Consider the following 55,864-nt stretch of genomic DNA (forward strand, 5'->3'; position numbering starts at 1 on the left):
AAAGGAACAACAATGTTTTTGCACAGCAGGGTCCAAATATTGTTTTATTTTAAGCTAATGATCAGTTATGACTCCCTCTGACTTTCATAATGTAATATGTTTTAGGCCGTTGTGAGCAAAATTTTCCAACTTTTTCATTTTCTTTAAAGCACCTCAGGATATGGCTCACATATCGTGGGCTTGATCCATACGCTGGATCTGGATTAACTTACAATTCAACCGTCTTTGTTTGCTAACATGCTAACCTAGCCAAGTTAGTTAGTGTCTTGATTTGGAGCATAAAATAAGCTAAAAATATGACACCCCCCTCTAAACTGAGGACATCGGCTGTCAGACTTGCAGATTCCATATGCGCGCCGTTACAGCAACTGAAAGCCTGTCAGGCCTCCCGTGCCTAGTTACGGTTTGAGCTTAGTATCTAGATCTAAAGTGGATAGCTCAAATATCAGGGGCTGATATGTTAACCGTCTGGTTTCACCTTTTTTTGTCTTGATTAAACTCTTAAACATTTGGGTGAGGCCCAAGAGGAACAACTGCTCTGGGTCATGTTCTTTCTTTAGCATGGACATGGGGTTTCTGTTCAAAGGACTGGGATGTGACCTCTATGTTATTTTTCGCCTGTAAGGCCATAGGGGTTGGGAAGGTGTCTCGGGAGGCCTGATGTGCTCAGGGTTGAGCTACCTGCTGAGCTGCTGGTTGGGAGGAGTGAGTGGTTGCAGAGCGCTGGGCTTGGTTGGATGTCATGGAGGGCTGGGAGGGCAACCTGCTGTTCTAATAAAGGAGGGTTTGACGTACCTGGAGTGAGGGTGGTGCCGAGTATGTGTGCTGAGCTGGGGTGCTTTGTGGAAACTGAAGGTTCTATAATCAGATGCTGTCAGGGATCAGTTGTTGTACTAAATGATCTTCCTCCACATTTTTCATACTAATCAGCTTCTATATAGGGTTTGAGTAAACTCTTGCTACCTTTTTTTCTTTCTTTACTTATACCTCTTGAATGTTTTCTTGTCTCCAACTGTTTAAATATAGATATGCTTGTGATAGGCCCTATATCTAGCTAGAATATATGAACAGCTAAACTAATTTAAGCATTGGATTAAGTAAATCCTGGTAGCCCTGTCTGAAAATGGACAACTTTGCCATGCTATATTTTCCTGCTGAGTTTGTGAAGTGTTTTTAATGCTGTGTTAAATAGTTTGAGGAAACCTGAAACACAGAGTATGAGTTTATCTTCCATACCATCTTTTCCTGCATGTGTTGCCTCTGGCTACGTCCCATATAACTGTTATCCTATTAACCACATTTACACGGCTGCTGTTTTCCTCTGAAGTCTCACTTAAGTGGGGAAGCTCAAATGCTCGTTGTAGCCTGCTGATGTGTTCTAGGTTGAAAGTCGGATTTAATCTGACAAATTCGTATCATTTCACCACTTCATCAGCAACTGAAAAGATACTATGAGATTGAATCTATAGGGACATCAAGCTAATTTTCAAGTCAAAGTAACATGTTTGATTATCAGTTAAGCAACAGCTAACGATAACATTCAACCAGTTTCTAGCTAACATTACCATTTGATGTTGTTCAACAATACAATAGGAAAGGATTTAAATACTCAGCTAATGCCAATCTCAGTTAGCTAACAGTGATGTAAGCTAATAGTAACATTAGCTAGGAAGTTATTTTGTCTAACAATAATGTTAGCTAAGAATTGGTCATGTTGTCTAACAGTAATGTTAGCTAAGAGGTTGTGTTGTCTAACAGTTATGTTAGCTAAGAATTGGTTATGTTGTCTAATAGCATTTTTTAGCTAAGAGGTTAGTTGTCTAACAGTAATGTTAGCTAAGAATTGGTTATGTTGTCTAATAGCATTTTTTAGCTAAGAGGTTAGTTGTCTAACAGTAATGTTAGCTAAGAATTGGTTATGTTGTCTAACAGTAATGTTAGCTAAGAATTGGCTATGTTGTCTAACAGTAATTTTAGCTAAGAATTGGTTATGTTGTCTAACAGTAATATTAGCTAAGAATTGGTTATGTTGTCTAACAGTAATGTTAGCTAAGAGGTTGTGTTGTCTAACAGTAATGTTAGCTAAGAATTGGTTATGTTGTCTAACAGTTATTTTAGCTAAGAATTGGTTATGTTGTCTAACAGCATTTTTTAGCTAAGAGGTTGTGTTGTCTAACAGTAATGTTAGCTAAGAATTGGTTATGTTGTCTAACAGCATTTTTTAGCTAAGAATTGGTTATGTTGTCTGACAGTAACGGTAGTCAAGAATGAGTAAATGCCAAAATTAGCTAACAAAAGCAGCCTGTTGTTTTGTATGTTTTTTAGTGGAGCCTAGAAGGTTCAGAAGTAAAAGCTATTCTATGGCTGTACAGACGACAATTGTTAGTGGGATAAATTCATTGTCTGTTCAGGGGATTTGGCGATGATAGATATAGAATAACACCCCTGTAAGCTTATATCTTCTCACAAAGAGTTGCTGCTGAAACAGCTTAACTGCAATGCAACCAATACCCGGCAATAAATAAGTGCCATTAACACCTTTTTTTTGCTCTTTGGATTTCAGGAACGAATCAGTGGAAGCAGGGAGAGAAATAAACTGTAGCGTTTGACAAGAGCGATATGACTGTCAGCTTTTGTATCCGCAGCAATTCGGACTGTGTCCACCTGCAATCAGTCTGAGCCAGGGGAAGCAATTTTTCTGTTCACACCACAGAGCAGGTGGTAATGAAACAACATCAGCCGCTGAGTGAGACGGCCTCGTCTGTAAAATGACAGAGACTCGGCACACTGATTCACACCCCATGAGCCAGTGATTATCTTCAGGTGGGCAGCACGGACCGTAACACAAAGCTTAATCATGGTCGGCCTCAGCCCACTTTGTCAACTCCCCTCCTGAGTGTGAAGTAAACCACAACTCAGAGTGAAAAGTGGACACCTCGCTCTGTAAAATAAAGGGATTTGTTTGTTGTTTTTTCTCTTTACAACTCTTAGACTTTGGTCCAGGAATCAAACAAAGTGAACTTCAAAGCTCGGGAAGTCTGGCTTGTCCACAGCATTTTTGGGTTCAATCACTGAAACAATGTGGATGACATTTGTGTAAAGCTATACTTAGGCTTTCAAGTGATTTAATATTCCCGTGCTGCAGATAAACCTTTTTTTAGAAGTGTGAATGTAAAATGACACATTTTTCCTGTCATTAGCAAAGAATAAATCTCGTATGACAGGTACTTGGACAAATCATGAACAAACAGGGGAAAAGGGAGGTCTAAATATGCCAGTGATAGCCAAGAATGACTGTTTTTTCTGCCTGAAACCACTTCAATAACAAAATGCACAAAAGACTTCAGTGACAACCATGAGTGCTGCTTTGTGTTTCAAAAACATAACAAAAAACTTTACCTTGGCTTTTGTCTCCATGTCTAAATTCGTGTTGAAGATCCAGCCAGATGATCTGCTCTGTATCTTAATAAATAAAGAGCATGTGTTGGTAATTGTTCCATTGTTTCCCTCCGGTATGTCAACATATGCTTTCTGTTTCACTTTGTGTACGAGAAAATGTGTGATGCACATTGTAACTGTGTGGGCCATATGTGCGGCTGCCCAAGAGGAACACAGCTATACCTTCCATGGTAGTCATAAAATACTTTGTTACCCCCATTACCCTCGGCCAACAGACGCTCTTGATTCCGCCATATTGCTTGTTTTAAAATTAGTGAAGTTATTTACGTTGCAATTCACATTGATGCACTTCAGGGGGCGGAGCTTACGATGGAGCACTGATGGGAGGAGCTTTTTTGTTCGGCGGATGAGTTCAAATGCTGTAAAAACAAACATCCAGAATCTCAGTGATTCGTTTTATGAATTACACCTGTGTTTTTTTATATTGGTTTTGTTTGTTTTTTTGTTTGTTTTTGCCAAGTCATGCCACAAAAAAAGGTCTATGGGAGATAGTAACATCACGAAAATACCAATATTGCTCGACCCCTCGAGCAGAGGACTAATTAGAAATAATAATTCACATCTGTTTGGGAGAGCAGGGCTTTTAAATATTTAACATTATTGCTCTAAAACTTATAAGCATGCTTTACTTGTTATCAGTGTGGACCATGCCTTTCTTTTTTGCCCAAGTGTTTCCCATCCTTTAATATATTTCCAGAAGCTCTACACAGCCAAGTACATCCCACAGGTGTTTTCACTCGTATGCCTTGTTATGCATTTCCCCACGCATATCCCATATTCCCTTGGGATTATGTCTAAGTGCACAATTATGCTGCTCTAGTTTATGTTAGATGCTAGCATAATTTGCCAGTGCAGGAAGGAGTATTGGGGCGAAGATTAAGGGCTTGAGGGCATTTTTACAAACAGTAGCCACAACGTTAACACTGTTTCAGTTGCCTCATGCTAATCATAATTTAACTATTGTTTACTTGCAATAACCACACACTGTAAAGACTGTTTTTTACTGCTCTCCTATTCCCTTGTTAGAGTTATTGCATTTTTTAATGGTCTCATTAAAAATTGAGGTTTGGTGTCTTCATGTTATTATAGTTCCACCCAACTTTAGCTCGAGCAGAAATCTAATTAACTACAAGTGCAAACAACTTTTTGAGTGTGAGGGGCCTTTAATACATTTGGACAGGCTTTGTTTTTATCTGGTTGTCATGGAAGCGCTAATATCACGCAGCATAGATGACTAAGCGAATCAGTTTTGGATGATAAAAAACAACTACTTCAGCTTAATTTTGCACAGTCCATCCTTATACAACGCTGTAATACTCCGGATGTGTAGATGCAATATGGATACATTTAGAGTCATGGTTGGAGTCATGGAGTTGTTTGCTCTCTGCATGCTCTCTAGTAGAATTTGCAACAGCACTATCACATGTTACGAAATCCAGATCTCCAGTGTGGAGCAGCTGTGCCTCTCCTGCGTGCTCTGCTTCTCTTTTGCAGGCTGCTGGTGGGAAGAGTTGGTTCGCTTGGTACTTAAACCTGTAACATCTGTGCTGGGCCGCTACAGTTTAAATGGTCTGTCTCACTGGGTGTCACCTCTGGACTTCATGGCAGCCTCTCAAACAACACCAGAGTTTTGTTAACTTGTATTGCAAACGCACAGCTGATCTGTGACTTATGGTTTGGGTTTGGTTGAAGATTAAATTACTGTAACTCTAACCCTGTGTTTGGTCTAACATTTTGTTACTTGAACCAGACAGTAACAGTGAGGAACCATGTTTTTGTCGTCCTTAATGAGGGTTTGTTGTAGCGTGAGACAGCTCGGATTCACAGAGCGAGAAAACATTGGTCTCAAGACGTTTTCCATTTGCAACTTGACTGAATTTGCTGCTTCTTGTATTTGGAGAAATATTTGGCCAATTAACGTGTTTAAAAAAATCTTTCCCTACAGTAAGAATGATCCTCTTGTTAACTTACTTTATACAAATAGCAGAGGCCCTGAAGATGGCAAACTTTTCAACAGTGATTCTATCCAATAACTTTTCTTCTAGCACCACCTTGCGCTCGAAATTAACTGGCTGGAGTGAACATTTTTTGGACGGATTGACATGAAATTTGTTACACATTTTCTCCGCTCATATGACTTACAGTAAATTTAACGGTCACCTCTCTTCACATCTAGCGCCACCATCAGATCAAAACCTTCCAATACTTTTTTAAGATACCTTACATTCCTTACAAGGATGCTAATTAGACTAAGATGACCATCATGGTACAGTTATACCTAATGTCAACAAGTTATGATCGTAATTGTGGGCATGTTAGCATGCTGTCGTTAGCATCAACAAGTGTTCCTGTACAGTCAAACAGAGATGCTAGCATGGGTTAATCTGGGCCATCCTTTCTGTTGTTAATGATAAAATTATACACAAAGAGCTGAGATCTTGGAAGACGTCAACAACAAGAACCTAATCTGACAGGACAATGGAACATTGAGATGATCCAGCGCAATGTAAACATGCCAGTTAATTTTAACCACCTTATTTGAAGCTGAAGCTGGTCTGTACATTTGTCTTTTAAGTGTAATTTTCTCCTCCAGATAAGTTGAGTAACCTAGAGGTTTGTTCAAGACCTTTCTGTGCGAGACTCATGACTCTTGAATCATCAGACTTTGTCTTGAGCAGCGTACATAAAGCACAATGTCATTGTTGGCACTGGGAAGTTTGGCCAAACAACTTGGAAAAAAGTAAACCAAAGCCCATTGGAATATTTTGTCACTTCATAAGGGAGCAAAATTGTGCATGTCAAACCAAGTAAAATAATCCAGAAATGACGATACGTCTCAAGCATCACCCTTCTGTTTACTCATCGTGCTGTCGTCTTTGATGTCCATCGAGCCTGGGGAGAGTTTAATCTGTCTCAGAGGCACCGGGCAGCAGAGGGGGGAGAGGTTAAGAGCTAGTTTACCAACGCTGCATGGCGACTCGCTCCTGTGATATCCAGGCCGGCACTCCGACACTTCAAAGGCTGGACGGACTTCTGAAGAAGCTCTGGCCTTTCAACTGCTGGCAAGGTCAGAGGAGGCCTGCGTCTTCCCACACATCTGCACCGTATCACAGCTGCAGGCCACAGCGGCTACACTGCACACCCTGCACACTGTACAACCCCCTCCCTCATCCAACACCATCCACACCCACTTTTAGTCACAGGGAGAGTCTGCAGTCCATATGGGAGGATGTTTGGACTTAAATTTGTCTCACAAGTTCTTATTATTAATGTTCAAACCTGCCTTTTTCAGAAAATGTATGACTCGATTTACAACTAAACAGTAAAGCCCCACTGGTCAAAACACCCGGCTTTTTTTGGTTAGTAGGAAAAGTTACAATCGGCATTCAGACCCGGGTCAAAAGACTCTGCCTTAGACCTGGGTAATTATTCATTATTTGTCCAGTGTACATTGATCATGACCAAATATCTGCAAAATCAACTTCATCAGCCTCAGCTACACTTTGTTTCTAATCCTTTCTAGCAATTGTTAGCATCCTAAAATGCTAAATTAAAACAGTGACTTTTGTGGCATTTAGCATTGCCATTGTGAGTAAATTAGTTTGCTGACGTTAGCCTTTAGCTCAAAGCACCGCTGTGCTAAAGTGCAGCTTCAGCTAGCTGCTAGTGTCGCTGGACAATAGTCAAGGTTAGTAACTTAGTAAGTTTGATACAGCAACTTTTTTGGGTAAATTGAACTCCTCTCACTTGAAGAGTAGCTCCAATAAAATAAGAGGCTAAATTAAGATTAATATTGGTTAAATCATAGCTGCTTTAAATGTGTAAATAGGTAAAGACAGAGCTAGCTAAGATATGTCTTGATATAGCTTACATGTTCCTTTTAATTTTTTAAGTCTTGCACATATGTAAAAAGCAGCGTTATGATGTCACTGATACGCAAACTAAAGCCTATTTGTTATCTAGCATTTTTTTTGCATGTTTTTGTTTGTGTCCATTGAACAAAGTTGGCCATTTTTGGTCTCAGTTTGCTGACGCGGCAAAATAAATGAATTATTTTACTTATTTCACAGACATCCTGCAGTTTTCTTAGTTTGCCCTTTTACCAGTTTGTCAATTTAAACTGGTTTGAGTCTTAGGCTTACAAACTTTTACTTTTAGTTCAAACAGTGTGACATTATCTTAGCTGTGTACATTCCACATGCTCATCGTTTACTGAGATAGAGTTTTATTTTCATAAACTAAAATCAGCCTGGTTTTTAATGGTAATATTATTTAATATGTTTCACCCCACCCTCTGCATGCCTTACATTTTCATTTCCTGTTTCACATTCAGAGTCACTGACTGTGGTATAGAAAGCGTGGTAATATTAACAAGCTCTGATGTGTCTTTTACTCCTCAGCGCTCTGAGACGATGACTGGTGTGCGGGCCTCTCTTCAGTAACCTTTGGAGGAGGAGATAAGAGGTTGAGGTCTGCCTCTAATTGCATGTTGGCCAGAGAGGAGGAAGGCTGGCGCTGTTGTCAGAGGAAGCCAGTGATCTGTAAAAGCCCCGGCAGAGCTCCGATAATTAGAGCCTTTCCTCCTCGACACTCCCACGATACCATCTCACCACTGCTGGCATCAAATGAGATGATGCTTAAAATTAACCACAGTGATTACAACTAAGTTATGGGAATGAAATGGAGTTTATTTTCCATTAGGGCTGTTCAATCAAGCAGGAGGGAACGAGAAATCAGATTTAATTTTAATACTAATCATACAAAGAAACAAACACCCTTGTAAATCACTTGTTAATACAAATGACGTTATTCATTCATTTGTAACCCTGCTTTGGTTTTTTGGTCTTATAATGTTAAGTTTAGCCCAAGCCCCAGTCCTGAATATGTTTTTATTTTATCATATCTACAGCTGACATGTTACAAACAACATCTGCTTCTTCTAAGAAGAGGACAGAAAGAATGACATTCCAGCATTTTCCCTTGTGAATGATTTTTGTGTGAATGATGATGTCAGTTTTTTGACCTTGCCTTTTTGCCTGCCCAATTTGGATTATTACTGTTATTACCTTATTGGACATTAAACTCTGTCTTTTGCTTTTACCTGCCTTGATGTGAGTCGTGCAGCATCTGATATTCCATTGGTTGTGTCACATCCTAAGGTAGATGTTCCTACTGTTGAAACACAGCTGAACAAAACATGTCTAAATGTTTAATTTAATATATTTTATTTTAAGAATTATTTTTCACTTTTAATCTTGGATTTGTGAAATCTGTGTATTTTTCTTCAAATTAATTGCTTATTAATTCTGTCTCATTGGTTAGTTAAAATGAGCTAACTTTGTCGTGAGTATGTCATGGTTATGTTTTTGATTTGTATTACCTTGTTAAGAGTGTTTCCTATTTTATGTTGTTCTTGTCCTATGTAAGTCATGTCGTTTAACTTCCTGCCTTTGTGTGTTTTCCCACCTGTTTCATTATGTGCCCTGCCCTTATTGTTTTCACCTGCTCCCTTGATAGTCACACCTGTGCCCGATTAGTCTCACCTCCCCAGTACTGACTAACTGAGCTGTTTTAACTCACATTAAAATGAGCTAACCTAGCCGTTTTTACTCACATTAGAATAAACTAAGTGAGTCGTTTTTCCTCACATTAAAATGAGCTAACTGAACAGTTTTTACTCACATTAAAATGACCTAAGCTAGCAGTTTTTCCTCACATTAAAATGAGCTAACTGAACTGTTTTTACTCACATTAAAATGACCTAAGCTAGCTGTTTTTCCTCACATTAAAATGAGCTAACTGAACTGTTTTTACTCACATTAAAATGACCTAAGATAGCTGTTTTTACTCACATTAAAATGACCTAAGCTAGCTGTTTTTCCTCACATTAAAACGAGCTAACTGAACTGTTTTTACTCACATTAAAATGACCTAAGATAGCTGTTTTTACTCACATTAAATGGAAGTAAGACACAGTGAACAGGACCGCAGGAATAAGCGCAGCACCTGATTGAGGTTTTCCGTCTCATCATTGTCAGAGTATGTTGACATTTTCTTTTCCATTCATCGCCTTTAAACACCGCCGTTTCCTGTACTCTGTTCTATTTAATGTTTACTTCATGTGCCGTCTTCAGTTTTGTAGATTTCTCTGTCGTGGCCTTCAGTTTTTGCATCGTTTAACCTTTATTGCTTCCGTTGTATTGTTTCTTTTTTTCCCCTCTGTAAACAATACAACGTCAAATTGACCGGACTTCTTTCAGTGAATTGATATGACTACACTTAGTCCTCTGGATTGTGTGATTAAAGCTGCATCCCTAGCAACAGGCTGTTCTTCATAGCAACGGTCTAGCAGACCTCGGAATTAACCAATCAGAATCAAGTATTTAACACAACCGTGTAATAATAAAAGATAATGGTAAAGGGCTTCAATTTCTGAATTATTTCCTTATAATAACCCTTGTACATGAATTTGGCATTTAATGTATCATCATAAACTTAATATTCCTAGTATTTAAAACTGTATATTGACAATTCTAAATTTTATCCTTTTAATATTTTGGCATGTTGAGGTAATGAGATGTGAAGTGCTAATACAGACATTCAAGTTGCCGTATTAATTGGAATCAAGTAAATGAAATTGCAAATTGGATACGGTTTTGAATTAGTAGAAAATTGGTTCTCTGGGAAACATTTTGGAAACTATTAGAAAATTAAACAACCATAAAGCAAGAATTTATAAGTAACCCACAGCGCTGTACACTTACAAAAAAGCAATACCAACACTATTCATCGCATTAACCTAAAAGAGAGTCGTTAAACAAATGGAGCTTGACTGATTGGTTTCCAAAGTGAGAATAAACAGGCTTCTAAATGAGCAAGAAAACAATTACTATGTGTGCAAACAGTCTTTATTTAATAACTTGCCAAAAGCAAAGTGTATAAAAATTAATCAGTGACACACAAAAGGTCACTGAGTCCAACAAAAAATGTACAAGTGCAGGTAATAGAGCTTTTGTAATGGTTTACATAACTGTGTTACATAAGTTAATAAGTATGTACAAGGTGACAGTCATGGCCTTTCCTCACAGTGGTTCAAACAGATTCCTCATCTGTAACTTAGATTCTAATCTTCTATTTAAAAAAACAACTTTGAATGTGATTATATTCTGTAATCTGCAATATCAGTATTGGTAGTTGTTGTTAGAAGGAATGAATTAAGACGTCTTATTATTTCTTAGGAGTTGAAAATAAGGGTAAAAACACAAAGTTAGCCTCTGACAGAATGGAAACTGTAACAGTTGATAACAAGAAAAGCTGAGATGAAAACTGTGAAAACAGAACGAGCTTATGCCTGGGAACAAGACGAAACAAAACCACGAAAAAACAAAAACAAATAAAGCATCCTGTTTAAATTAATCCACATTTTCAACCTTCCAACACTAACTCCACTGAGAGCGCTCTGGAGGAACCTGACAGAGGTCCAAACCCCGGTCTGATCAGAGCAGATGTTTTTTGTTAATTCCTCCTGCCTCCTCGTCATTCAGTCTTTATGTTCCCAGACGTCTCTCTCTGGACCTGCGGGCTTGGAGCCGCCTGACGGGCATTTTGATGGGCTGCTTGTTGAATTTCTCCATTATTTCTTTGATTCGGGACAGGTTGGTGCGGCCGATGACGAAGTCGCACCTGGTGGCGCCCATCTCGTAGCCGACCTCGCACTTCTTGGTGGTGAGGCTGTAGCCCTCGGCTCTGGCTGAGACTCGGTACTCTCCGGGGTTCAGCAAGCGCCAGTAATCACCGTCAGCAGCTACGAACACACACAAACAAAATGTTGCACTTACGTAAGACTGTTAGACAGTCAGACTGTGAGATCAGTGGCAGTAGTGTATTAAACATCTCCAGAAGTGAAGAAGGGTTTTGTAAACAGCTATGGACCATCATGTTTTATCCCACTAACAAATGTATTTAGTTCCAGTTCGCTGTTGACGTCCATCCATCTTCTTTAAGTGTCCTAAGAAACTAAGGTAGCAACCTCAAAGGTCTCGCAATGAGTCTCTTGTATGGGTTTGGACCTAATCTCTATTTATAGATTCTACATAAATATGTAGAATCTGTAGGCACGCAACTTTTTTAGTACGGTAAGTGTTCTGGTTTCTGTTTGTAGTGCGCTTGTAGTCCGAGTAATATTGACCAATCACGTATCAACAGTCCGTGTGGAGAGCAAAGGCAGGCGGAACGTAATGCACCGTAATGACATCCCGGCTCCCATCGCCAATTTAACTTCTCATTAATCTTTATAAACAGACAACTACATGCAACTACTACTAACAATCTGTTCTATATCAAAAATGCAACTTCAGACGCCGTTCAGATTTCCCGACTTCCTCGAATGCGTCAGAAATAATCGCTCAGACCTCCGTTCAACAAACGAGCATTTTTAAAAGTAGTTTTCTTCTCCTCTTGAGGACAGACCTGACAAAGCTTCATTTTTAATTTTATTAATCTGCATCATAATGTTGTAATGTCAGCAAACTTAAGACCCGTTAATTAAAGTCAATCACAAGAAAAACGGGTTCTTTTTCGGGTTCATACCGCTGAGGTAAGCCAGAGTGAAGCCTCAGTGTAAGCTACTGTTTACAGTGAAACTGAGACTCACCACAAACAGACGAACAGGGGCTTCTCCAGGGGATTTAATAAACCAAGAAATGACAGCGTTTATTTTGCAGACGTATCTAGAGGGGCCAATTTAGCTTTACTTTTGATCTAAACACACGGTCGGTTCTCAAGTTGCTAAATGGACTGTAAACAATGCAGCACACGGAAGAGGAAGTCGTGGCTGGAGGTCATTTATCGCTAACCGCTGGCTAAACCGAGCATGCCTGACAGGATCAGCGTTACTCCCAGAGGCTACAGAATGGTTTGGACCTAACACTACCTATCAACAATGATCCAAACATTTCTTAAATGTCTGCCTCTGAAAGAAAAATATGTCTCTTTTTCTCCCATCGCAGTAACTGTCTAACTCCGAGGGTAACGGACATCTTTTGTTCATAACCTCAATTACTCAATTTTACTCTACAAAATAATAACTCAGACATTTGTTAAAGAGTTGATTTGATGCAGTTTGGTGGAAGGAATATATGTTATTGACACAAACATAAGACATATTATATTCCAAGAAATGTACTTTATAATATCTTTAAGACTTAACAAAGGTCATCCAGAATGTAACAGGTGTTTGAGCAGGCTAAGTAGAACTGCATGTAAATATCAGACTGATATTTATGTGTAAAATAGGTGGAGTTTCTCTTAAAATCGAGACTAAAGATATAAAAAAAATGATGGATAATCGATTAATAGATGAATAAATATATTAAAATGGGCCGTTATACTGTTGCGACTACGAAATAGCAACCCCCTACTTTTCCTTTATGTAAAACATTTTACTGTGGATGTTTTGCCCTTGTGGGTTTTATCTATTAGGGACGCAGTAAAAATACAGTTAAAGTTAAATCACAACAGTCACCTGTAATTTGTGCAACAGTAGCAAAATGCAAATCTTATCCTAGAAAGCTGAAATAAAACAGCCAACAAAGCAGACGTCACAAGTTTCCACCTGAAACCTGAAACAAAAGTTGTTCTTTGTGTTCTACTTTAGAGAAAGGACGTGTTCTGCACTCCTTTAAAAATAGCTCTGCTTTGTCATGTTGGATTTTCTGCCTCTATGTGACCTGCTGTATTTCCAGCCTTTGACTCACTGGCAGCAACAACAGTGTCGATTCCTTCTGGTCATCTAAACGCCCACCTGACACGTTTGAACAACCACAGAGACAAATGAAATATGATGGCAGGTCTGTCTCTGCTGCTGCTTTACACTCCATCCAAACACATGGACATCTGTGCTCATATTACTCACATGCCAAGCCAATTGTTTCCTGTAAAGCTTCAGGATAAGACGCTGATGAGCTTAGGAATTCTCAGTCTGGATAAACATCTTTTTGTTATATCGATCCATCCAGGCAGTCTGCCTTCTCAGTGACTCCAGAACAACTGCTATGCAAATGTCTGTCTGTGAAGGTTTAAGCCAATTTAAAGCAGCTGAAAAGGTTGAATTTTTTTTAAACAAATACCTTAAATCTTTCCTGTCTGCTACTGAGAACAGTGAGGTTTCACAGAGGAAGCAGGGACTTTAGTTAGTTCCAGGAAAAATACCAGCTAATGTCCTTTTTGGACATTCGATTTCATGCTCTAAGTGAGAGACGTCTTTGGCTTTGAAGGTTGCATTTTTCAAGCATCTGCAGAGATTACCTTGAGGATGCATGATCAGTAGTCAAATTTGGAGCAGACACTGTCTATGACTGTGGACTGAGTCAGACTGCGACCAGCTGCTTTTGTTCAGGCTTTTTTTTGTTCCATCTTACTCTGGAGTACTGAGTTACTGTAGGACTGATTCATTCCTGAGGGATAACCTGGAGTGCAGACAGCCGAGTCACTGCGCCCTGAGCTGACCTCTGCTGCTGTGACTGCAGAATCTTTGCAAACTCGCTTTGGATTTCAGAGACAAAGGGAAACAATATCAAATACAGACGATGACAACCGCTTGCAGATTTGTACTGGAAAAAATGCATAAGAATCAGGGAAGAATTACCTGTGCGAACATCATGGCTGATGCCCTCCACAGAGACGGTCGCATTAGCAATCGGGCGACCTTGCAAGTCCCTCACCACGCCTTTGATCCCACGATGCACCTGCACACAAAAAGCACAACCCATATAACCACGTGTGAAACCTGGCCCCCAGAAACATCTACTTGCGTATTAAACATAATGCATATTACATGATGTGATGATATGATCTATAATGTATGATCTTCAGTTTAACAGAACCCGTTAGGCCTGTTTTTGTATCTTTCCTCCTCATCCGGCTTCAATATTTCAACAAAAGCTGTGTCCCAACATGGGGGCGGATCCTCTGAAGTCCATCACCAGACAGAATATAACATAAAAAACTGAAAAGCTGGTCTCATTTCAAAGTCTTTTCACAGAGCAGCTCAGAGGGAATGCAGCCTTGTTCTGCCTGACTAATTCTGCTGCAACCCTCATCTTTTAATCCACTGTTTAGTCATTTAATGACACATTCAGGCAAACCTCCTCATCTCACTCTAAAATAATACACTAGTAGCTTTTACAGTGTCAGTAATTATTGTAAAATATGGTCACACATACTGACTCTTACAAAACTTGCCAAGAGTTGTTGTTCATTTTTGATTACAGTGACTTTTAAGAGATATTTAATTTTAAAGGGGGGTATTATGCTAATTTCAAGCTTCATATTTCACTCTGTGATACCTGTGGAGGTGCTTAGCATAATTTACAGTTAAACAAAACTCATAATTTTTCTGACACTGGTGCTCTGTGCAGGCCCTCATACAGCCTCGGCCTGAAACAATTCTGTCAGCTCTGTCCCTTTAAGAAGCCCCGCCCCTACAAGCCCACTTTCTTCTGATTGGCCAGCTCTCCGAAGCCTGCCAAGGCTGCTCTTTGTGAGATCACAAATTGCAGCGTGTAGAAAAAACAGTGTGAAACCTGGTGTTCACAGCAGCCTGCAGACTGAGCTGAGAAGCTTAGGGATTATTCAAACATAATATTACCTACAGATTTGAAACTATAATGTATATATGTCTTAAAGGAGCAATTCGCCCCTAGAAAAAGTCACCGTCAGTCAAAGCTGGTGTTCTCTGTAATCGATAGAAGCAATAATATTTAAAATTGGCGCCATAGCTGTGGAGAAAGTTGGACAAACAGCTCGTGGTTTCGGCCATTCTACATTCCTACAACACCCAGCATGCTTTGCGCCCCTCCCTCTGAAAGAAACGGCCCAGCGAGAGACGCTGGAGTGAAATACTACCGTTTTCGCTGCAGGCAATGGCTCAGAGCGGTACAGAATCTGAAATAGGACGAGAATATACCGGTGGATCGTCTAAAAAATCTTCAGGTCTGCGGTCTACATTTCAAACCTGACGATTTTGAAGAGACATGACATTGGAGGCGGGCGTCCTAGATTGAGGAAGTGTATTTTAGCGAGCTCCCTGGCCTCCGCCAGATGACGCTTTTTACGTCGTCTGGTGAAGGTTTTCCAGGGCCCATTGGAGAAGCATATAGCATCCTCCAAAGGCACAGAGAGAAATTGCATTTTGTTCTACCATAATAGCATTAGCTCCACATAATAGCATGATAGGACTGAGGTTGAAAATCGGCGAACTGGCCCTTTAAAATGTGAAACAGGTAAACTTACTGCCAGTTATGCACCATATGTAGACTTGTAAAAATGTCACCTCTAAGTATAATTCACCTCTTATATCCACAAGTTGTGCGCAATGTGAGGACAGATATTTTATGAATGCATTAGTTTTTCTTTCTGCTGGGGACTGTTTTATGTATTTTTCTGCTTGCACGGTGTTGATGCAGCACTTTTTAGTAAATACTATAGTTAAAAAAATATAACAATCTAATAGTCAAATATGTAAGACTATTATCCTAAAATAACTCCATGTATAATAAAAAGCATGTGTTTATGTGTTTATCTCGTGCATGTGTGAGTTGCGGGGGCACCATAGCCTCTGTACCTGTTCCATGAAGACAAGAAGAGACTCGCGATTGTTCTCCCACTCCTCTGGCAGCTCGCTCTCGTGAGGGAATTTGTCACAGCCCACATACATCGACAACTCAAAGCAGTTGGTGTGCAGATAGCTGAAATCATTCAAACCTGCAGAGAGAGAGAGAGAAACAGATCTCTCGGACATCAGCAACTTAGAGAAACATTTTGACCAGGGACTTCCTTTGTTTGTTTTCCTTTGACATGATGCTTGGAGCTAAATCTTAGAGGCTTTGAAGCAGCCAAAGGGGTTCAGGAGTGAATATGCAGATGTGCTCATGTGTGCTAAACAAAGCTACAGCTCAAAGGCTCAGAGCTGAGCTGCAGAACACAGTGTTAGGATCAGTGAGAAAGCACACAGGAAGCTTTGGACACTAACTGCCAGCCGCGGTGTGCCAGGACGCCCCATTTATGGTGCCGTCCTCTTTGGCGAAATCCTCCGTGTGGCAGACCCTTCTGTTAGCGTCCGTCATCAGGCGGTGGGTGGAGGCGTAGGAGAAGGCCAGCCAGCGGAAGACGTGGTCGTCCGGGGTGGGGGTCGGCTCCCTGGTCACCCCTTGGGAGCGCGTTTTGTCGTACGGGAAGGTCACCACCAGCTCCCCGCCCTGGAGGTTACCGCCCAGCACAAAGGGCATCTTCTCCATCCACGCTATCAGAGCCCGCGTCTCCACAGCAACCTGCAGCGGGGACACAGGAGAGGCCAGCATAATGTCATTTGTGAAATCATCTCAGCGCTGTGATTGCTAAATTAACTCCCTCATACTGAAAACAATTTCACTGCGAGGCGCTCTCAAGAGGCTCTCATTGAAAAGGCCGCTCACGCACTCCCAGGCTGTAAACTCATTTCACTAATATTTATCCTGAAAAGTGGACAAATTTACCAACAGTGTTTACACGTTACAAATCAAGTTGTGGATAAAATAGCAGCCCTGCTGTTCGGGCCCGTGTAATTACTCCATCCTCTTCTCTCTGAGCACTGATTGGGCCAGTCAGCGAGGCGAGCGAGGACGCTTTCACAGCTTCCTGAGCACAGATGGGGATCCCGGCTCTGCAGCTGCAGCAGCTATTCTGGAGGCTCTGTGTGACTCATATCTCGCTCTCGGTAACGTCAAACCACTCGTGAGGATGAGCTTTAAATAGATCGCTGGGTGTATTTTCGCTCACGACAGCTTCGTCACAAATAGCAAACGCATAGGGCTCTCTCAAAATAGACAGCGTGTGGCTGTTTAACCCTTTCCAAGAGGGGGATGGTCTTCACTGGAGTTTTTTTTGTTACACTGGAGGAGCGGCAGAACAAGGACATGCTGTCTTAATCCGTCACTGAAACCTGAGTGGAAATCACAGTTTAAAGATGCAGCACATTGTAAATAGAATTTGATGCTGTTATTTCATATTGTAAAAAATGAAAGCAACAATTAGGACTTAAAATATATTAAAATGAAATGTTACTGTTTAATCCCTCAGGAGTTGCAGCCTGCAGATTTAAGGCACAAATGTAATAAGCCCTAATCAGAAAGTTGCATGTCTTACATTGTTGTGATGCAGAGTGTAAAAATACAAGTGAGTCAGACTGACCGAGGCGTTTCTGGACAGATACCACTCCGGGATGGGAACGTGGTGGTTGAACATTTTGCGAGGGATCCACTTCTTGGCCTCGGCTTCCCACAGTATGGAGTTGAGATCGGGGAAGTTATGGTGAATGTCTATTCCATCGTTACTCCATCGACCCAGAGACCAGCCGCTGAGCTCTGAACCCTGCGTTAAAGGACAAGAGAAAGGATGGAGATGCAGAAGAAATTATTACCCCTCCCCTCGCTTTACATGGGAGTTCAAACAAACAAAAACAGAAGTACAAGGGTGGAAACCAAAGTGAGCTGGGTAATGATTGTAACTGACTGGTTTTAAGCAGTTTTTCAAAAGTATGAATGGTTGTTGCGTTGCATATCTCAAGAGGAAGAGAGTTCCAGAGGATGGGGGCTGCCACACTGAAGGCTCTCTCCCCAAAAGTCCACAGGCGGGTGTGGGTAATGGCGAGCAGGCTCGTGTCTGAGGACCGCAGATTCCGGGATGGGGTATAGGGGTGGAGGAGGTCAGAAAGGTACTGTGGGGCCAGGGCATGGAGGCATTTGTAGGTTAGAAGGAGGACTTTATAGGAGATGAGGGACCTGACCAGAAGCCAGTAAAGGTAGATAAGGGTGGGAGCGATGTGTTGCCAGGGCAGTTCTGCACATACTGGAGCCTGCCCAGAAATTTGCTGGGTATCCAGACTCCATGGAAGTAGTCCAGACGTGTACCAATGAAGGCATGTATGAGGGTCTCTGCCCCGGAGTCTGGAAATGTTTTTGAGGTGGTAAAATACGGACTTTGATATGACGCCCCAGCTGCAGACCTCTGGGGATGGGCGGATTCGATGAGGATATCTCCAACCTGCCCGAGCACTGCCTTGAGTGCCACAACTATGAGCTCTGTTTTATTTCACTTGACAAGATTAGATGACACCCAGGTTTTTATGTTGTGCAGGCAGGTGACAAGTGACTGTAGGGGGAGCTGAGTGGATGGTTTGGTGCTGAGGTGCAGCTGAGTGTCGTCTGCATAGCAGCGGAAACTTAAGCCGTGATCGCGGATAATCAGGCAGAGGGGAAGCACGTGGATGGTGAAGAGGAGGGGTCCAAGGACGGAGCCTTGGGGCACACCTTGTGACAGGTGCTGGGGACTTTTAGCAAAAGACTGCTTAGGAACACATCCTGCAGACACAGAGACTTGAGGTTGTTTAAGCCAGCTCTATGCTTTTCTTCTCTTAAGCTTTGCGGCTACTGAGGTAGCATTCTCTCTGAGATTATTGAACATAAATAACTGGCTACTGTTCTGTGTTTAATAGGCTCATCTCTTACAGAAGCAAAGCACTTTCAGGACTCGCTTTTAAAGGTATTTTACAGAAGAAATGGCTGCCTTATGTTCTCTCATTTAACACATATATTGTTTATTGGGTTTATTTTCTATACATCACCAGATAATAAAACCAATTTTCCAACATACTCCTGAACTATATGGACGGAGTTTCAGGAGAAGCCCTGCCAGGCAGATACGGCGCCTTTTCACCAGAGGCCAGCGTGCGATATGAGGTCACTAATGCAGACCTACCACTTCAAAGGCTTTCTCGTACCCATCGGGGTTGACAGATGGCAAGAGATGGATTCTGGTCTCCTCCACCAGGTGACGTATCCGCTGGTTGCCGGACAGATACTCCAGACACATGAACTGCATCAGCAGGAGGAGCAGCTCTCGCCCCAGCACCTCGTTACCATGGGAACCTGCGGTGTAACGAAACTCCGGTTCACCTGGTCAGCAGGTTCATGCGGAGAGAGAGATGGGGGAGAAGATAGAGGGAGATTAAATATGCACCACAGGGACAAACACTTAGAGGAACACAGCGTGACGTCTCTCATGTTGTTATTATTATACATTTAATTGATCATCACGTCCTGTTGCTGTAAATGTACTCACCCACTTCATGCTCCCCTGGGTTGTCGGAAATCTCTATAGCGTACAGCTTGAGGCCACTGTGGCTCTTTCCGATGTTATAGATCCGGGTGATGTTGGGACACATTTCATTAACCACCTTCATAAGCTGCGGAAGGTCGATAGTGAAGCATCAGATCTTGATGAATTATAAGAAACTGCAGCATTTATACAAGGTTCAGCTGAGGTATTTGCACAGGTAAAAAAATAACAAAAGTAACATTTGATCAAACAATAAGAAGAACTGTTTAGTATATTTTGTTCCACATCATGTAGGATTTTATAGTTAAAAGTATAGTGCCTTTAAACTCACTACATTTTTAACAGCTTTGGTTACCACTGATAATGACTTTTTACACAAAAGTTATAATAAGCTTGTAAACTATAACAATACTTACTTTTAAACAGGAAAATAAAAGATGGCCTAAAGAACAGGCCATGACAGACGAGGCAAAACTTGGCATAGGTGATAAGCTAGGCATAGTAGCATATAAAACTTTAGCTAGCTTAACATTTAAATAACTTTAGCATGCTTAACTGAATAAAGGAAAGAAAACATGGCTGCACGGCCCATATAAGGAACTCATATTACTGGTTGTATTACTAATGCTTTCAATAAGCAAATTGTTAGCGCCCCCTGCAAAGCAAGTCCACCAAAGGAGAGGCAGGTGACATAGACAGACAAATGTAGCTCAGCTTAAGTTCAAACATTCATTCATTAATTAAGCCATCATTCATTCATATCTCGTTCTCTTTCTCCCTTCCCTCTCTGTCCTTCCTGTCTGGTGATCAGCTGATTTTGGGCGAGTACTATTTTAAGTACTAAACCAACCAGAGGTAGCCTCGACGTCTGTCGACCAATCATCCTGCTTCTGTCAAATTTTAAGTCTGTTCTCCTCAGTCTGTCGTTTCAGCGAGATCAATGCGACCCTCCTCGCTCGTTCACCTCCAATCCATCTCACCACTGTCCAAGTCCAGCTCCTCAGCTCATCCTGCATCCTTTCTTCACCACTACCACCACCAGTGTCTACACTCCATCAGGGGTATCCTATCCTACTCTCCGCCTCACTGCGCCTTCAAATACATGAAGACATCACGATAGGGTCTAATCGCCAAAAACGTAGCACATTTCTAACCTTTCCAAAGTTGTAAATAAATAATTGTTCACTCTTAATGAAGTCTCTCCTGATTTAAGTAGTAGATGAAGAGAAAATGTATCTATTACACCATGAATTCTGTCAACCACCGTTTGATTTGACCTTTCTTATCACTCTTTCATTGGAGGGTTTCTTTTCTGCCCTTTTAGTTCAACACTGTGGACTTACTACTTTGAAAGCTGCGTACTTGTAGCCTCCAAATAGTACATAATAATCCTTGTTATTCCACCTTTCAAAAACAATATCACAAGTGCTGTGTCACGGACCTCCTCTAATAACACTCCAGCCTGCGCGAAGTGAAAAGCAGTCCGGGTAATTATGAAGAGAGGCTCGTAGAGGAGCTGATTAAAATAGCACCAACTTTCATTTACAGGCAGAGACAGTGCAGCTGCGGAAAGGAGGGCTAACGAGCTGTTAAGTAAAGCGGCTGCATTACCGTCAGAAATCAGTGTTTAGTTTGTTGTGCAGCTGCAAAAGTCATTAACAGACAGGAGTGACGGGGTTTTAAATGAGTGTGGGGTCGAATCTCGACTTTTCTAACTAAGTAAATCATTAAACACGCATCTGGTTTATTCATACAACTAATGATTACACGTCAGCTCCCATTTCCCTTTAGAACACATGGGTCTGTATGTGACTGACTGACTGAGTGAGTGACTGAGTGAGCGACGGTACTTTCAGAGCCAAATAAAGTAACAGCAACGGCCCGGGAAACACTTCAAAATAAAAGCATTTTGTACAAACAAGGGGAGTCAGACTTCCGGGCTTTTACTTTGAAAAAGCATACCAGAAGTGTTGACGTACTTTACTCGACATACCTGTGACTTTTACCACAGGAAGAGATGTTAATATTGCTGTCAGAGATCAATAGGACTTATCACAATACATTTTCACTGTGTATTTTGCGCGTATGGTTCCTATTCTCTACATTTTTGGCGCATGAGTTGCGCGAGACACGCACGTCACGCCAGCATTGTGAAGACTCTCGTCTGTTTTCATGCATTTAAAATGAAAATGAACACGTCCCACAGCCGTCACGCAACACGCTTCCAGTGTTGCCATATACTAGGTTTTGACGTAGTCTTTTTTAAGATCTTTTGACACACATTGTCTGCCACATTTCTTAGGAGTGTTTTCTTTTCTTCTTAATGATATATTATAAAACAGAGTAAGTGTAACTTTCTCCTTCTTACCGGACATAATCATTCAAGCTACTGTAGGCGTCTTGGATGGGAAGATCAAGGATAATCAAAGGTAATGTGCCATCTTCCTCTTTGAAAAATGCGGACAATGTTCTCTCATTGCACTCACTTTATAACGTCTGACAATATCAGTATTCCCCGGGCGGCCACATTACGATCAGCTGTGATCTCAGGAAAGGACAGTCCTTAAGCAACAGAGGAGATATCTTTTTCTCTGCTCTCATGGGGCATGTATTTTATTTGAGAAGCCAAAATGGGCTATTTTGACTCGGAGGTTTTGGCACAGCCTCGTTTAAAGTGTTTGGGACGAGGGGGAGAGAATGCACAAGGTACCTGCGTGGAGAAAAGAAATGTCAAGCGTGAAAGAGCTTTTAAAAATAGTCCTTCCTTTCTTTGTGAAGGTCTATTAAGGCTGCACACCCGGCTTGACACACATTAGCCTTGAAGGTGCAGAAAGAAAGTAAAGAAGAAGTCGTTTAATTTGGTTTCCTGGAGACGAGCTTCAGGCTGAGAAAAAATAAGAGGGCTGCAGTTTCACAATGAGCCATACGTTAGGAGCATTAATTGGCATCGTGGGTCATAACAGCAGTTTAAGACACCTGTAGGCAACTGTTTGGAACAGGGGAGCGGCTACGTTACAGACGATCATGAGCCGTGGCACTTGTACCGTCACAAGCACTCAGCCGCAGCGTTAGCAGTGACATATACAGCTGTCTTCCTGCTCGCTACAAACAGGCTACTGCTCGTGACAACTATATGAATAAGTAATGACACAACCCAGGAGGTGCTTAATGCATTTTCATGCGGCTGGCATCACTCGGCTCATTTGTTACTGTTGCACACTTTGTTCTTGCAGAGGACACAAGTTGTCTGCTGTTGGCTCACAGTTAAAAGAGATGTTTTATTGCTCCATGCTCTGTTGTGTCTTCGCTGAATAAAGAATAAGAGCTGTGTTTGTGTTAGTGGGCTGTTTCCTCTTAACTCTGACTCACCTGCCTCATTTCCTTGTAGCTGTGGTGTCGGAAGTCCAGGTCGTCTGTGGTTATGACTTCATTGCGTCTGTGGTAGTAATTGTTTGGATCTGAAGGGGATAAAATAAAATTAATGAAATTTGGAGATTAAAAGAGGCTACTTTCCATTCCTTTCCTTTGGTATCATTTATTTGCAATGACACCAAAAGAAAGGAATGATTAGTCATATCAGGTGTGTCGACACTATAAAGCTGAGCACCTGCTCGGTTTTCTCAGGCTTGGATTTAGTTAGGCCAAAATACAAAGGAACAGATTTTCTGGCTTGTCTCTAGTCATGCAAAAAGGTTTAAAATCTGATTGAATTTGTTGTGCTCCCAGGATTCACCGATTTTACATTAATACACTTAAACAGAAACCTGTCTTTCCAGAAACAATCTCTCTTGATAATTCAATTGGTGTATAAAGCTTTTGTAGAGACTATTTTATTAAAAATAATTAAATTGCCTAAAAATTGCTTCAAAACTTCAGTGAACTCTTCCTTTAACCATTGCTGAGGACCAATGACTGTATATATAGATGAATGACAATGCTCTCATTGTACAACATTGAGGCCAAAATATCTCCGTGACGGGCGCTGCCATCTTGCGATGGTGACGTCATTTGAAGCCAGAGCTGCGCAGTAGAGATCGGCGGGTGGCGCAGCTGCAGCCACTTTCGCTCACCAAAACACACACTTAACTTAATGAAAAAACATCAAAGATCCTGCACGTCGGCGTGTTTAACATCAGAACAGCCTCTTGTGTTGGTCAGAGGTTAACGTTCACAGGTATCAAAACTTCAATGACTGTAGTGATTGTTTTAGTAACGTCTCCTCTCGCCGTTTCTCCTCTACTCTGCTAATCCAGAACAAATCGGCTGCAGGAACCGGATTTGTCAACAGAGCTGTCAATCATGGTTTTTACCGCATCAAATTAAAACTAAACTTGTCCGAAAAATGAACACTTGGACGTAAATCAGCATGATAAGAACTAACTATAATGACAGAAACCATGTTTGAGAAACATTTATTTGGCGTGTATTTAGATTTTATAGTTTGACTCATGTCCCATCTGTTAACATGGAGGAGGCGGGCTTTATGACCTATACTGCAGCCAGTCAGCAGGGGGTGATAGAGAGGGTTTGGCTTCACTTTCAGGGAGCTGTCATGTCGTCCATCTTTTTATACAGTCCATGCTGAGGACAAATCAAGACCTACAACAAGTTGATTAAAAAGTTCTACTCTTAAAAGTGGGTCACATAACAAAGTCTGTGTTGAATTAAAACAGCCCCGTTAAAAAACAATGTTATGTTGTGGCTGCTCCATGTTGCATCTCTGAGAACTCCAGGGAGTCCAGTTTAAGTAGCAGATCTGTGCCTTTGAAGGCTTATCAGTTACAAAGCTTGGCACAGCTGTTTCGATTATATATGATGAGACGGGATTTTACAACCCGCTAAAGTTATCACAGCGATAATCAGAGACTGTCCTCCAGTGAAAAACGAGAGCCCTTCAGCAAAAGCCCCAAAACGACATATGTTTATCTTCAAGTGACAAAGCCCGAGTGTCCACATTCATCTCTCGGCCATCTAAAGGAGGGACTGCTTTGTTGTTGTCATTTTGAATGTCTCTCTGAATGAGACCCAAATCCTGTATCATCGTTCTTTTATTTCTACCCTCCAGTAGCAGGAATTATTCATGCATCTGCTCTGTCCATACAAACCCGTCACCTGGCATAGGACAGCCAAGGATCTCCACCCTCATGCAGATGCTGCCGATGGTAAACCAAGAGTTGGGGTTCACTCGAATGTATCGGGCGACCACTGGAACGGGGAAGATGTTCCGGACCGGGATCTCCTTCTCCCTGTTGCCGGTGAAGATCTACTGAGGCAAAGACAATTAACCAGATGGTGAATATAGAACCAGATTATTTTGTTACATAGACTATTAACCGAATGTAGCTTAAATCATAGGCTGTATAAAAGAAGTGGACATAGCCACCATGAGGTAACCCATTTGTTTGTGAACGCCCCCTTTTGAAGCCTTTAATTTTACATTTTGGTTGTTGCCATCTTGGTTTTTTGGAGCCAGAAGTGACCATATTTGGACGACAGGGTGGTTTTATACTTAAATTAGCAATAAATGGAACCATAATTTACAAAACAAACATAATGCTGGATTGTAGAAGACTAGAAACTCCGAAACGAGACCATAAACTTATTAGGAAAATGGTTATTGAGGTAATTAATACGCTGAGAAACTTCTTTTTGCAACAAGTGGAGTCGTCCCCTGCTGGCCATTTGAAAGAATGCAGGTTTAAGGCACTTCTGCATTGGCTTTACTTTTGAAACCAGAGGCTACATCCACTTCCTGTATACAGTCTATCGCAGTGTCCCAATCCAGGGGTGGCAGCCTTCGAAGGAAGCGGTCTATGTAGGATGAGTCATGGACGGATAGGATGAGACAGTCTGGTCTACGGAGGATTTCCTGTTTGCGTCTCCAGCTGTTCTAGCCCTTACTCTTGCGTTACCAAACGTCACTTCTGTCGCCTAACAAAAACAGGTAGCTAGCGGGCTAATTAGCTAGCATAACTAACGTTTTTTTTTAAGATGTGTAACGCTAGCTTTTCGATTGTGTTGAAACCAAAATCTTTTACATTCAAACGTTTATTCCTCAGCCATTAAAGAGTCCGCCATCTCGTTTGAATTGGCATTCAATGAATCTCGGGATACGGTGGGCCGCGAAGGATGCACCCAATGGATCCTTCGTGGCCTGGAAAAAGGAGGACGCATTTAGAGGAGCCTTCGAATTGGGACAGCCTTCGATGCACCGCTGTGACGCAATCGGCCTTCAAAGGATGCAGCCTCTGTATCGTCTGCCAAGGTTCTCAGTCATGGTAATTCTAAACTTAATCCAAAAGGCGACTGGACTTGGTTGAAGGTCAACCACCATGGACCTACAGAGGCTTATATTTCTTGCTCTGCCCACCAGTCAGTTTAGAGCTGAAAAAGCCTTTTGCATGAGAGGTTAAACGTCTTCAAGAACATCAACCAAGTACAGTTGCCTTTTGGATTAAGCTTAGAAGCCCCTGCATTGGGTCAAAGTTTATGGCCAGAGTTCCAATTATGATCCATAGTCACCGACTACATCTAATAAAAAAATACAGAGGCACCACGCATAAAGGAAAGAACAGGCAGTAAATGTAAAAGAAGCTTTTGGAAATGGAATAAATTAAGTGATAACATGCACAGTACAATGAAAAAAAAGGCCCTTATAACCCTTAAACAAACACTCCTGCCCCTGTAGAAGGACATTAAACCTTTATACCACTGGGAGTTTATTGTAAATTTTAACGCCCACGGTTATGGTTCCTCTCTGCACCTCTTGGCATTTTGAAAGACAAACAGAGCAGTTTGGCATTTGGCATGAAAGGTGGGCGAGTGGGGGAGCGGGAAGCTTGTAGCGGAGACTAAATTACTGTAGGGGCATTAGCTCCCACATCGATGACATCACCAGCCGAGGGAGTGTGCAGTTACACCAATATTTTATTAGAGAGTCGGGAGCTACAAGGACTTGATTTTCCCACCAAAATATCTATTTAATCTGATCTACATGTTCAGAAGATTACTAATATTGGTATTATTCTACAGCTGAATTCATTAATGCTACAAGGCATCCTTTGTTTGTTTTCTGTCTATTCCATTAAAAGAAGTGCCAGGAGTTTAAAAGAGACGCAGCTCCGACAATGAGTGGGGATGAGTTCCCCATCTGCTCGAGCTTCATCAGTATTTACTGTTTCCTCTCAGCTCATTACACTTGGAAATAAGCAGTGATCTAAATCTTCCTTTGTAATCGCTCTCAAGCAAGAATTCATTTTTCCTTCAGGTCCCTCCTCGAGGCTCCTCTTGAAGTGTGTTTACAGAGAGAACAAATGATAGTTCTTGAGCTCAAAAGCTTACAGTGCGTAGATAATTGCCTGCTTTGTAGATATATGTAAGGAGATAGTAGTTTTAAATGTCACTTCTGTTACTCACCAAGTCTTCTGAGCCGTTCTTCAGAGTTATCCAGGTGTGACTGTCGTTGCTCACCATGACTTTGTACGAGGTCACCCAATCACTCCTGTTAACAGAAAAAACCAGGGCAGGATAGGAAGGAAGTAAATTTCCTATCTGGCTGGATTTAATGCAAATGGAAGACCCAGGTGACTGTGAGGAAGTCGCTCAGCGCACTTCCAGACATGTTAATTCTCACAGGGTGAAAGTGTGTTTAAAATTGAAACATGGAGGTCAGAGACTTTATAATAAACGTGTCACTTCAGGCTTTTATTAATAAAGTTTTGTAATGTGGGCAAAAGTTAACTTTGTTATACAGATGACTAACATTTTCATTTTTGATTGTTAATGACAGGAAACTTGCTTTTTTTTGCAGAGTTAGACAAGAAGATTGATACCACTCTCACTTCTTTGTGGTAAACATGAAACTAGCATTAGCCAGTTAGCTTAGGATAAATGCTAGGTGGGAACAGCTAGCCTGGCTCTGTCCAAGCTGAAAAAATAAACCTCTAAAGCTTATATTAGTTGTTTAATTTGCAACAAACTACATATTAAAGATGAAAAGATTGTGGGATAGATTAAAGATACATTCTGAAAGATTCCCACTGACGATAATCAGTAATTAAGAGAGCGCTCTTCCCAATTTAACCAGACGTCTACGGGTGGCTCACTTTGTCATGGTTCTAACTCTTGATTTTCCTCGCTTTCATTCTTTTTTGGGGGATTTTCACTTATTGTTGAAGTTGTATCTGTAGTCATCGATCTTTTCTTTGTTTGTTCAGCCATAGTAGATTACCGTTTACTTGCAATGCTTACAGAGATCCAAAAAGCAGCCACTTAGCTCCGCCTACCCTCTCTGGCAGACCAACCACTGCTGAGTGATGGAAAACGCGTCACTAACTGGGCGCCGCTTGGGATTTGTCCACTAAAGTCGCCACAGACACCCAGTCTGTAATACTGCAGTGGGCCATAAGCTCAATCACCATTGTGTTACCTCATTCGGAGATAGATAGTGACTTAACAGACATTTATTTACATGAAAATCATCAAGATTATTACTTTAAGGCATAAAAAATACCAGAAATATGTTCTATAAACGTTTCACCGTATTTCAGACATATAGTCCATATAAGAAAAGGATTAAACAAAATAAGATACATGAAAAGAGATGAAAACACATATAATGCTCTGTGTTTTATAAATCACATAGAACCTGCATAAAATGGAAATATTAACAAGGAAATAGTCCCTGAAAAGCTTTTAGCGCTAATGACTTTCACTGTTTTGTACTAAATGCTTGACATTAGCATTCTTTATGCTAACAGTTTAAATGCTAACATGCCTAACTTTAAAATCTATAACGTTAATCATCTTAGTTTAGAGTGTAGGAATGCTAAGATTTGCCAGTCACACCAACCAGAAAGTACAGTTGATGCTGATGGGATGTTAAAGTATCTAACTAATTCCTCTGTCTAACTAAGTGACAAACCATCCGATATTAGTAACAGAAAGTCAGCCAGTGGACAGACCAACCTAACCAATCTTATAGCCATGTCACTAGCATCCATCTATCCATTATCTTTACTGCTTTTCCTGCTCAGGGTCACAGGGAGGCTGGACTATGTGCCCGGAGCTGTCATTGAGCAAGAGGCGGGGTACACCCTGGACTGATCGCCAGTCAATCACAGGGCTGACACACAGAGACAGACAACCTCTCACACTCACCTTCACACCTGCGGGCAATTTAGAGCCACCAATTCACATAACGAGCATGTGTTTGGACTGCATGCACTGGGAGAACATGCAAACTCCACACAGAAAGCCAGAAATCTATTGACATATGGCACAAGATTTAAAGTAACCAAGGCAAGTTGAAGGATACAAACAGTAATAATTGTCTCAATGACTCTGGATTTTCCTTCAAACCCGACTGGAAAATATGACTTCTGAAATCTAAACAAAACAAGCTTTTCAATTTCCTTTATGGAGCCGAACCTGCGTCGACGTTCACCCTTTTCTCAAGTCTGTACTGGTCCTCTCATTGTGGGATTAAATGTGCCGCCTCTCTCCTTCGTCTCTGGTCACTACATTATAAAGATAAAACACTGCAGATTGTGCATCATTCTCAAATGATGGCATAAAACAGGGTTACAGTATAAACAGTCGAGATTATATTTGAAACTTTAATTTTACTTGCTGTAATTACAGACTAAAATATAGGATGAGTCATCCAGCTGTGCGCCGCAAGCTGCGAGATATGATTTAAAGCACCATCAGGTCCCCATGGCATCTTATCTATAGCTTTCAAATACAAAGCCATGTAAAGCCAGGTATTATCTTACCTCCTACTGCCTAAGCCCACCTGTACATTACTGCCAGGCCTTTTAATGTTTACTCTGAATTACAAGCCCACTTAGAAACCCTTCAATTACTGTGTGAATGAGTGTGTTTGGTGCTGTTATTTAGGTAAAGCGTACAATTATGTTTAGTTTTAGCTAGGCACCTTTTGCAACATGCTTAAATCACTGGTAGAAAAATGTTCCCAGTTTGGTTCAATAAAGCACTTATGCCATACTGGGTTAACGTTACACAGCATGTGGAGGAAACCATAATTTATCATTAGCTATTTCTCAAACTATTGGAGTTTTAGACTCAACAAGCTCAAGGTTTACCTTAAAACTCCTCCTCTTATCTCAGGGACCAATAAAAGTATTTGTAACAACAAAAGTATGCCTTCTTAAGGATTAGCACCAGTCTTGATATCAAGAAGTAAGCCCCAACTGATGAACGACATATAGAAACAAAAGCTGTGTCTGCAGAGGATGAGTCATTTATAGCCTGCGTACACCACTAAGGCCGAAGTGAAATGAGGCGGTCTGGTCTCCGGAGGATGTCCTGTTTGAGTCACCAGCTGTTCCTGCCCTTAAACTTGTGTCACCAAATGCCTAGCAACAGGTAGCTAGCTGGCTAACTAGCTATCATATCTAATGTCACGTTACTTAACCTATTATTTTAAAGATAGTTTGTTTCAAGGCCCCTTTAGTTTTTTTTTTACATTTGTACCTCTTTTATTTAAAGAGGGGGTATTAGGCTGTTTCACATTTTAAGACATATAACGTTACAATGTTGAATGTCCAGACTAAACGTAGGTGAAGTTTCAAATCTGTAGGTAAAAGTATGTTGGAGTAATCCCCAGGCTTCTCAGCTCAGTCTGCAGGCTGCTGTGAACGCCAGGTTTCACACCGTTCTTTCCACACTTTCTGTCACAAAGTGCAGCCTCAGCAGGCTTTGGAGAGCTGGCCAATCAGAAGAAAATGGGCTTGTAGGGGCGGGGCTGACTGAGTCGTTTCAGGCAGAAGCTGTATGAGGGACTGCACAGAGCAACAGTGTGAGAAAAATTATGACTTTTTTTAAACCATTAATTATGGTAAGCTACTCCACAGGTAACACAGAGTGAAATATGAAGCTTGAAATTAGCATAATACCCCCCCTTTAAAAGTGTATTCCTCTGCTGCTAACTCATTTGAAGTGGCACGTAAAACATGTCGGAATACGTTGGGCAAAAACGATGCACCTGATGGACCCGTCATGGCCCAGGAAAAGGAGGAAGCATTTGTCGGCCGCATCTGAACATGAACTGTGACGCAATCTGCCTTCAAATACGTCCTCCGAAGGATGCAGCCCCTGGATTGGGACAGATGGAAAGTGATAAACTAGGGGGGGGAGTTGTATTTACATAAAATCACGGTCTTCTACTCTCCAAGAAATATCAAACTCATGTTCACTTTTTTCCCTTACATCTACCTACCCTGACTTTACTCTTTTAATAATATTTGACAACTTTTGGCCTTTGCACTTCTTAATTGGAAAGGGTGGCACAGACTTCTGGAAACTGCTGTGTGCTGCAGTCAGAGAGCACGGGGAATTTCTTTACCAGGCAGTGTTTGTAATTTTTCCTTCACGGCCTGCACGATCTGAGGGTGCACAAAACACCGATGCCTGAGACAGACTTTCTCCACAATTAGCTCTGCAGGGCATGTAACTGTCTGCGGTGCCAGCTCAGGGGCTTCTGTCTATAACGGCGCTTTAATTAACAGAACTGGGAATTCTTACCAGGCTGGACCAGCTCAGCACTGATGTCTTTATCCAGAGGCAGGGGAGTGTCTGCCAACCTACATACTGCACAGAGAGAGAGAGAGCTCTGTCTGACACAATGGGACATAAGGGCATCTGTCTATTTGAAGACAGACTTAAAAAAAAAAAATACTGTTTAATTCTAACCCGTCTGTGCTCTACCTAAGTTACTTCTGAAGGACAGGAACAGTGTGTAAGTTTGAGCCCCTAAGCTATAACTTTTGTAGACTTTACATTTGTTTCGACCCTTTCAATCCATGCTGTACTCTATTCTCTCACTTCGTTACATATTCCATATGTACGGGGAGGAGAGGATGTCTTTTCACTCAGAGAACCAAGGTTACAACGTAACCAAGCATACTTTGTATCCTTTTTTGTTACAGCACACATCTATCCTTTAAGTAACAATCTCGAACTTTTTCATTTAAATAAATGTCTCTTAAGTCTCTATCTATCATCGAATCAGGTAACACAATGGTGATTGAGCCTATGGCCCACTGATGAAAGCCTTTGTATTTGCAGTATATCGTATTTTTATGTACTGGGTGTCTGTGGCGGCTTTCGTGGAAAAAATCCTAAGTGGCGCCCAGTTAGTGACGTGTTTTCCATCAGCCAGCAGTGGTTGGTCTGCCAGAGAGGGTAGGCGGAGCTAAGTGGCTGCTTTTTGGATCTCTGTAAGCATTGCAAGTAAACGGTTACAACCGTCATCAAGAGTTACAACCGGAGCCAACCGTGGACGTCACACATGCAACACTGTCTGGATATCTGGGAAGTGTGCTCCTGCAATTACCGTTGATCACCATAAGTGCCGCCAAAGAGAGAAACTGAGATCTTTGAGATTGCCCCTTAATATGTGAGGACAGTGGATAGTATTGGAAATGGGGGATGACACGCGGCAAAGAACGGAGGGTGGGGTTTGAGCCCGGGACGCCACATAGACGGCTGTTGCCTCTGTACACGGGCTGCCGTTTTAGCTGCTGAGCTAAACCGGCACCCTGACCAACTTTTGTTCAACAAATAGTTAACAAAGAAATCTGAAACAGGTCAACAAGATCCATATTAATCTGGTTCCTAATGTGCTGGATTTAAGGCATATTAGAAAACTGGCACAAAATCAATCCCCCACAATTATCCTTTCAAGTTAGCTCGGACAAGAAAATCCTCATACTGGACCATATGCAACTCTGCGTGCATGTGTGCAGGGTTCATACTCACGACCAGAGGGAGCTCCTGCCTTGTGTGATGACCCCCGTGAACTTTGTCAGCCTCCTGGCATCCACCTCGAACCACTGCAGCGGGTCATCTCTCCCAGCGCACCAGGCCCCGTCATAGAGGTCATCTTCATAAAGGCCAGCCTGTGGGCCAGAGACAGCCGGGTGGAGTACAATTTTACTCCCTATATCCATGTAAGAACGTAAACACTCGTTCATGTATGGTACAACACACTGAATGGTTATGCTTTTTGTTTAACTTTACTTTAGGTTTAGTGCTGACAGAGAGAGGAGGAGGCTGGGAAATCTAATATATGCAGTCTCGATCAACATAAAGACACCATCAGTGATAAAGTGTGAGGACACATTGACTCCTACCAACTTGTGAATATGTATAACTACAATGCTACTCTCTGCATTGCGCCTGTGACACTTGACACTGTTGGCTCAGAGCGAGTCTGTGTGAAGAGTCATATGCTGACAGGACACATTGTACATCCTCCTCATCCAGATGTAAACAGTATGATGACACACTGCACTGAACATGCTGAGTGCATAGTGTCACTGTCTTTTTATCACGACTTTCTCCTGAAGGACGCCGCTCCTGTTTGACTTGGAGAAGCTAATCATGTAAAGATCTGATACCACATGAATATAATCTCACCTCAAAGATAAGTTAAAGTCGCCTTATGTACATTAATTAATTGAAATGTTAAGTGTTCAACATTGTGGGTGTGTTTAACCGCACATTGTTTTGATTAGGATCTTTTTAATGCCTACATTAAATGTGACTCTATGTATTATATCGACTGGAAATGTTAACGTCTTTATCAGGAAAAAAAGACGACATGACAGCTCCCTAAAAGTGAAGCCAAACCCTCTCTATCGCCCCCTGCTGACTGGCTGCAGTATAGGTCATAAAGCCCGCCTCCTCCATGGTAACAGATGGGACATGAGTCAAACTATAAAATCAAAATACACGTCACATAAATGTTTCTCAAACATGGTTTCTGTCATTATAGTTAGTTCTTATCATGCTGATTTATGTCCAAGTGTTCATTTTTCTGACAAGTTTATTTTTAATTAGTTATTTGATGCTGTAAAAACTATGATTGACAGCTCTATTGACAAATACGGCTCCTGCAGCCGATCTGTTCCAGATGAGCAGAGTTTAACCGGATTAAATGTGACAACAAGAAGCTGTTAAGTGTGTGTTTTGTTTAACGGAGGTGGCTACAGCGGCTCCACCCGCCGATCTCTACTGCGCAGCTCTGGCTCCAAATGACGTCACAATCGCAAGATGGCAGCGCCCGTCCAAGGGGGGATTTTGGCTTCAATTTTGTACAATGAGCGTAGATGGAGACGTGTCGTCCATCTTTATATACGGTCATTGGTATAGAAGTCTGTAAGAATAATCCTACTTCTTACATGATTAAGCTATTGCCTACATTCTGGCACAATTTTTAATTTTTAACACAGTATGATGTTTATTTTGTAAATTATAGCCCAATTTAGAGTCACAGATATGAAAGCAGGTGATGCTTTAGAGCCTGGATACCTTGTGAGGACAAGTCCCTGACACAATCAAGAAGAACCAACATGGGGACAATCAAGATGCCTACAAAATGGTAGTCCACAAACCAATGGGTGAGATCACATTGGCTAAGCCTACTTCTTAAATATGGTCAATAGTTTTGATACGTGTTTAGAAGGGAAAAGGGAAAAATATGTTCATGCTCATGTGGGAGCAAAACATGACATCCTTATTGAAACAAAAACGTTAGCGTCTGTCACATTAGTTGTACTTTGATTTAAATGCAGTCTAAGCATAAATATGAAGTGCCTGTCTCGATTAACTGTTGTAAGATTTGTGTAAGTTTCTTCTGCCAAGCAGGTTCTGTTCAGTGTCCCGTTTGACAGTCAGCTAGTAGAACATCTCATAAACATGTTTACAGATTTCAGTGAAATATGGAGGAGGTTTGGCGATGGAACAAGTGATTACTTTTGGTGCCAATCAAGATCCAGGTGAAGACCGTGGCTCTTTGAAGAGCTGCTTACTGAATGAAAAAAATATCTGGCACATGTGTCCAAGAATGAAATATATGTGTTTTGCTGCAGGATATTTAATGCTTTATAACTTTACACACATTTCTGTCAGGGTTTTTACTTTGATAGATGCTAATGCAGAGGGCATGTAGTGCTATTTTGGGGCCATTTCAAATGTAATTGAACTCGTATGATCAAAAGAAAGTTAAATTAATCTCAGAACAGTTGGTGTCTGGAATCTAAACAAACCGTAGCTGCTACAAAAGTGGAGATAAACCAAGTTCACTGGCTGCAGGCCCGACACAACAGGCAACATCTGCTTTCTATGAGTCTCCTGATTTACAGATAATTGTTCTCCAGTATGGACGCTATCTCCGTCGCTCTGTGATCCCTGACAGGCACACACATCCAGAACCGAACAACAAATCCTTTGTTTCGCTGGTTTCCTGCAACATGATGCCTTGGCGTCTTGAGTGAATTAAGAGCATGTGTGTGTGTTTCATTAATTTGTGGGGCTGGAGTCAGAGCAGAGCCGCCTGCAGAAGATGAGGCCGGAGCTGCAGACCGTATGCAGGCTAATAACCTCAAAGAACAGCTTGCACTAACAGGAAATACCTCTTCTCCCAGATGCCAATCCTTTTTATTAGGTTTGGGGATGTGCCCTTGGTTTGATGGCGACACTATTACTTTCTCTGCTGTGTTAGCTTATAAGTGTTAAGATATTGTGCAAATCCAAACAGACTAATAATATCAGCTCTGGCTGCTGAGGTAAATATGGAGCTGAAACTTTTACTGCATCTGAAATTAAAAGATGCTATCTCGCCGTTTTTCTTTTGTATTGCTGCTTGGTGGTGAAAAAAAAATGACACAACACATTAAGCTTCCAAGTTAAGTTGAGATTGCCCGGGTTATAATGCAAGCCCGAACATTTCATGAAGCGTTCCCAAGCTACGCCGCCACTTTACATACCTGAATGTTAAGACGACCTCTGTGTGCACCGAGGCCGTAGCGCTTCGTGGTGGAAGCGTGAAGCTGGAAATCATCAATCTTCAAAGTCTCCAGTCCCATGGGAGGGCATTCTAGGTAACAAGAGTGATAAATTAGCTTGTGATGGTAATGTTATGAATCATGGGTTGCATTGCTGCAGGAGCAACGCTTTCTGTACAGCTTCAGAGTCAGGGAGCGTGCATTCGCTAATAGCTCGACTCGACTGTAATGAGCAGTTCAGACTTTGCACAGGGAGCTCAAATGTGTGAAGCAATCAAAGCAGCAGCTGTGTTTTCTGTTTGTTACCAGGAAGATCTAATAATAAGTGATCTATTCAGAAAACCTCATGCAGTCAAAACATTGGGAAGCGTCCAAATTAAAGCAGAATGAGATTGTTTTGATTGCCGCCAACATCTGCGTTCATGTTCCATTAGTCTGCATCCCAACTAAAAACAACAATGACCCAAGATTCACGCCTGTCATCACGCAGCCGCCTTCCCAGCTCATTTGTTCAAACTTCTACGTGTGAACAACTTATTTTCTCCAAACCGACTCCAACAGCACTTACATGAAAAGTAAAACAGCGTGACGTAGGCTTTGAAGTCTAAACTGTTTCACATTTTCAAAATGCGTCAGTCTGTGTGGTTGATTAATGACCGTACACTATGAGGGCTTCCTTTTTGTAAGTTTGGCACACCTGCTACAGCCATCTAGCTGCACCCTGAATGCCTGATTAAATACTTGAAATTGACTACAACAATATCAAAGAGAGAGAAAGGGAGATTGCAGAAGCTGCAGCTGCAAAACTTGTCAAATGATATTAGCAGAAAGAAACACGTTGATATGAAGAAGGAGCTTTAAACGACAGAAAGGGTTTTTGAACTGTTACAGAGACATTATATTATGAATCAACATACTGTTAAGTTAGAAAGTTACAAGATGTGTTTCTTCTCATATTGCAAATTACTTCCATTTACTGAATGCATGCCCTTTGTGTGCTGAAACACTGCAGTGCATGAAGACTTGCGAGCCATATTGAATGAGGTGACAGCTCGGACACAATCATAAGAATTTATATGATCCTTTGAGACGTTTTACGCAACATCTAGAGCACTCCAACAACTTCACATTGCACTTTCAATAAAGACACACAGATTAAAAAGCAAAAATCCAAGCAGAGGCCGAGATACCCTGACTTGTAGTCCGAAGTTTGGGTAAACCTCCAAAGACGCTTGATCCTACATTTCCCATAATGCAACCTTATAAAAACCTTTTTGTTCATCCCAATGTGTTTGTCATCAATTCCCTAGGTTTGTGGAGCAGATGTTTTAGTTTTAGAGTCTTCGAGATGACCTTGATGACATCACTATGACCTCACCCCATTCGTTTCCAATAGCTGAGTTGCACTTCACATGACTTGAATGTGATGTAGAAAACCAGTGAAGTTCCAGCTTTGAGGCACATTTCTGTACGTGTTACTGTAGAGCTGTGATGTCGATTAGCAGTGTGTGACCTTGATGTCTTGCTGTGGGCTTGTTGTTCAGTATGGCTTTATGTTTATGAGTGCAGAAATGATGCGCTGTAAATAATACACATTTTCTGTTAAAGGAGCAAAGTCCTGGAACCTGATATGTGATCAGGTAACACAAATGTCAGAGACACCAAATCCTGGTTGAATCAGCAAAAGTGTTGTACTCTAGTTTTAACATGTAATGTGCTTTCTTCTTCTTCTTCACTCTATTAATCTCTTCTTCCATGATAGCCCTTCTCCAGATATCAGATGTTTTCAGTTCGTCTAAACTGCACAATAGATACATTTAGAACATGTCAATTAAAAACAGTTGTTTATAGTATGGTTATAGTAATTTAACCCATTGTTCTTCTCTAATGAAGTCCTTACTAATGAACTTTAAAGGGCCATTTCGCCGATTTTCAACCTCAGTCCTATCATGCTACCATGGGGAGCTAACAACATTGTGGCAGAGACAAAATGCAATTTGGCTCTGTGCCTTTGGAGGACGCTATCCGCTTCTCCAATGGGCCCTGGAAAACCTCCGCAAGACTACATAAAATGCGTCATCTGACGGAGGCCAGGGAGCTCGCTAGACTACACCCTCAATCTAGGACGCCCGCCTCCGATGTCATGTCTCGTTCAAAGTCGTCAGGTTTGAAATGCAGACTGCAGACCTGAAGATTTTTTAGACAATCCACCGGTATATTCTCACCATATTTCAGATTCTGTACCGCTCTGAGCCGTTACCTGCAGCGTAAACGGTAGTATTTCACTCCAGCCTCTCTCGCTGGGCCGCTACTTTCAGAGGGAGGGGCGCAATGCACGCTGGGTGTTGTAGGAATGTAGAATGGGCGAAACCACGAGCTGTTTGTACAACTTTCTCCACAGCTATGGCGCCAATTTCAAATATTATTGCTTCTATTGATTATAGAGAACACCAGCTTTGACTGACGGTGGCTTTTTCCTGGAGCGAGCTGCTCCTCTGAGCCCAATCTCGAATTGATGACTGGTTTGGACTGAGAGGGTACCTTAAAGTGCAGTATGACCATCTACAAACGAGTTATCTACGACACAATGAGTGCCTTTATATCTCCACTGGCAGCAGTGATGACTGAAATTAGCAGCACTCAATATGACTAATCGACTTGTAATTAACTCCTTGAGTATGCCAGTTATCCAGTAACACCCACCGAGGCCACAGAGACAGTTTGGCAGCCGTATTCAAGGCGCTCTGCGTTAAGGTTGGAAAATAAAGTCTGCGTATCACTTTTAAATGTTTTTATTTGCTGCTGGAGGGAGTATCAGTTGATTTGAACAAATGCCCGTCTTTAAATGACTGCAGAAACTGAGATGGTTTTTACTAAATAGCGCTCTTTGTGTGAGATTGGCTCTTTTTTTGCATGGCGGTGTATCAACCAGTGAGAGCAGAACGGGCAAATCAAAGTTAACGTGTGAAATCCCTGCTGCCCCACGGCTCTTTGGGTCAAATCAAGCTGTTTGCAGAGTTCCCCTGATCACACTGATGGAAATTTAGAGCAAGAATTTCCAGCTGGGCCTCGGTCTGCAGCATATGCTTCACATGTTGCTGTCATATAGCCAACTGCCTTCACAAACGAATACCCAGAAAAGCAACAGGCACAAGGAACACAAAGGAAATTTGGCTTTTACGGGACACATGCAAGTGGAATTGGACATAAAGTTCTGCAGTTTATATTTGATCCATAATGGAAGCTGGCGTCACATTGAATAACTGATCCAGCAGCCTGATCCGTCTGAGACACTGCAGGACGTCAATCACATGAACCGGGACCTCCAAAATCAACACATGCATGAGACAAATTTATGTTTGGTGCATAAAGCATACATGAGACCAAATTAATTCCTGCTGTAAAACTGGAGCATAAAAGGTTTTTTAAGAAGCCAGCAGCAGAGCCACTTGTAAGACCAGCGAGTGTAGTATTCACAGCAACTCTACAGGGCAATGAAACATATGCTGGTCTTCTTGTGGTCCTGTATTTAAAATCCTCTTGGAATCAGACACGTACTCTTAGTCTGCAGGCTTTCTGAATCACAACTTATTTGGGACAACCGGGCCCTCCGAGCAGCTCGAAGAATCAAGGTTAGCAGGACAAAAAAATGGATGCGTGCCTGCCGTGTTGCAAAACCAAAAAACATTATCACCATCTGCATGCAATCTTTTCGCAAGGGCACCCACACAGGAACACAGCACCCGGCTTTAATAACAATGTGTGATAGAAATGAGAACACATAGAGCCAAGGACTCATATGTTATCTTATTGCTAAAGCCAATAACCAATGCTGCAATGTACCTTTATTTTATTAACAGTTGTTAACACAATGTTTAGGTACTGTAAGCTTTAATCTGCTTTCAAACAAAGATCTTTTGGCCCTTCTTTAATACTTGCACTTTTGCACCAATCAAAACGAAAATGATGTCCTGTAAACTTAAAGTTATAATCCCAAAGATCTCATCTTCGCTCTCTTTGGCGGCACTTGTGGCGATAAACAGTAATTGCGGGAGCACACTTCCCAGATATCCAGACAGTGTTGCATGTGTGACATCCACGGTTGGCTCAGATTGTAACTCTTGATTTTCCTCGCTGACGGTCGCTTTCCTTTTTAGACTGTTTGCTTCATCTGAGCGTCGAGTTTGTTTCTTTTTCTTTGGATTTTCACTTATTTTTGAAGTTGTATCTGTAGTCATCGATCTTTTCTTTGTTTGTTGTAAAGACCGGAAAAGCAGCCGCTTAGCTCCGCCTACCCTCTATGGCAGACCAACCACTGCTGGGTAATAAAAAATGCGTCCCTAACTGGGCGCCGCTTGTGACTTTTTTCCGCGAATGTCACCACAGATACTCAACAGAGGCTTTCATCAGTGGGCCACAGACTCAGTCACCACTGTGGTTCCTCATTTGGCGATAGATAGTGACTTAACAGACATTTATTTAAAGCCTGTGAGGAGTCAAACAGACCATCAGCGACAAGATTGATTATTTCTATGTAGCTATTTTTAATGCCTGAGACTGCTGGCGGGGGTGGGAGGTGAGGGGTAGGTGTCAGACGAAGCGATTAACTGCACGCACATACTTGTCATCAAGTATCTCCTCAATGTATTCAGTAGAGCTATGCGGTATTGTATTGGTTCTGATTTCAGGTATATTTGTAGGATTAAGACAGTGTTACTTCTCTTTTTAAAACTTACACTGAAATATCATTAAATGTCTCAGGTTTCATCTTATTTTTACTTTTTAACATCCCAATCTCTCAAAAAATCTCAGTAGAAGTAGTTTAGCCTCTGCAGCTTGACTGCGCACATGTGACCAACTGATATCTGAAGGGAAACATCTTGTTTCAACACATTTCTGTGGCGTCTGATGGGAATAATGCATGAGCTGTCAAAACATCTGCTTAATCAAACTTTGTAAACCCACTTAACCCCGCTTTAATGAATTCCCTATTGTTTTGGTATGTGTGGATGTGGCAGGCGCTGAAGGTCTTGTAAATCTCATATAATGGCTGAATAATTAAACATTTGGAGGCCAGACAAACCGAGCGACAGAGCTTTTGATGCATAGATTGTGTAGGATTCTTGTTAAAGCGTGCATATAGCGGCCCAGCTGCTACCAGGAGACGCTTAAACAAGTTCTGCAAACAGACTGGTGTTGAGTCACAGTTACAGCCATGAAAACATCATTTTGGGAGCCTTATGTTTCCAAGTTTTGCCTGTGTGGGCTCCTCAGTGCCAGCCATGTCCCATTTTCCAACATGCGAGGATGTCCAACTTTATGCCGCTATTCCCAAGAGCCAAATTACAAATGGCAACCTCTTCTGTCTGTCTCAGTAGGTTCCTTACGACAGCTTGAACATAGACACATTACAGCTGGCGACTATAGCCGCTCTTAACCTCCCAGCGTTATTAAATACAGCTTTGTGTTATGCTAGAAATGTCTGACACTGATTAAATAAGCCTAAAAGAGGGCGATATTAGCTTTGGAAAGTCTGAGGTCAAATTACAAGTGCTTTGCCTCAAATCAAGCTTTCAGTGAAGCGAGTTTGATCTGTCATCAACATAGGGGCATCCTGGCTCCGTGTAGCGAATATATTGTCATCCATGGAAACAAAACACAATGTTTTTTTAGGCAAAGAGGACATTGGTGCCTGTGTGGCTTGACTCAACTTCTGAGAGCATCATTTTATTTTGCCAGACCTTTCCTCTCAGGGACAATATTCTGTCCTAAAACTCTTCCCCTTCTCAAAATATTTGTCATCTGTGAGAGAGTTTATTACTTTTTTCCCATCCTCGCAGCTCCCGAGAAAGCAGAGAGATGATCCCCGCACACTGGAGGGACGGATGAATTTTCATGAGATCATGAATTTCCCATAACAAGTGAGAGTGACGGCAGTTGTTCACTCACCCTCTTTTATCGCGTTGAACTGTCCTGCTGCTTCTGGGATGCTGTTCGGGGTTTTCAGGGCGCTCTTCTTGTTCTTCTCAGCCTTCTTGTTGGCGGTTTTCACTGAGGAAGGAAATGGCATTAATAAGGGAAAAGAAATAAATCATTTTGGATTTTTTAAAAAGGGGCTTTGGCCGGTCAAATCACCTTTAAAACCGCTGATGCGTTGTTGTCAACATGGAAAGAGGAAAGTAATGTGTTGATAGAGGAAAAGAAGGCTTTGGCTGGATTCAGTTGTACGCATATGGACTAATTCGGGACTGGGGACTGAACCAAGACATCTCTGCAGCAGAATTTGAAAACTTTTAACTCTTTGCATTCAATTACAGCAGGTCTAGCACTCCCAGAAGTTTAATTCGCACCCTCAATTCTTTATTTAATGTATTAAATAAAAAGATAACAGCCTGAAGGTTTAAATCAGTCATGGAAACACCATGTAGGAGAGGCAGGACGAGGGCAGGGAGTCACATTGCAGCGGCTGAAGATGGAAGTGAAGCGTGTGCTTTTTATTTGACTGAGTGTCAGGTCAGGAAAGGCCCCGCGTGATAACAATCCATCTCACATCTGAAAGTCTTTATCCTCGTCTCATTCCAGGGACAGGTTCAATCTTCAACAATGCTCCGAGCTGCATATGCGGTCCAGCATAACGGATATAAAGAGCACTTTCAGGTATATTAGGTTGATCAAAGTATTTGTGACAAAATAAATGTGCTTTTCTTGTTCTTCTTAAGTAAAACTAAATATTCTAGTTCTTTAACATAAACTAATCAAAAATGCTAATTTGAGAAAATGTTGAAATTTGGACTAAATGGACGTATTAAAAGTAATAAATAGAAGTTGGTTTCTCACTCTAACAGTACATCTTAATAAAATAACTAAGTTAACTTGACTCAATCCTCAAATGAATCAGCAGTAACTCAGAAATGATTATTGTGGTACTTACTCATTCATTTTGAGTACACATTTTTGGAACACTTCAAGTTGTAGTAATTGATTGCAGTTAGTTACATTAACTTATTTAGTCTAAATTGAGGGTTGCTCTGATGCAGAGTGACCGGTTTCTGCCGGTTCAGAAGAGTGCACGCAAGAGAAAAAGGACAACTGACTGACTTGGACGTATGCCGCGTCTGTATCTTGCGGGAATAGGAGTATTTTTGGACGATAACCTGCATTTTATGACTGTTGCAACGGACACAGTGCGTTTCTGTTTTATAATTGGGTAACTGTTTTTATTTAAAATTGTTAAAGTCAGGGTAAAATCATAGACTGAATAAATAATGGACGTAGTCTCAGTGACATCACCCATTAGTTTCTGAAGAAGCGTTTTGAAGCCTGAATAGCGGCGGCGCTGGGGGTTGCCATATTGGAAATGCAAGAGCCGGCTCATCCAGAGGCAGGCAAAGAGGCGGAGCACGACCGAGCTGAAGCCTATGGCTGAGGACTATGAGGGGGCCGCATGATTGTGTTACAATTTGTTCTATAAATAAATTATTAAAAGTGCGTCTTATACAACAAATTCTACGATATTTGTTTTGTGTTTATGCAACTTAACAGGTTTGAGGTAATCGGTTTCCTCAGTTGAAATGCGTAGACACAGGAGAGTTCTAAGTTGAGATAAACTACTTAACTAAGTTAATTTTACTTAATTGATAAGTTCAAAATATTCACTCATTTTAAGTTCAATATACTGAATGGAATGGGTCCTGTCTGCTTAATTTATTTCAGTTACCTTAACATTATATACATTTGGTTTACGTTGAACTAACTGATCAGGTTTTACAGTGTGCTTGGATACATGAAGTGATAACATCTATATAAAAAAAGTACAGCTTACTCAAATATCGCATGTTCATTCTAACACATAATTATTTGACATGGCTTAAAAAGTCCTAATGCGACTCTTTAGGTTGAGAAAATGCCTCTTCTCCTAACTAAAAAAACCTTAAAGATCATAAAAAAAATCATTGAGTCAACAAGCTGAGATAAAAGTGATTTAACATCCAAAAAAGGTTCAATTATCGAATTTTGTTATACTGTATTTTATTCTTTCACTCATTTATACATTTCCCCTTTGAGTTGCTGAAGGAGCTGTAAACATAGCATTAACATATTATCCCTTTTTGAAGCTGTTATGCCAAAACGTGCTAACAAGCAACTGCTGTCCAGCAGATACAGAGCAACATAAGCATCAGTATAGAGTCATGTGATTTTAGCTAGCGAGTCAATGTATTTCAATATTCTCTTCCTCTTTAAAGTCTGTTTGTCATCCAGCTAGAGTGGGTAATGTATGAAGCAGCTAGCTCCAGCTGCTAAATGCTCAGCTATGTTCACCAACCAGTTGCTAAATTTGTCTGTCTGCCGTTTGGTGTTGAGCAGGTAGTGTAGAGACGCTTTGTTTGAAACAGCTGCCTGATGCCTCTGGAAATGAGGCTGATGAGAGCGATAAGATTGAACGGGAACGATAAAGTAATGGACCACAGATTGAACAATGAGCTGAAAGGTGCTAAAAGACTTGAAAGAACGGAGTGTAGGGTGATAATTCTCAGATAATTTGACACTAAGATCAAACTATTTCACATGACACTTATTCTTTTGATCCACTGTTAATATGAAAATATTAGGCCAGCTTTTAGCTGTCTCCTGCCTTTGATTTGTTTTACTTTTTGTTCTTATATTAACCAAAAACAATGTCAACAATTCTTCTTTAATGTCCTTTAAGTCAGTATTTGTCAGCCAATAGACAACCGCCATTCATCTTGTTAATATGATGCAGTGTGATGGAGATATCACAACCAACTCTGATCAAAGGGAAGCAGCGTCTTTTATCTGCTTCACTGTTATTATGTTCCTCCTCTAGTCCCACCTACAGCAGGTATCCCTGCAGAGACACGTGTATCCAGATGCCTGAAACATGAGGTCAGTGTCGACACAGCTGCTCTAAATTATCTGCCACCAACCAACCAAATCCCTCACGCCTGTTACTGTCCTCCAATCACCTGCCAGGTCGGTAAACATACCTACAAACCTGCTACAGCATGTGCGGGGAGTCCCACACAGAGAGCTCTGCGCTGTGCATTTGTGAAACGTGGATTTCACGTGTTCTGGCTCTTGCATGTAACACAGTCCTGACCTCTGCTGTGTGCGAGGCTGTTAATCCTGCAGAAGCCACACAGACGCGGGGCTCTGATATATGCGTACGAGGGAGAGAGGAGGAGGGATACCTGTGGAGGTCATTGTTGTGTTTTTGTTTAAGGTGCAGCTGTGCAACTCAAATTATCTGTTCGAACTCATCAAACATTTTAAGTTTGTGCGGCATGTTGGATGACCTTGAGAAAATAAAAAAAAAAACCTCACAACTTCAAACTTTGATATTTGAGCTGCACTTTGTAAACAAAATTAACTTAAACATTTTCAGCTGATACAAGATGCTAAAGAACCAGGTGCTGTTTTATTAAGGATTGCTTTTTACTTTTCAACTTCAAAGCCTGTCGTTATGTTATTTATAAATACGAGGCTGCCATGTTTATATTATTGAAAGATTAATCAAAACTTGAAAGGTCAAAAGATTAGCCATTCACTTTCATCTCGTGGGAGCAGAGACTCACAAAGTTACTTCAAAAGTTTGCTCACAACTTCAGTTTCTAGCTTAAATTGCAGCCACACAAACCTCTACTGTCTAATGACTTTAAAGAACATTACTTCTGATTGATCATCGCTGGCACTGATACAACATAATTTTGGATTTGTAGGACAAGAATAAAGTTTTACTACTCTTTACACAAGAGAGCTCTCACTAAAACTGTGAACACGTCCTCGAGTTGATGGAAGTCCATTTACCTGATTTCTCATCAGCTGCGGTTTTATCCGTCTGCCTGCTGCTCTCTGCCTTTCCCTTGGGCACCTTCTTGCCAGAGTTCTGGCTGGGGCGCTCATGCCTGTCAGGTATCGAGGCCACAGGCTTCTCCACCATTTGCACCTGGTTGTACTGATCTCTTGTCAGCAGCTCCTGCATGTAATAATCCTCATCCTCCAGAGCAGAGCCGTGGCTGAAGTCTGCGAGCCCCACGAGGAGTCCCAGCAGAGCCAGGGGGGTGAGGAGGCTGTGGCGCTGTCTCGTCATGACCAGAGGGGGATTATCTCCAGCTGAGAGTCCCGGTGGCGTCTCCAGAGGAGCCTGCTGCTGCTGCCGGGCTGCGTCCCATCAAATGCTCCCCTTCCTCTGGCTTCTCACTCCAACACGGAGAGTTCAAAAAGTTCTCAGAGCGCTCCAAGTCCCTGACGAATGCAGCGGAGCCAGAGGGTCCATGGACGCCTCAGCCTGGGAAAAATGCAGTGAGGGAGGGAGAGATTCAGAGAGCAGGAGATGAGGGAGAGGAGAGGGAAGAGGCAGGGAGACAGACAGCACAGTTCTTTCATTTAGATGCTGGAAGGTGACTTTAAAACACACTTTTTTTCCCCCTCTTTCTCTTTTAGATTCAAACCAGTCCAGACTGCTGAGAGTCATTTTCTTTGTGTGTGTACAAGTGAAATAAGGACATAAAGCTCTCTGGGAAACATACATTGACACATTCAGGATCTGCTTTAACTCCATCTCCTCCCACTCTGTCTGGGGCAGGCACAGATTTGACCAGAAGAAAGTTTCAACTTGCATGCGTGGGGATCAATCCTGCAACTAAAACACCTATTAACCAGTTTGTAATTCTGCGTGTCCAAAGGGGAAGAAGAGGCAAGTTTCCATGTCCATGTAGGGGTGTGTTTTAAGTTCACAAAACATGTATTTCCAAATAGAAAGCATTGCAATTATCAGCTGTTTCCAGGGCAAACAGAAAGAGAACTTAAATATTAGATAACACCACATGATACCCTTTTACCAGGAAAGATAATTAACTTGTTGCTCCTGTTCAAGCTTCCTAATTGGCTGAGGCTCGTCCTGTTTCAGGCAAGACCTGTTTGCAGTAATTTACACATTAATTTAACCGAACTGCTGAAGGTCCAGGCACGTTCCAACGAGTGTCACAGCTCATCACATCAACCCTCTCTTCCTCACAAGGCTCTTTCTTCCCCTCTCTCTCTCTCTCTTTCTCACATGCACATAATTACGACCAGAGCAGCTGATGGAGCCTCGCTCTCGTACGAAGACAATAACGAATCCCAAAGCCAGCCGTCAAACTGACACGCGCCTGATTAAAACCATACTTTGTCAGCTACCAAGATATATCCTCAAAAACACAGATAAAGTTTTCATCACAACGTGTTATCTCTGGCATTTAAGAAGCATTTGGAGTTATTGCTAAGCAGAGAAATGTCAAGCCTTGGGCTTAAAGGATTTAGCCGTAAGAAGAAGTGGGGATTTCATGGAGCATTCGCACAACTAATAAGTACAGCTTCTGACATTTCATCAACCTGAGGCAAACTAAGGCAAAGATAATAATCCCTTAACAAGCCCGGTGCCCCGCCTGGACGCTGCCCAATTTAAATGCACTGGTTCATTACACTTAACTGATGTGGAAAGACACTGCATACAGTAAAGTCCAAAAGGTTGTATAGAAATCACACCTGAGAGTGAGAGAGCTTCTGAACGGTGGTTAAAGGAGGCTGAGGCTGCAGGGCTAATCGCTGAAGAACAGGATCTGAAGTAGGCGGACAGCTCGAGGCAGGAAGACTCTATGCTCGGCTGGCTGGCACAGCCGTTCGCCAGCTAGGCAGGCATTCGCTGTTCGCCCACTCTTCATCCAGACTACACCCATGTTAAACTGTCTGAAAGGAAGAAGGAGGGAGGAAACGGAAGGAGGGATGAGACACAGAAGGCAGCCGAAAGAGCTTTAACGTTTTACCTCAAAGGCTTTAAACACGAAACATCCTCCTTCCCTGCACACCTACAAACAACCGTTACTCTCAGAGAGTCAGGGTTTTCTGTTGCCTCTGGGGACAGGTCGACATTACAGGAGAGATTACTTTAAGGCATGGTAAAGGATTTCCAAAACAGCACCCGAACACAACCATCTGTTCACCGCCATTTAAAGACACTAATGTAAAAGACGTTAGCTGTATTTGCAGTTTAAAGGTAGCTTAGGGACATCGACCATAAGGACTGAAGAAGTCCTGTAATACAGTTAATTTTGAGGAGGTGCTATATCTGACCAGGCACTTAACTATTCTACCTAAATTCGCTCTGTTTTTCTTTTATGTGTTTTTTTTACAAAATCATCCAACTCTCAGCAATTCCTTTATTTAAAGGGTCTTTAAAAAAAGTCATCCAAGCATGAAATACTTCCTGACAACTGCAACTCTTTATTCTGCTTTCAGCTTAAAATGCTAGAGCTAGCAACGAGAACCCTACATACACAGTACAGTATCTTTTTGCATCTTTACCACTGTATTTAAGTGTGTATGTATTAAACGTTTTTGATATCCTTGGCAGGGCCCTTACGGCGGTTTGAACTTCCTTTTGGTTGTTTTCCATTGCTTTCCAAAACGGCCCTTTTGACCATTCAAATCGGATTCAACTCTGCCACCCATATGGTTAACGTTTGGTTAAGTTTAGGCAACTTAAACGGCTATATTAAAGATATATCGCTCTGCGATAAAAGGCAATTGCGGGCGCACACGTCCCAGATAAATCAGACGTCCACACGCTCCGATTGTAACTCTTGATTTTCCTCGCTGACGGTCGCTTTCCTTTTCAGACCGTTTGCCTTCATCTGAGCGTCGAATTTGTTTCTTATTCTTTGGATTTCCGCTTATTTTTGAAGTTGTATCTGTAGTCGTCGATCTTTTCTTTCTTTGCAGCTGTTTAGCTCCGCCTCTCTGGCAGACCAACCACTAACCAGTCACTAACTGGGCGCCGCTTGTGATTTTGTTCGCGAATGTCACCACAGACACCCACTCTGTAATAACACTGTATACTGCAAATGCAAAGGCTTTCATCAGTGGGTCATAGGCTCAATCACCATTGTGTTACCTCATTTGGTGATAGATAGTGACTTAACAGATATTTATTGAAATCGAAATCTTCAAGATTATCACTTTAAGGTTAAGGAAAAACACACCTAAGCCCATGTTTGATAACTTTGTGCTTAACGTAAATTCAGATCCAATTCCAACTATGCAGGAAGTAGTGTGCCATCGTATGTAACAAGGCAGACTACCTTCTGCACTTTTAAAGTACAGGTAGGCCTAAATGGGCATGTGATTATCTTACTTTCATGCTTTGACTTTGATGCAGGAGCTTGCATCCTATGAAAGACCTGTAATTATCATTTTCCTTTTGATTAACCATAACCAGGATCTGCTTAAGTTGCCTAACACAAGAATGCAGGCTTAACAGTAATTGTCATGTAGTTGGCGTTGCAGGAGGCTAAAACTTCTAAACTGTTGACAGTCAGAAAAATGTGTTTTACTTGAAAACAATGCAGGACTCTGCAGAATAATGCAGTATTGACGTTTTTATCTGGGGCTGAAAGAAGAAGCCACACTTAAGCAGTATACTGTGACCAATATGCTCTACTTCCTCTGCTTTTTCTGGGAATCATTAATAATGTCTATCCAGGCAGGTGCAAGCAACACATAGTTTAGCATTCAAAAAAAACCCTGTTTAAGGTTTTTATTGATTTTTGCTTCTGCTTATTTTCAATGTGCAAATTTCATAATCAAATTAACTAACTGAACTAAAGGTAGGAAGTTACACAGACCAAAGTCAACATTTATTAAAGATTTTTTCTCTTTCCAAAACAGCCAGAATGTCTGCTTTGAAATACCTGCTACAGACGCTTATCATACTGTGTAGCAGAGCAGCTTAAGGCAGGGATGTTGTGACAATAGCTGTCTTTCTCAGTGAAGAACACCCAAGGTGGCAGACTGAAGGCTGCTGCCTCTCTCCATAATCTCTTAAAGGGGGGGCGGGTGTCCCTGGCTGAATTCTCATTAATTGGACGTCAGTGCCTAGACTGACAGGTTAGAGGCTCACTGAAAAATACCTCCCTGCTGCTGCTTTGGCACCGTGTAATTGATGAAAAAGGAGGACCGGTGACAGAATCTGAGGGTGGAAGGAATAATGTAAATGTGTTGTATTGGCAGCGTTCAGCAGGGCATGGAAAGGTAGCGCCTTCCCTGACAAACAACATGTAATTAGTGATAATCTGGGGTTAAAGTGACACATGCAAAAGCAAATCACACAGTGCCTCGACTAGGGCTTTTAAATATGTCTTAATTAATGGAAAAATGTGGGATTCTTTGCTTTTTACATGAGCGGAGAATCTGATTAATGTCTCTCATCTCACATATTCTGTACACACACTAAAATGTATGCACGCTGTGTGATCATCCATCACATAAAACCTTGGGTGTGTCAAACTGGCTTCTGGCCAACACTTCTAATGAATTCTGATGTTAAGAGTTCATTGAGGACAAACATTTTCGCCACCGGTTGACAAGGACTGTCTTTTATTTATTCATTTATATATTTACGTCAATGGGAATGTAATGCGACACTTTCATTAGTCCAACACTTATCATATTACAACCTTGGATTTACCGTTTCAAGGCATGCGCAATCTATAATAGCTGGACTCCTGGCATTTTTGATATTCAGACAAGCAGGAAGGAAGCTAATTTGCAACTGAATCTTGGTTCACCTTAAACTGAAAGCTGGGTTTCCCAACAAGGACGACATTTGCGCTGTCAGTGTAAGAATTATATTTTGGAGCCTTAAACCTAATAGACAGGAGGAGTAAGGAACTGGAGCCAGTTGCACTTTTCTTCCTAGAGTTTTACTTGGAGGCTCGACTGGCACGTCGCCTCACATTAATTTCAATGTTAGCTTAAACACATAAGAAAAATACATCTTTTACTGCTTAGTTCTGCTTGGATACCCCTCCAAACTTTGCTTAATTGTAGCTGTGAACATTTTTTTTTCAATGATCAGACAAGAAGGTAAAAGGCTGGTGCTGGATCTAAGAAATATTTCTGCCGTGTCCATGGAAACTGTGAGAAATAGCGATGGTCAATTTGTTAGATCGGCACACATGCAGAGCAGTACGCTTTGAGGCTTGAGGGCGGTGTCAGCTTGTGTTTGCTTTGTGTACTTCTTGGAATTTGACAATCGCTTTGTCGGTCAAGTCAAAGATGCGAGCCGTTTTATCCACTGTGATTATTGTCAATACATCAAGTGTTGTAAGTTGATTAAAGTCGCAGGATCAAACCACATTACAGTCAGGTGGTGATATTTCCTTCTTGTTTTCTAATCAGGCGGTTCTCAGATGTCTTGCAATTAAAAGGTCAAGATAAGATATTGTCTTCATCTTGATTTAAACAAGGTTCAGTTGATCCAATTACAGTGGATTATGTTTTTTTGTTGCATTCATTCGCACACAGAATCAAAGCAAAGTCCAACCTGACATTTTGTGAATTAACAAATCTGAGGCCACTTCTACGGCAGAGAAAAAAACCCCTCAAAGTCCAGCAGTGATGACTTTATTGAGAGGAAAGATGTTTGAGTTTAATGAAGTGGAACTAGCCACTAAACATGCCAAACAACTTTGCGCAATGGCTCGTGCAATATTAAGCTTAGTAGTGCAGGACAGTTTTCCAAAGTGTGAGCTGCCGACAACTGTTGGGCCTTAAAGAGGCCTTCAATTTTGTTGCCTACAATTGCACAGTGTATGTGTATGTCTTCTTTTTGCACTGCTTTGCCTCAGGTCCACATTCAGGTACAACTTCTCTGTTAATGACATCAAAATATCTTGGCAGAGTTTTGTGATTAAAGGTTGGGGAATATGCCTTGGAATATTTTGAGATTTTAAATCAGGCCGCTACAATCATAACTTTGGGAACGGCTGGTGTAGGAAAGGATGATTATGGAAGACAGCTGCCTCTACGGGACTGGAAGTTTTCCCCTTTTTCTTAATATCCCACGTGCTAAAGCTCGAAGAATTAACATTGTTATATCAACAATCTATTAAATGACTATGTACACGAGAAAGGGGTCGCTTGTGGTAACGCACCAACAAACAATTATCACCTATAACTGAAGTTCCCCTCAGCTCTTTGGAGCATTTTTGCCTCTTTTAGCTCTTTGTTTTGGGGGGAATACCAGCTACTTTTCTTAATGTACTCCCTCCACTCTCACCCGACGCGGCTGGCAGCTAAGGGTCTAATAACCTGTTACATGCGAGACTCACCAAACAGCAGAAAAGGTTAGCAACTAGCCAGTGAACAATGTAAGGATGACAGAAACATGACTGTAAATTAATGCTAATGTTGCTAAGTATCAGCTGGATGTTTGCCATGTCAACCAAATTCCTCCACTTGTGGGTCAAAAATGATTGTTATATCTTATCTATAAGAATTGATAACACGGTATGTCAGTGTTGTGTAGACAGCTTCTTCTAGTATGCCAAAAAAAAGCAGTAAAAGCGGGTTCTACCTTTAATTTTAAGCAGATGTTTTCACTGGTGTACGAGTAATAATTTGTCGAAGTCCACAGTGAGCTGTTGATCCAGGCCAACTCAGATATAAAAGTACTTTGGACATCTGTCTTTTACACTGGCTACAACCTACTTTCATGCTTTTCTACTCTCTGCATTGGCTCTGTCCAGATATAACAGTAATATATGATCTCTGCAGAAACCATTACATATGTCATATTCCTACAATTTAGGATTATTTACTGTTGTTTGTGCTTTGGAGAGGTTGTTGAGAAGGTCTTCCCTTTGGAGACCTTTGGGTGATGGAAAAGCTCTTTATCTATTTATCACACACTTAGACAACAAGCTCTTCTGTAACAATGTCAGTTTTACTGCCCGGTGGCCTGGATCCCAGCACAGCCGCCCTCAGTTTCCTCCCTGAAAATGCTCCCTTCCTGAACACCTGCGCTTCTAATTCTTTGTCCACATTCACCGGGGCTGGGACAGAGTCCAGCTGGATGTGACCGAAACAGGACAGATGTTTCCATCTAATACGATGACAGTTATCAATTTAAGGGCAAGGGGATACTGATTGAAGCATGACTTTGCGTAGGAGCACAATCAAATGAATTAAAATTTGCGACGTTTAGCAGTGTGTTCTGCATTGCCAAGTTACTTTTTTATCTGTGCAAACATTTACTTCTCCTGCATTATCCCGGGGAAAAGAAATCATCATCTAGAATAAGCTGATGATACACGGATGACAAAATAAAAAAGATTTATCCCTAAAACACTAAGGAGGTCTTCAATAGATCATCACGGATTTGATGATACAGCTGAGGTCTGCACAGACAATGAAGCTGTGGTGAACAGGCACCCTGAAGGACATCTGGCAGTTGCTGCGAGGCGACGGCCCGCCCAGGCGCAGATGTAAGTGCATTAGAATTCAGTACTGTCCCTGTTGGGAAATGCTTGGCTGGACTCTGAGGTGAGAGCTAATTCTGAGCAACAACCTCAGATCCATTGAACCCTCGTTGAACAATGACATGACTGCCAGGGCACAAGAGGCCTGGGAGGACAAAAAGAAAACAAACTAGGAACATCTGGTTCAACACGTCCTCCATTTTTAAGGGTTTTGGTGTGATAAAAACAACTGGATTGATATTTTAAAGACCCCCTCCAGTGCAAATCTAGTGTTTAACCTTGTAAACATCTCTATGTGGTGTTTTTCATGTGCTACAAGACACATCAGGGAAAACATCAGCAGTCATCACCACGGCTGGGCCTGTCTGCTTTTAAACTGCAGTGTACCAAGGACAGGCTGAACAACACATTTTCAGATTGGAAGGTTTGTGATGTCACAAACCTAAGGAGCCAATCCCGTTAATGGACGGGGTGACGCTATGCACATCATTATGTGCAACCACTTCGGCAATGCGCGAGCCAGCTGTAACCGTCATCGTAATTTTTGCAAACTCGCTACTGACTACTAACGTTAACGTTATTACTACTAATTACAACATGTCAAGCTAGCTAAATTTCAACAAGTTGCAGCTGAACGATGGCAGAGACGTGTTTTGTTTTTGCGACGGAGGGAGCGATTGGAAATGTGCATAGTGGGCGGGGACTATGCAGATTCAGGAATTTTTAATGAGGGAGAAGGAGGAGATGCCTTGGGAGAATTTCTACAAGCTAATTAAATGTATTTGCAGAAAAAATGCTATTTATTATTTCAAGCAGAGCATATAATGTCTTAAAACATGACTGGAGCTGGTTTTTAAACACTAAATAGAACCATTATAGGGTATAAAAGTAGGGTGCAAACATTCATCAAAAGGAGTCCTTGAGATTTTGGCTTCCCTTAACTTAAAGGTATTATACCAGAAAATAGTTTTTGAAGAGCCTGGGAAACAATCTTTCTAAGAAGGCTCGCTGCCCAAAAATCCAGAAAAATATCTGCAAGCTGTTTGACAATGACATTACAATAGTACTTAGCTTAGCTTAGAAGACCATGTTAAGAAATAAGCAGGGAAATCGGCAATCACTGCACTTGCCAGAGAACATTTTTATTTCTGCAATGTGTCCAAAAGAGATAAAAAACTGCATAGCACTGTATATCACAAACAGATGTTTTGGCTTGAACCCTTAATATCCCACAAACGCCAGGAAAAAGAACTGAAAACTTGTTTAAGAATCCCTCTGTTTTATATCCTCAGCTGCATTTGAATTATTGTGTGTAGTATAAAATAGAATAATCTTTATATTTCTTATTTTTATCAACAGATTTCCTCCTTTGAGGCTACGTTTTCTTAAAGATCTGTTTGTGTTCTGCATTCTTGGCTCTCTCATCATCAGTGGGCATGGCTGGGCCTCGCACAGCCTCTTCAAATATAACTGGCAGGCTATCAGAGTACTCAATCAGCATGATGGATTGCAAATGTTTGTTGCATAAGTTGTTTATCCAAATCTTTCTTTCTTATTATTTCGAGAGACCCTCCATAAATCATTGACATCACTGAGACGTTGCTTTGTTTTAAGAGGATTTTCATTTGCAAATCGGCTTGCTTTAAATGCACCATGTGTACAAACAAGAGGTGTCTCGATTGACACTTTGTTGGTGGTCTTGACAGAGTTTTCTATCCAGACTGGGAAGGTCAAAGGTCATAAACTTGGGACATCACTTAAAAGATCAGGAACAAACATTCCTCTGATTAAGAATTCCCTCACCACAAAGGATTTTGATTAAAGTTTAATCTAAGAGAAGTCTACACCACTCTGAGGAAGAGACTTTTTGAAAGTGAGTGAAAAGGAAACTTGAGAGAAAGACGCTGGATAGAGAGAGGCCTCTCTCTGTGCTAAAGCTCTGCTTCAAACATTATCCAACCTGACAGAGGAGAACCGGACCAGCAGACAAAGTCTCTCGAAGCAAAGGCCAACATCCTGTCGTGAATCCAATAAATGTGACCTGAAATGATCTGTGTCCATGGTACAAGTTAAGGGACTACATTGTCATGCTGCGGGCATCGACGAGTTTTCTTTCAAGTAGTGGAGAATCCATTAAGCGACAAGGACCATTTAGAAAAGAGTGGCTTTTAGCAGGTTTATGGAAGTCGTTCAACAACTCGTGTTTAATAAGATTTTTTTCCAGCATTTATCAATATAAAAATTTTGAGAATTCCTGAAGCCTTTTCCTGGACTCACCCCTTAAGTCTTGAAAATAACAGACCCTGCTTTCTGTACCTAAATTGATAAAGTGACGATATTTCATATGAAGGGCTGTGCACAGACAAAAAAATTGGCTGTTGTTTTTGTTGATTTCATAATTAAAACAGTGCCTACCTAAGTGACATAATTCACTGTGACTGAACTGGGGTAGGGCTGAAGTTATGTGTGCTTTTCATGACAGGTCAAGACACGTTGACAAGTTAATTTACAGATTGAGAAATATCATTTGGTTGTAAATTGATAAGGCATATTTTTCGTTTATACTATTTTACATTTCCGTCTTCATATTTTATAGAATTAAAAAGAAAAAAAAATCAAATTAAGGGCACTTTTCAACTCTGGGGCACAATGGCAGGGGCTCAACCCCCCTTGGGTCCTATCTGTGCACATGCCTGTTCATATGCTTCTTTTTGTCAACAAAATCCATAAAAAAACGTTCAAACTTTACCAACCTGTATGTTGCACTCAGCACCAAGCGCAAGTGGTCCTACTGAGGACATAAATCTTGTAAAATTGGTCACAACTGTACATCTTCATTTTAAACAAAAGCTAAGCAATTCACTAAAATAGCATTACTCTGTAATTTTGACAAATAATTACTCAAACAGCAGTAAATATTGCATTTGTTGAGGGCTAATTTCAACCACAGATTAATAGCCTTCATGTTTTTTCGCATCACAAAGTGGGCCTATTTAGGAAAGTAACACCATAGCATTGTCTCAAACTGCATATCGTGCAGTTATGTGGCTCTTTCTTGTGTGTTAAGAAACTTACCTTACCATATTCCTGTGGGGCCCTTTTAAGGTATATCCAACGCACATTTTA

At 41.4% G+C, this 55,864-nt stretch overlaps 1 protein-coding gene across 1 annotated transcript; it reads right to left on the reverse strand.

Annotated features, from left to right (window-relative positions):
* Positions 1-10,360: 10,360 nt before the first annotated feature.
* cpxm2 (carboxypeptidase X (M14 family), member 2) lies at positions 10,361-45,690 on the reverse strand. Its single transcript, XM_069664217.1, has 14 exons — positions 45,249-45,690; positions 41,373-41,474; positions 35,406-35,515; positions 32,395-32,534; positions 27,028-27,112; positions 24,724-24,874; positions 22,981-23,069; positions 19,615-19,738; positions 19,252-19,448; positions 17,686-17,865; positions 16,490-16,787; positions 16,082-16,221; positions 14,105-14,204; positions 10,361-11,263 (listed from the first exon to the last, which is right to left on the reverse strand). The coding sequence occupies exons 1-14, from the start codon at positions 45,529-45,531 to the stop codon at positions 11,007-11,009; spliced, it is 2,256 nt and encodes a 751-aa protein (XP_069520318.1). The 5' UTR covers positions 45,532-45,690; the 3' UTR covers positions 10,361-11,006.
* Positions 45,691-55,864: the final 10,174 nt, after the last annotated feature.

Source organism: Semicossyphus pulcher, unplaced genomic scaffold (genome assembly GCF_022749685.1).
Source record: "Semicossyphus pulcher isolate SPU_LCO1_2020_fin unplaced genomic scaffold, fSemPul1.0.p SCAF_16, whole genome shotgun sequence".
In the NCBI taxonomy this organism is placed as follows: Eukaryota; Metazoa; Chordata; class Actinopteri; order Labriformes; family Labridae; genus Semicossyphus; species Semicossyphus pulcher.

Coding starts and splice junctions, on each gene's coding strand:
- cpxm2 (XM_069664217.1), bottom strand. CDS start 45,531: ATGACGAGACAGCGCCACAGCCTCCTCACCCCCCTGGCTCTGCTGGGA. Junction 24,875..27,027: donor AGAACGGCTCAGAAGACTTG/GTGAGTAACAGA, acceptor TTGCCTCAGTAG/ATCTTCACCGGCAACAGGGA. Junction 16,788..17,685: donor ATCTGTCCAGAAACGCCTCG/GTCAGTCTGACT, acceptor TCCCCGCTGCAG/GTTGCTGTGGAGACGCGGGC.